The sequence below is a fragment of the Neophocaena asiaeorientalis genome, unplaced genomic scaffold (assembly GCF_003031525.2).
Source record: "Neophocaena asiaeorientalis asiaeorientalis breed wild unplaced genomic scaffold, Neophocaena_asiaeorientalis_V1.1 scaffold171, whole genome shotgun sequence".
NCBI classification, from domain to species: Eukaryota; Metazoa; Chordata; class Mammalia; order Artiodactyla; family Phocoenidae; genus Neophocaena; species Neophocaena asiaeorientalis.
This window is the reverse complement of record NW_020174013.1, coordinates 1732687-1804775: the sequence shown is the minus strand read 5'-3', so window position 1 is coordinate 1804775 and position 72089 is coordinate 1732687. Positions and strand designations below refer to the sequence as shown.

Here is a 72089-nt window from a genome sequence, read left to right as displayed (position 1 = left end):
CTGATCACCGGCTCAAATTCAAACCTTAAGAAAGCAAGCAAAAAAAAAAAAAAAAAAAAAAAAAAAAAAAAAAAAAAGAAAGCAAGCAAAACAACAACAAAGTCGAGCTTCTGACATTGAATCATTTCTGATAGGTAAAATTAATGACAGAAGAGTTAAAGTTTTTTACAGGATCAGTGCACACTGTGTAAGACTCTGACTACTTTAAGCTATAATGAAATTATGTAATTATTAGAATTATTTGCTGCTTAGTCCTTGATTAGAAATGCAACATCCAACATCACTAATCATTAGAGAAATGCAAATCAAAACTACAATGAGGTATCACCTCACACTGGTCAGAATGGCCATCATCAAAAATCTACAAACAATAAATACTGGAGAGGGTGTGGAGAAAAGGGAACCCTCTTGCACTGTTGGTGGGAACGTAAATTGATACAGCCACTATGGAGAACAGTATGGAGGCTCCTTAAAAAACTAAAACTTGAACTACCATATGACCCAGCAATTCCACTACTGGGCATATACCCTAAGAAAACCATAATTCAAAAAGAGACATGTACCACAATGTTCACTGCAGCTCTATTTACAATAGCCAGGACATGGAAGCAACCTAAGTGTCCGTGGACAGGTGAATGGATAAAGAAGATGAGGCACATATATACAACGGAATATTACTCAGCCATAAAAAGAAACGAAATTGAGTTATTTGTAGTGAGGTGGATGGACCTAGAGTCTGTCATACAGAGTGAAGTAAGTCAGAAGGAGAAAAATACCGTATGCTAACACATACATATATGGAATCTAAAAAAAAAAAAAAAGAAGGTTCTGAAGAACCTAGGCGCAGGACAGGAATAAAGACGCAGACATAGAGAATGGACTTGAGGACACGGGGAGGGGGAAGGTTAAGCTGGGATGAAGTGAGAGAGTGGCATGGACATATATACATTACCAAATGTAAAATAGCTAGTGGGAAGCAGCCACATAGCACAGGGAGATCAGCTCGGTGCTTTGTGAGGGTGGGAGGGAGACGCAAGAGGGAGGAGATATGGGGATATATGTATACGTATAGCTGACTCATTCTGTTATACAGCAGAAACTAATACACCATTGTGGAGCAATTATACTCCAATAACGATGTGAAAAAAAAAAAAGAAATGCAACGTCCAATTATAATATTCCTCATCTAATGTTTTTGTGGGACTGTATTTTTTATGCTTTAGGATTGAGTTTTTAGGAACTCGTTATGTGTATTTCAGTCAGGATGGGCTTAGTTATACGGTGGACAAACAAAAAACCAGAATGTTAGTGGCTTAAAACAACAGAACTGGTATTGATCCATTCATGCTACCTGATCGCCTTGGGTGGATGGGGGCTCTGCTCTCCCTGCCTGTCATTTAGGTGGTGGTGTAGGTGTCTATCAGGTACCTTGCCAGAGGTCCTAGCAGAAGAAAAGGAAGTGTAGCACATACACATAGAGCTTCTACCCAAGAGTGGCACATGCCCCTTTCCTTCACATTTCACTGGACAAAGCAAGCCATGTGGTCATGCCTAATCCCAAGGAGGCAGGAGATGCAACCCTGAAGAAGAGAGAGTACCAATGGCTAAGCCTAGTGACTACCAAACCTTCTCTTGGAAAATAAGGTCTCCTGTTTTAAAACGTGTTTTATTTTTTTAGCTATATTGACTTAGCTATCAACCAGCAACATCGTTATGAAGTTAGAATAAGTATACATTTTGACTTATCAGTGTAAACCTTAGTTCATCTGACACTTTAACCAAATACAGATTTTTTTGTGCCCCTCACGTCAGGCAAAATTCCATAGAAATGAATAAGACAAAATCCTGCCCACAGATCCCAGGTTGGGTAATTTGGTCTTGTGCCCGAAGACACAGCTTTCATCTTGGAAAGTTCCCAGATTTGGGATCGGCTATATAGTTCCTTTTTCCATGACGTCTGAACCTGTCAACCTTCACAACACAGAGGATTCATCTGTCACCCCACCATTCATGTGAGGGTTGAATTAACACCAGTGTTTTGAGGAAATTCCACTTAAGCAAATTTGGGTTAGTAGGTGATTTTGCGGTTTCAGCTTTATTTCCTTATTATTAATTTTCTACACCCAGTTTAGAGTTGCTGAATCCAGATTTCAAAGCACAAAATTCCCCTGACAAGGTTAGGTGCACGCAGAACAAAGGGAGCCACTGCCAAAGATTCTTGGGAGGTCAGAGGCCAGATTCAAGGCTTTGGTATAACATGTGTAGCAAAGTGTCAGCTCGACAGGAGAGCAAAGAGAGAAGGGCTCAGAGTCCACTCTAGTGACCAAACCTGCAAACAAGCTTCTCTAATCACAAGGTGCTGAAAGAAGGTCAAATGGGTACTTACTGTTAAATCATACAAAAAGCAAAAGGATGCAAAACTAAGCCCCCCATCAAAAGCAAATTTAATTAAAATTAAATTAGATTTAATTAAGTAGAATTAATTATATAATTCTAAGATGTGGATAGCTGTAGAAAACAAAAATCCAACTATGTAATGTAACTTTTTTTTCACTCAGCAATCTTAGAAATCTCTCCGTGTTAGTACATGTAGATCTACTCTCCCCCCGCCCGCTTTTTTTTTGTTTTTTTTGGCCAGGCAGCACAGCATGCAGGATCATAGTTCCCCAATCAGGGATCGAACCTGTGCCCCCTACATAGGGAGAACAGAGTCTTAACCACTGGACCACCAGGGAAGTCCCAAAAAATCCAACTATGAACCAGATAAAGTTCAGATAATTTCACTGGAGTTTCTGGATCTTTCAGTCATATAACTGGCTTCTACCTGTGTCAGTCAGGATCCCAGCAGGAAATGAACAGAGCATTCCACTGGTATTTTGAAAAGATTTTTAGTGGTGGGATTCTTCACAGAGGTGTGGTCAGGTGTAAGGAATCCACCATGCGTGTTGGGGAATCCCATGACTACAAAGGCAGGAAGAGGCAGGGGGAGGAGCTATTGTTACCAGAACTTGGTGAGAGCTGTAGCTGTGAAAGGGAGCAAACCGATGGGAGCTGTGACCATGAAAGAACGTGGCCACTGTCAGAACTGTGCCAAGGCAAAGGGCAGGTGGCAAAGAGAAACATTTCAACTGGTCCCTTCCTCCAAACTCCAGTCTCCTAACACTTCTCCACACTGCAAACCAGAGGGCAAGGACCCCTGGGTGATGGAGTCCACTGAGACCACTCTTTTGCAGGCACAGAACAGGGCAGAGATGGGAGAAAATGGATTTGGCTGGCTTACCATGTCACCTAATTAGAAGATGCTGTCTGGGGCTTCCCTGGTGGCGCAGTGGTTGACAGTCCCCCTGCCGATGCAGGGGACACGGGTTCGTGCCCAGGTCCGGGAAGATCCCACATGCCGCGGAGCGGCTGAGCCCGTGAGCCATGGCCGCTGAGCCTGCGCATCCGGAGCCTGTGCTCTGCAACGGGAGAGGCCACAACAGGGAGAGGCCCGCGTACCGCAAAAAAAAAAAGATGCTGTCTGTAACTGTGTACAAATATTTTCTCTTTTTTCTCTATTTGGCCAGACTAGTTATGTTCTGTTTACCTTTTGCTGAGTGCACACACACTCTCTCTCTCAAGACACTTCAATTTTCTTTACTTTCACTGTTGAATCCGAAAAAGCTCATGATGGAAGCTAACTTACAAATTAAAGCAACTGCTTCTCTCTGTTATCTGGGGATATTACAAGTTTATTACATGTTTAGTAACTCATCACAAATATAGCCAGAAAGGGAGAAATTTTAATTTAATTTTAATTTTTAAAAATAGGCTTTATTTTGTAGAGCAGTTTTAGATTCATAGCAAAATTGAGAGGAAGGTTCCAGGATTTCCGTATAACCCCGTCCCCCAAGACACAGCATCCCCCTCTATCAAAACCTCGTACCCAAGTGGTATATTTGCTACAATTAATGAACCTACATTGACACATCATTATCACCCAAAGTCCATAGTTTACATTAGGGTTCACTCTTGGTGTTGAACATTCTGTGGGTTTGTGCAAATGTATAATGACATGTGTCTACTGTTACTGCATCATACAGAGTATTTTCACTGCCTTAAAAAATCCTCTGTGCTCTATTCATCCATATTTTAATTTTTAAACACTATAATCAAAAGTCTCAAGAGATTATATCCTGAACTTTTAAAAACCAGGCATGTTCCTGGTACATGAGTAAACAAACGATAATAATACAGTAAATCATCACCTAAAATTATTGGCAAATGGAATAACATAGGAGTATTGCTATAGACATCATAACTAATTTATCAATTTTCAAAGACTTAAAATATATTTGTAACCAGCATGTCAAACAAACACAGTGGTGTATCAAAACACAACTTTACTGTAAAAATGTACTTGGTATGGGTTACCTTCCCTAGGCCCTGACTTTTCTGGCCACATTAAGTCACAAAACACAAAGCTCAACTCACAAATTGAAACTGTCCAGCCCAAAATATTAATGAATGTCTGAACTCAAATTAGAGCAAAATCTTCTTCCCTTCCCCATCTGGAACCTGTTTTAAGCAGACCACTGGCAGAGCCACGAGGGTGTGGTTGCTGCTTCCTCACTTCCTGTGCTTTTCCTGCTAGCTTGGCAACAAGGCCTCTGGGGCTGGTATGAGGGATGGAGGAAGGAAAAGAGGTCCAAGGGAAGCGTCTTCCTTGCTGATGGCTTTGCTCTCTCTGGGCCCAGTGTCACAATCCATCATTTCTCTCACTGGTGTTTCTAAGGGCTTACTGGAGGCTCCTCTGCAGGGCTTTCTTGACAACAGTGATGTTTTTTGTCCCTCTGTCTGCTGCTCTCCACTCTGTCCCTGGTTATCTGTGGTCCATGTGGTCCACTCTATACAGATTCTGACTGTTGAAGCCTCCTCCTTCCCTAGATAACGTTATCCTTTCTGGCAGGAAATTGTATTCCCTATCTATTGCTGTGTAACCAATGACTCTAAAACTAAATGGCTTAAAACTACACACATGGGGCTTCCCTGGTGGTGCAGTGGTTGAGAATCTGCCTGCCAGTGCAGGGGACATGGGTTCGAGCCCTGGTCCAGGAAGATCCCACATGCCACGGAGCAACTAAGCTCATGCGCCACAGCTACTGAGCCTGCGCTCTAGAGCCAGCGAGCCACAACTACTGAGCCCACATGCCACAACTACTGAAACTTGCATGCCTAGAGCCTGTACTCTGCAACAAGAGAAGCCACCGCAATGAGAAGCCCGTGCACCGCAACGAACAGTAGCCCTGCTCGCCGCAACTAGAGAAAGACCGCGCGCAGCAACGAAGACCCAACACAGCCAAAAATAAATTTATCAAAAAAAAAAAAAACACAAAAACTAAGCACATTTGTTATCTCAGTGTTTCTTTAGGTCGGGGATCCACACCTGGCCTAGCCGAGTCCTCTGTCTCAGGGACCCTCAGAGTTATCTCAAGGCTCTGCTGGGAAGGAGCTGCTTCCTCGCTCACTCACATAGTTGTTGCCAGGACTCAGTTTCTCATGAGCTGTTGGACAGAGGGCCTTGCTCCTCACTGGTTTTGACTGGAGTTTGCCCTCACTTCTTTGCTATGTGGGCCTCTCCAACATGGCAGCTTGCTTTTTCAAAGCCTGCAACCTAATACTACTCAGCCATAAAAGAGAACAAAGTAATGTCATTTGCAGCAACACGGATGAACTAGAGACTGTCATACTAAGTGAAGTAAGTCAGACAGAGAAAGACAAATATATGATACTGCTTATATGTGGAATCTAAAAAAATGGTATAAATGAACTTATTTACAAGACAGAAATAGAGTCACAGATGTAGAAAACACACTTATGGTTACTGGGGGGAAAGTATGGGAGAGGGATAAATTAGGAGATTGGGACTGACATACACACACTATTATATATAAAATAGATAACTAATAAGGACCTACTTACTGTATAGCACAGGGAACTCTACTCAGTACTCTGTAATGGCCTATAAAGAAAAGAATCTAAAAAAGAGTGGATATATGTATACGTATAACTGACTCAGTTTGTTGAACACCTGAAACTAATGCAATGTTGTAAATCAACTATACTCCCATAAAAAAAGTTTTTTTAAAAAAGCCTGCAACCTGAGAAGGCAATAAACAGAGTCCCAAAGGATGGAAGTTCAGTCTTTTGCAAACCCAGTCATGAAAGAGACATCCCATCACTTTTGTCATATTCTATTTATTAGAAAGAAGTCACCAGGTCCAGCCCACATTCAGTGGGAGGAGATTACAAAAGGGCATTGATACCAGAAGGCAGGGATCACTGAGAGCCACTTTTGAAAGCTATCACAGACATAAAACAGTTTCAGCTCCTCTCCTTCTGCCTGACCCTCTTATGGAAACAATTATGTATCCCCCACCCTGACAAATGCTGGCACAGAGTGACCATGTCTATCCAGCTGCCACCGGCCTCCTTAGCTTTTCCAGGTCTGAGCCAGGGATTAGTCCATGACCTCTCTAACTGCAGTTCCCCTCAAGGAACATCCAGCAACCTCTCCAAGTGACCCTTTGAAACTCCCCTCTCCTGAGACCTGGGATTAGAAGCAGCCCTTCCATCCTCCCCTTTCCCTGTGAGGAAGAGAGATGGGAATGGTCAAAAAGCAACACTTCTTCCCCAGGAAAATCTGATAAAACCCTCCCTCTTCTATCTCCTCTCTTTCTACCCTTTTTTATTCTCAAGGTGAAATAGGGTGCTCAAGAGTTTTAGGAGATGTGGAAATGCTTCTTGGGCTTGCTTTTGTAAAGTCTGCATATGACAGTCTCTTTTATACTCATTGTGGTGTCTAATGTCTATCATATTATTGCTTGAGTTAAAACTGAGGAAGGAAGAGACCCCTTGTAACATCCTCTACACATTTATAGTCTCTCTTTGATGATTCAGAAAGCTCACAGTAATTTTATAGTACTTACCATTATGATCATCCATTTTTACTATTCTGGGGAAAAATGCATAGGCACCCTCTTTATTAATACCATAAATCAGTTTTCACAGTATAATCATAGCTGTAAACTGATTGCAAATAATCCAATAAAAATATACTAATATATCCTTTATGTTTAATGCATTAATATAATTCTTAAGCTTTATTCTGAGGTAAGGACATCATCTTTTTTTCTGATTTTCTCATTAGACAGAATTTATAATAAAATATACTTAGAGTGGCATATACTCCCCACAGAGTGGGGTTTTATCTGCACTCATTTACAATATTGCCTGTAGTTCACCCCTAGAAAGCACCAGTTGGCTTTCTAACTGCCCTGGTTTGTTTCCCTGAATACCATTTCCACTAACTTAAAATGCTCTATTATCAGCAGACTTGGATGTTTACTTCTAGAGTTTTAAGTGCCAGATTCTCATTTTCTGTAACTGCAGGAAGACATTCCTAGCAGGATGTTATTCTGGTTCATAAAGTGGCAATCTATTTTATTTATTATTCCCAAGCACTTTATCATCAACGTCATAAGGTTTGGCCAGGGGCAAGGTTAAGATTCCCATTTTTTGCTATGAGTAAGAAAACAGATTAAAAGATGTGAAATGTTCACTCTAAGAGTGTGAGTCAATGAGTTCCTGGGATGAAACAGTCCAAGAAACAGGTAGAGAGAGGAGAGTGACTAGCCCAGAACTTAACATCCTGCTAATAGAGGATTAGGACAAAATACAAAACTGAGAGTTTCTGACTGAGGGGTCAAAACAACTAACATGAAAATTCCAAGAGACATTTTCCTTGAAGGCCCAGTGAAATGAAGGACATTTATCCCTTAAGAGAAAGAGTGCTGCAGTGAGGAGAGACTATTCCTCTGGGTAAGTATATCACAGAGGCTACTCAAAATAACAGGTACTTGAAACTGTGAAAAAGGACTCACAGAACTCTGTTCCTCTCTGAAGTCTTCACCACACCTGCTGACTTAGGCGTCCTCTCCTTCAGGACCTCAGCAGAACTTGTACTTAACTCCCTACAACACTCATCATAGTGAGTCAAAAGGCTTATTTATGAGTCTTCCAATCGTTACTTTAAATATTTTGAGGCCAGGGACATTGTCTTTCCATTTGCATATCTATTGCTTAATGCGTAATGAACTTTCAACAAATTTTTGTTGAATAAATGAGTGAATAAATAAATAAATAGAAATGAGATAGAGGATAATCCAAATAGGAAAGATCAAAGAGAAAATAGGTGAGCGGAGAAAGAAGCTTCAGGGAGGTGCCTTCAGGGAGAGAAAATTCATGGGTCCTTTGTGTCTACCTAACTATGGCTGCCAGCTTGCTTTAGCAATGCCAAAGCTTAACTTTCTCCCTGGCTCTTGAAACCTAGACTTCTTGAACGTTTGTCTTCCTTTTGCATATATTCAGTTGCCTAGCTCTTAATCGGAACTGTTTCCCCTCTATTTCCCCTCACCTCCTCTCTCTCTGATCAACATTCAAATACTCTTTTTTCTCCCTAAAAACACAATGTTTGGATCTTTCTCACCACCACCACTCTGACAATTAGAACTTTGCAACAGGCTTCTTTTCCTACCAATTTTTCTGATTCAAGAGTTCCCTCTGCCACTTCAAGCTCTGTGCTAGGACAAACAATCACCTAAAGAAGGTAAGAACAGTTCATCTTGGATGGGAAAGTCTGTGCTGGATACATCAGAGCAAATGTTTCCACCACCACCACCACTGCAAACAACAATAAAAACCCACAGGATGTGAAGAACATAGCTGAATTTTCTAATATCCCATTGGTCACAGAGTGTGAAAGGTCTGTGAAGAAGAAAGAGGAGAGGGGAGGGATAGGAGGAGAAGAGAAACAGAGGAAAAGGGAAAAAAGATGGAGGAGTTCTGAAAGAGGAAGTGGAGGAGAAGGAAGAAAGAAGGGCAGAAGCGTTGCTTTGTTATGACAGGTAGCATGACACTCTTCTTGAGCAATGGCTCACGGAAAACAGCCTGATTACTCAATTTGTTGGCTACTTCTCTGTCAACAGCCTACTTGATCCCCCCTTCCTGAATCTCTTTCCTCTGCCCCTATGACATCTCCAGTCCTGACCTGTCTCATGATTCTCAGTCTTCTTTGTGGAGTCCACAGCCCTTAGGCTTGTTCCTCAAGGTTCTCTTCTACATCAACCCTTGGCTTCAGCCACCTGTGGGATGAGGCTGACGATTTCAAAGCCTACATCTTCAGCCTCGATCTCTGCTCATGTATCCGTGATTCATGTATCCATTAGCCTTTTGGACATCTTAACTCGTATGTCCCACAGGCACTTGGAAATCAGCAGACCTAGCACTGAACTCATCATTTACACCACCCTCAATCCTGTTCTTCTTGTGTAATTTATAACTGAGATTGGTATCACTAGCCACCCTAGATCAAATCAAATCCCCCCTTCATCTCATACATACACACTTACCTAATCAACTCCTATTAATTTCACTCCGTAAATTTCTCTTGAATTCTTTCAACTATTGTGTCTATTTCCTCCCCTAAGCTCCTGCACCACCTCATACTTGATATTGATGTACCCAGTCTGGGCCCCTCCAATCCATCTCCACAAGGCAGCTGTGATCTTTCTAAAATAGAAATATCTGTTGTGTTCATGTCTTACTCAAAGCATGTCAGTGTTTCCCCATTATACATTGTATAATGTCTAATTTCTCTAATGCAGTCTAAAAGGACCCTATCATCTGGTCCTTGCTTATCTGCAACCCTTTATGCTTTCTATTCTCCAACAACTGCTTTCCGTTGCCCAAATGTACCATGCTTTTTTCATGTTCCAGCCCTTGCCATGCTTGTCCTGTGCCTGGAAAAGAGAGTTTCTGAAAAAAACTGTGTTGAATGAACAAACGCTTGAATATGAAAGACATCTATAGTTGTTGGTGATTGTGATTGAAAAAAAAAACCTCTGTAATTTAATATTTTTTCCTTTTTCCTAGGAATGTATAAATATTATACAAACAAAGATAAACAGTGCCTTCATAAGTATGGCTTCTGTCATTTCAGCAGCAAGAGACTATCTTAATTCTTTTAGCAGAATTTAATTTTGCCTTTTTGAAAAACTGCATTTATTTATACAGAAGGGTTTTATGGTCCCTTAAATGTATGCTTGTTGTTCTCTGTGCAAATTGTATTTTCTAAATGCCTGTTCTTCCTGGAACTATTTTCCTATTAGAAGCCAGTTATTATTTTTCCAGGAAGAGCAGCATAGACCTCGATTATTTGTTTGTAGTAGAGTGGTCCTGAAGAATTTGAATTCATTTATGTTTCCCCAGATCCCTGTTCCATTATAATGCAGCATTCTGATTTTGACCAAACCTCAGGACTTTTGCCTGTGGCCCAATAAATGGGTGTGCACACACTGCTTAAATCAGTAAAATATGCTAGTAGTGTCTAACCCTGGCCTCCTGGCTAGCCGGTGAACAGCAAAGTGCCTGAAGAAGCTCTCAGCTATTTTATCATAGGAGCTAGTTTTCTCTGCTTAAAATGTTGTTACTTTCCTTTCATACTTGTATCAACTAACATGACCATAGCTTCTTTTTTTCTTATTTGTAGGTTTAGTTATGTAATTCATTGGGAAGGTAATCATATATGGCTGTATCAGGGCACTTCCAATGGAACTGGCTCCAGCTGATTTAAGCAGAACAACTTTTTTAAGGATACTGGGCAGCTTAAGAATTGTCAGGAAGGCTAGAGAACGAAGTAAACGTACACAATTTTCCCACAGGTGCAATATCCTTCTTGATTTACAATTTTTGCATGGAGGAGAAGTTCCAGAGGTTTCTACTGTAGTGGTTCTTACCATAGGTCAGGGAGCCGATGGGGGAATTCTGCCAGATGCTGACTACATCTATTCCAATTATACCCTAAGGAACTGGATGCTGCCCTGCCCCGCCCCTCTGGGCATACTAGGGGGTGGACCTGGCTGAAAATTCAATTTATTACATAACCAAATAAACTCCTACCCCTTGACTAGGAGGTCACAGGGGCATTTTAGGTCCCCAGGAATCATCAGTTAGCTCAGAGCCAGAATCTTGGGGATTCTGATACCTCACTGAAAGCAAGGAGCCATTTCAAATGCAGTGTCTTTCACTGGCATCACTAGCCTCTAGAAAGCAACCATCAAGGGGACTAAGAAGGAATAGTCAGAAAACCAGGAGATAATTCTAGGACACTAGTGTCTTTTCACTGCCTTCAGCCCCAACCAGGCCCCAATAGCTATCTTTTATCCCCCACTGCTTTTCAAAGGTGCTAGGACTGCCCTTAGCACTTAGGTAAAGGGAGTGTCTTGCAGGCTACCTCAGGGGCCATAGCTGATGGGGGATGGCAGAATAGGCTGCCATGATAAATCTTCTGCAACATTTCTATCTCCCTAGTGTTTGGGTTCCTTCACCTACATTAAATAATATAATTTCTGTCATCTCAAATACAATTAGTTTGGGTTATCCACCATACCTGGGCAGGTAGAAAGCCAAACTTATTCTCAGAAACACTGCTGCCCACAGACAGTTCTCATGCCAATGTCTGGTCCAGTCAGTGTTCACTATTACAAGTAACAGAAAACTGACTCTCATGAACTAAAGAAGATTGAGAAGTTGTTAAGGGGTATTGAGCAGGTCACAGAATTTCCAAAGTAGCTAAAAGGTTGACTCAGGAGCTACACACCTCAGAGGACCCAGGCCATCAAATCAGGCCACAAAACTGATGCTGCTACCAATGTTCCACCCTAGGTGTTTGCCCAGGACACACCCATCAGTGCCCCTGCCCCAGTCATGGCCACTGTGAGGACTCCATTTTACAACAGCCAGTGCCACCATCAGACTGGACCCCTGCAGATACTTCCCTGAGGCACTGGCCTCCAATTTAAAGTATAGAGCAGTATGTCATATACCTGAGTCCCAGCTTCAAAGGAGACTGGGGAAAAAACTGTCATGTTTAGCTGCTATAGTGGAAAAGCAGCTCAATGTTCTATTAGATACCAGAGATAGGAAATTCCCCAAATGCAGGAATCAGATTTCAGATGCTGGGCAGGAAAAATAATGACAAATGCCTACCGCAAAGTGTTTCTGGATTAAAGCTTCATGAAAATATTTTGAGATAGGCATGCCACCAACACTTGTGAATTGGTCTCGCTAATTTGTTTTAACTGGCTCACTGCTAAGATGTAAGTTGATGCTATAGTGATACCATAATTCATCAGATCTAATATGCCATCAATCATGAGTCATCAACTGTGAATGCCATTATTTTATGTACCACTAAAGAAATGCTGCCAAATAACCTATGACTTGTTAAAGGATAGTTTTCAAAAGTTTAAAGAACCATACTCACATGCAAATTTAAAATAAGTACATGTCAAAAATGTTATTTAACTCATTAGTTATTGAGGGAAACAGTAAGATGTTAAAACCACTCCAAAGAGAATTTGACAAGCTAGGTATACAGAGGCGATTTAATAGATTTCTGGGTTAGATTTTTTTTTTTAGTTAATGTCAGACAAGGCTATAGCCATAATCATTGGGCTTATCTGTTCTTCTGTACAAAATTATTTGCATTCCTACTAGACATAAATCTACAAACTAACCTCTACCCCTATAGAGTTATAAAATAGCCAAGTAAATAGGAAATCAAACCCAGCACTGTATTGAAAGAACATCTAGTAATCTCTTTTGTCTGTTTCCAAGTTTTGGATAATATTTTTGACAGTCTCAATGATTTCATATTAGAGCTCTTCCTGACTTATTTAGAATAGTGTTTTATATTATCAGTCTGGTACATACACAAAAAGGAATATGTTACTTAAATAGAGAACTCTATGCATTCACATCTGAAGTCAAAATTTTATCATTTGTTTTTCAAATGAAAGTCATCAAAGTTTGTATTTTTCCACTCATGATTGTTCCCCATGTTCCTCAAGAGCACTGGCGGTGCAGCATTTCTTTTGAGCCTTCCACTCTTTTTTCTGAAATTTCCTTCCAAGAAGTGACATACCAGTTTGCAATTTTTTTACTTTCTTTTTAAAAAAATTTTATTGTGGTAAGAACACTTAGCATGAGATCTATCTTATTAGCAGATTTTTAAGTATACAGTACAGTATTGCTATTCATACCATTCTGCAATCTTTGATGCTGAAGCATTCTTGATTTTTCCTGGTGTCAGTAGAAGACTATAATCAAAACCAATACTCGTATTCCTTCCACACATATTCATAGTGCAAATGATATGACTGATAAGGGGCTAATATCCAAAATATATAGACAGCTCATATAGCTCAACATCAAAAAAACAACACAATTTTAAAAATGGGGTGAACACCTGAATAGACATTTTTCCAAAGAGGAAAAGCAGATGGCCAACAGGAACATGAAAAAATGCTCAACATCACTAATCATCAGGGAAATGCAAATCAAAACCACAATGAGATATCATCTCACACCTGTCAGAATGGCTATCAAAAAGAACACAACAAATGTTGACGAGGGTGTGGAGAAAAGGGAAGCCTCCTACACTGTTGGTAGGAATGTAATTTGGTACAACCACTGTGGAAACAGTATGGAGGTTTCTCAAAAAACTAAAAACTGAACTACCATATGCCCCAGCAATTCCACTCCTGGGTATATATTCAAAAAAACCCCAAGAACACTAATTTTGGTTTTAAATTTGCATGTGAGTATGGTTTACATTTTAAATTTGCATGTGAGTATGGTTCTTTAAACTTTTGAAAACTATCCTTTAACAAGTCATAGGTTATTTGGCAGCATTTCTTTAGTGGTACATAAAATAATGGCATTCACAATTGATGGCTCATGATTGATGGCATATTAGATCTGATGAATTACGGTATCACTATAGATCGAAAAGATACATGCACCCCAATATTCATAGCAGCATTATTTATAATTGCCAAGATATGGAAGCAACCTAAGTGTCCATCAACAAATGAACGGATAAAGAAGATGTGGCATATGTATACAATGGAATACTACTAAGCCATAAGAAAAGAATGAAATTTTGCCATGTGCAACAACATGGATGGACTTGGAGGGTACTATGCTAAGTGAAATAAGTCAGATAAAGAAAGACAAATACTGTACGCTGTCACTTATTATGGCATTCACAATTGATGGCTCATGATTGATGGCATATTAGATCTGATGAATTACGGTATCACTATAGATCGAAAAGATACATGCACCCCAATATTCATAGCAGCATTATTTATAATTGCCAAGATATGGAAGCAACCTAAGTGTCCATCAACAAATGAACGGATAAAGAAGATGTGGCATATGTATACAATGGAATACTACTAAGCCATAAGAAAAGAATGAAATTTTGCCATGTGCAACAACATGGATGGACTTGGAGGGTACTATGCTAAGTGAAATAAGTCAGATAAAGAAAGACAAATACTGTACGCTGTCACTTATATGTGGAATCTAAAAAATAAAACAAACTAGTGAATATAACACAAAGGAAGCAGACTCATAGATATTCAGAACAAATTAGAGGTTACCAATAGGAGAGGGAAGGGGGGAGGGGCAGTATAGAGGTAGGGGTTTGAGAAGTACAAACCATTATACATAAAATAAGCTATAAGGATATATTGTACAACACAAGGAATATAACCAACATTTTATAATAACTATAAATGGAGTATATAACCTTTTAAAATTGTGAATCACTGTGCTGTACATCTGTAACTTATATAATATTGTAATCAACCATATTTTAATTTAAAAAAAATTTTAAGGTTAAAAAAAGAAGCTAACTTAGATTTCTATGTCAAATTGGACCCTAAAATAAATTTCAAATGGAGTTCTAATACTATAAAAGTATTAAAAGAATGATAATTATTTTAAGTGATTTCCTGATAAAGAAAAGTTTCTGTATCCCCAAATAAAGCCAAGAGACAAAAGATTGAAATATTTGATGATTCAGAAATTCAAAGTTTCTTTATGGCAAAATGTAACACGTGCAAGTTAAAAAAGAGGCATCAGCGTATCTACCTATATCTATAGCGATATCTTAGATTAAAAAATTTTATACATAGCATGAAGAAGAGTTCTGACGAATCAGTAAGAAATAGACAAAGGTATTTGTGAAGGAAGAAATACAAATGGTCAAAAAAGACATGAAAAGACTCTCAATCTCACTAGTAATGAGGGGAATGCCAATTAAAATAATAATGACATATTTTTGCTCATCAAATGGACAAAGTTGAAAGGTTGATATTATGATGTTGTCTAGGTCAGAGCTTCTCACCCATGGTTGTGCTGGAATGGGTTACAGGTGCTAAGATAGTTCTCCCTTCATTCTTGGGGTGAGGCCTGAGGCACACATAACTCCCAACCAATTGTATCCCACAGAGTTCCCAACCAGTTGCATCCCCGAAGATGCAGAAGCATCTTCTCTTTACACCAGGGTGTGGAACAAATACTATCACAACATATGACTATTACTTTGTGATAAAATCCAGGTGGGACTGGTCTAGGCTTTGGGGAGACAAAACCCACTTGGTGCAGCGCTCTTGAAGGACAATTTAGTAGTCTCTTAAATTTTAAAGTAGTCATGGCCTTTGTATCAGAAGTTTCACTTTGGAGAATGTACACTGCAAAAATGTTTACATGTGTTTGGAAAAAAATATATATGTACAAAAATGCATATTTATTATAGCATAGTTATTCATTGTGAAATATTAGAAACAACCTAAATGTCAACTAATAATGCAATGGTTAAATAAATTATGTTACATGAGTATCAAGGAATACTATGTAAGAAACAAAGGAAAGAGAGAGAAGGAAGAAAGGAAGATGTGCCGAATGAATGTATTTTTAAGATATATTATTATAATAAATTGTATAACTATATGTATAACAATTCCATTTACCTTAAGACAGATATATATGTGTATATATATACACACACGCACAATACGCTCACGTGTGTGTGTGTGCATAAATATATGGACAAAGATCTAGAAAGACGGACTCCAAAATCTTAAAAATGGTTATGTTAAATTTCTGGCCAAAATAACTCTGTAAGCTACCAACTCTGCACCCGCCCCCCAAAAATTCACAAAGCATTAATAAATATTTTTAATGCACTAAAAAGACATAGCTGTGCTCATAAACAGAAGAAGCATTCCTGTGGTCCAGAAAAGAAACAGAAGTACACAGCGGTGAGAAGGCTCAGACTTACTGGGCTTCCCAACAGGAAATTGCAGAAGCTATCAGGAATTCAAGTCAGGCAGGGTAATGGGACCTTGGAAAGAGAAAGGAGCCAGGGTCACTGTGTGAAACAGGAGGTGAGAAGGACTCCCCTGGTGGTGAAAAGAGAGCAGAATAGAGCTGCAACCCCTGCTCTGAACTCCCCCAGCACCCAGCTGCTGTCCAGGTGGCAGGAGGAAGCATGGGCAGTCAGATGACCATGCACTGAGCTAGGATGCCCACTGGCTCACAATTAGAAGTTGCAGGAGATCCTGAAGTCACTAATGGGAGACCTTATTTACAACAGGGGACCCAGGTGGGTCACATAAAGGCTATCACATCACCCAACAGGGAGACATGAGATCTGGGAAACAGGACGGACACACACACACACACACACACACACACACACACACACACACAAATATACACACACACCTCCAACTCAAGAAGAGCTTGCACACTCAAATTTAGAATGCAATGTGGCCACAGATAGTAACTTTGAAAATGTGATCCAACAGTTTCACTTCAAGCCATACGCCCTAGAGAAAATTCTGCACACGCGCACGAGGAGACACAGATAAATATGCTCACTGTACCTTCGTTTATAAAAATAACAATTGCAAATGACCTAAATATCCATCAATAGGGAATGACTAAACAAAATATGGTATATTAATACAACAGATTACCACATAGAGGTTAACATGATTAAATATTTTTCTATATTAACAGAGATCTCAAAAGCATAGTAAGAAGTATATGAGTAAAAAGAAAAGTAGTTTTCATAACAATACATATAGCATATAATTTATGTACATAAATGATATATATTGTCTGCTGATTCATTAATGTATTGTTAAAAAAAACCATGAAAGATACACACCCATTTCATGACAAAAATTGCCATTGGGAAGAGGCGTTTGATGTGCTTGGAAGTGAACAAAGAGATTTCAACTGTATAATGTTCCATTACTTTTCTTTTAAAAATTGGGAGAAAATGTGAAAATATGCTACATTTGGCAATTTTGAGGAGCAGGTAGTTGGTACACAGGTGCTTTCTATATTTGTATTTTTTAGTTCTTTCAAAACTTTTCAGAAAAAATTAAGTGGAGGGGGTAACATTGGGAAGTGAGAAAGGAATTCCAGCTTTTCCTCTGTCATTTCTATAACAGGATGTTGAATGAATGTAACTGCTACTTTAGAATCCATAGTTTAGGCCTCAAGCTGAGCACTGAGAGGAGCTAACCACTTTCTAAAGCGAACACTCAACTTTGAAGAGCAAGAGAACTCCTGTAGGACACACAGGAGAGGCAGAACCAGCCCCCCCTCAATCTGCTGCTCATCTCCAACCAGCGGATGAGCAGAGAAGCTTGGGGAAGTAACGGAAAGCCTAGAAGAAGTGCTATGGCTGTCCCTTCTCTTTTCCTTCAAACTTCCTCACCCAGGCAAATGGATGGTGGCTTCAAAAGAATCACCTTAAGGACTGGGAGAATCTATATAAAGTGGCAACTAGCATCTAAATCCAGCCTTATCACTGAACGTGCAGATTGACACTGGGCCAATCTCAAGTGTGGCTCCCCAAGGCTCAGTCATACCTCCACGAAGTCTTCTTTACAGCAAAGTAGCGTTTGTCTACAATGCAGTGTTTGGCTATGTGCAAATCACTAGACTAGGTGACACGTTTTTGTGAACAAAAGTCAATTTGGTCACAACTCTTAAGTTCTTTTTGGTAAGTCACAGAAGCCATCAAAGAAGTCTGCGGTGGAGAGGGCTAACTAGTTACCACCTCACTACTAGGCTGTAATGAAACGAAGGCTCAGACCCAGTTATGCCAGATGGAGAGGGATTGGACAAACATCCAGGAGCATAGCAGGTACAAACTAATCACAGGATCTACTCTGTAACTCAGGGAAGTCTCAGCATCCTTTAGGTTCCCATCTCCATGTGATATTCCCTGAGGCACAGCACAGACCTTAAGCAGGATTTTATTTCCTCTCATCAGATTGATGCAGCACAGTGAATGTAGTCAATAATATTATAATAACTTTGTATGGTATGTAATCTATAAAAATATCAAATCACTGTGGTGTACACCTGAAACTAATATAATATTGTAAGTCAACTATACTTTGATCAAAAAAAAAAGAATCATGCCATCAGAAATCCTCCTAACCAAGTGGTTCTCATCTGGGGCGATTTTGCCCCCTAGGGGACATTAGCAGTGTCTGGAGGCAGTTTTCTTTGTTACAAGGAGGGGAGTGCACTACTGACACCTAGTACACAGAGGCCAGAGATGATGTTAAATATCCTACAATACACAGAACAGCCCACAAAACAAGGAATTATCCAGCCCAAAACATTAGTAATGCTGAGGTTGAGGAACCCTGTCCCAAGTCAATGGCTGGACACAGAAACAATTAGGGATGAAGTCTCTGGTACCATCTCAAAGGGAACAAGGTATGAACCTTGCCAGATTCTGAAACTCTATTCATGCAAGAATGGAGACAGTGTCTTTAAAGTATTTTAGCCAACCTACATATATAGAATACTTTGAATTTCACCAACAGCCTCCCTCTTCCAGCATTTATCATGCTAATTAACAAGTCATTAGTTTCACCAATTAATAAAATTTTGACATCCAGTATGCTAATTAGCTATGATTAAGCTATAGATAGCAGAAGGCACAGGATAGACTTAGGAAGTAGCAAATATTTCAATTCAGCCAAGATGGCAGGCCCTAGTAGGGAGTTCTCAGTATATAAGGCTGGCAAAGCAGGCTAGAACAAGAAAAGAGACCTTTAAATGTCCTCTGGGTCACTTTTATACAAATTCTCCACGGAGGTAATGAGTGTACAGTAAGCATTAAGCATGAAGCACTGCTAACTCGCCCTTTGCTGCTCATATGGATGGATTAGAAATGCCAGCAGTCAACAGGCACATTTTGCCCCACGCTGTCCTCCTGACTGGAAGCTGGAGATACCTCACCTACTTTTATAGAGCTGAGTGATTCATTTCCTAAGTACTTATGAGATATTCTGCTCTTCACTTACCAAATCCTGCCCAAAGGATTTCAGGGAACAGTACATTTTCTAAATCACTAAAAATTCTATACATTCTCTTACAGAGCTTCTCTACTACTGCTCAAAAGTGGGGGGAAAAAAACCTTACAAACTTCAGCAAACATTCAGTCTTACCTATCCCCCAAAGGAAAAAGAGACAAAATACATATTTATGCATTTAGACATGTGGGATTTGCATCATAGATATGTGTGTTAAATATAATACATTTCAGCTTCTTTTCCTAAGCTGATAAAAAGGGACCAAAGCTGGTTATGAAATAAGGTTATTTAATCAGAGTGGGAAACTCAAGATAGAAGCCATGGAAGTGTGGGATGGAGAAATTTACCTAAGTATACGGTTGTCGAAGTTGGAAAAGAAATACGCTCCATGTAAAAGTTGAAAAAATTGATTTATATTTAGTAATCATAAGAATTATCAGAACTTTCTAGCACATAAATCTGCTAATCACTGTGTAGACAAGGGTTATAAATCATATTTAATAACTTGGTAGATGAGATTTAAATCATTTTGTCTTCATTCAAACATACATCAGTGGGGGGAAAAAAAAAACCTTGTACTATATTATTATTCTCTGTAAGAATGAGAAATGGTATCAGTTCTTTGTTTTTAAAAAATATATCAAAACCCAGAACACACAGAGGTCATAAAAGCCTTTTTGAAAGTCATTATTCATAAACAGTATGAAAAGTTTAGTCAGCTACCATCAAAATGATTAAGCAATTCAAAGAGTTTACTAATGAATAATACACCAAATGATCAAATACATATTATGTGCTTTATAAATATTAATCGATGAGGCTACTTTATAGTATCCACTAATGAAGAAATAAATTCTGATCATTCAATTATGATAATCTCAATGACTGAACAAAATGGATGGCATCTAAAAAAAGGGGGGAGTTTCTTCAGAGAGCACAATTTTGTTTTAAAGAATATTTATTTAACATATAGGTAGCACTGACATCCTGGCACCTTCACAAATACTGACTCATCCAGTCTTCATAATAATTTGATGACATAAATCACCATTATGATTCCCTTTTTACAGATGAAGAGACCAGGTTTAAATAATTTGCCTCAGGTCACAGCAAAAGGCTGTCACAAATCTCCAAAAAGCACTAAGTAGCTGAGATTTATAGAAAATGTTTAAGTCAACTGTGTTTACAGTAAGAACACAATAGGTCTTGAATCTATTGGAGAAGATGGTTTACAGATTACATAGAAAAACTATTACTTCATTCCAGTGTGGCTTTATCTTTGCCACCTGAAAAGGATAGAACTAACATCAGTCATCAGTAGGGAATCAAAGACCTACATGTAAAGTAAGCTGGAAAGGAAGCACCTAATGCTAAATGAATTTAGGTCTCTGCACACAAAGTAACTACACTTCAGCAGACTAAAGTAGCATGCAGTTATGATTATGATAAACTTTGAGCAATCACGAAGAGCAAGACATGAAGAATAAAACTGGACATAAGTAGATTTCCCGGTTTTCAAAAATGAAGAAAAAGTTCTATTGCATGTAACCCTGGCAAAATGTTAGCAGGGATTAGTAAACAGAAGTTCGTGAGCACTTGGAAAGGACACAGTGATTGCCAGAAGTCAGCATGAGTTTACTAAGGAAAAGACATGGCAAACTAACCTCATTCCTGTTAGGATCAGGGAAAAGAGGTAGCAGGTCTTCGGCATCCATGATTACTATTCATGTCTCTTTGACAGAGACAGGAATGGCTCAACAAAGAAGAGTGATTAATTTAAGGGCATGTCTTGAGCGAACAACAAGGAAACTTACCTGTGTTCCTGATTGGAAGACCAAGATTTCTAAACTGGGTCGGATTGCTTGAAAATTTCCTCCCCCACATGCAAGCCTCCAAACAGCCAAACCTGACATTGTAGCCAACAAAAGAAAAAAAGAAAAAAAATTCAAGATTAGGTGGGTGAGGAGAGGGACAAAAGATAATATATGGTATAGTCAGCACAAGGAAAGCTATAGGCTCCAAACACAGCTCAAGAATCTGTGGACCAACTGAGAGGGTGATATTCTGTAAAACGAAAGCTAGTAAAATCAACTTAATAAGTGACAGCGGTCATCTACAAAAGAACTTCATCCAAATCTGTTTGCAAATGTGTTTCTCAAAACTCTAAAAAGATTCCCAAACCTAAGAGGCCAAAATGTCTCAAGCATAATCAAGATTACCTGCTGATATCACTAATGGAAAGAAAGAGGTAATCCAATTGAATTTATTGTCATCTGACTGAGGAAATTATGAGTTAATGGAAGGGTGTTAAGCCACCTGGCATCAAGCGAAAGCAGAGCCAAAGAACAAGAATTTGGCTGGGTTTATCCAACATGATCCAAAATACAGTGATGGCTCTGATGGCAATTTTTGGTTAATATTTTGATGAGCCTCCCTCTAGTCTTTTTGTAAAGCATACTGAAGGAATTACATACATTTATCTTTTAGCCTAGCATAATAACATTTCCCCATATTATTAAACACTGCTCAGAAACAGAATCTTAACGGCATCACAATATTCCTTAATATGGAGATAATATAATTTACTTAACTACTGCCTTATTTCTTAGTTTAAAATTTTTTTTCATGATTTTCAATATTTTGCAAAACTGAAAAATCTTCGTTCTGCTTTGAATTATTTTCTCAAGACAGATTCTGGAAATAGAATGACAGGGCCAAAGAATATTAACATTTAAAAGCTCTTGACACATATTCCTAAATTGCTTTCCTCTGCTCTCTCATCAATATTAGTCTTCAAAACAATTAAATCTTTAATAGTTTAGAAGGTGAAATTACACCTCATTTTAATTCACATTTCTTAATGAAGCTGAACGTTTTCCCATATGTTTATTTGCCATTTGATTTCCCTCTTTTGTGAATTGTGTGTTCATGCCTTCTGTCCCATTAGTTTTAGTAATTTTTCTTATGATTTTGAAAGAGCTCTATTTGGTAAAGAAATTAAGCTTTTCTTTGTCATATATTGCCAATTTTTTTTTACCAGTTTTTAATTTCCTTTTAATATTATTTCTTAATGTTTTACATCTCTGAATAATCAAAATATTTTTCTTTCGCTCTGGTATTTCTTCTATCACTTTTTAATTTAAAAGCCTTCTTCACACTTAGATTTAAAATATTCTATTTGAATCGAGATTTCATTATGGTTTTATTAATAACGCTTAACACAGGATATAGTTTGAAGTATGACCTGAAATATGGATGGATAATTAAGAGGGAACTCGAAACCTGGAGCTTCTGGCTGAAGAGCGAAGGGTTCATACCCCACATGGGACACCCAACTATGAAGACCTGCACCTGGAGACTAGACCCCAAAACCTCTAGCTTTGAAGACCAACATGGCCCACACCCACGAGAACCCGCGAGGCTGGGACAAAATGAGAAACAACTCTGAACAGGGCTGGCGCTTTAACTCACCCACTCACTCCAGGGCCTTCCGCTGACGCAGTCCCTTGAAAAGTGCCTAGACTTTCTGTGAAAGAAAGTCATTTGCTAATTTTAAAGCAGTGGTCTGAAGGGCAGCAGCCAGCTGGGCTGCTCTCCGGGGCCGGAGGCTGGTGGGCGCCATCTTCCCGCCCTCCAGTAGCGCTGCTCCAGAGCCTGCAGGCACCATCTTTTTTTTTTTTTCTTTTCTCAGAGGGTAACATCTTTGAGCTCTCTTTTGCGCATAGTGTGCCAATATCTCCCGGAAGGGAGCTTCTACACATGTCTTCTGGGTGGCCCAGTTCGTACATCTCCTGACCCCGTCTTTGCAACCGCTGCCCAGGAGACGCCCCTTGAACTCCGGGCTCTGGTGGGCAGGAGTCCTGCACTCCTGGCTCCCACAGAACTGGAAGCACGGGAGATGGATCTTGGCAGCCGCCCCTCGCCCTCAGGGCACAGCCAGACAGCAACTGAAACACATCCCCATCTTTCAGAGAAAGAGGCCTATTTGTCTGTCCTGGGGCCTCGGCCGGAGAGGCCACTGAGCTCTGGCGTCGGTGCGGAGGCTTCCGAGGAGCGCGCTCTCAGGGTTCTAGGAGCCGCCATCTTTGCTCTCGCGCTGCGCGCCCAGAGCCCGCGATAACTCGCACGCGGGAGCCTTGATGCTCTTCTGAGGCCCGATTCTTACCCCTGTGCACAGGCGTCAGCTCCTGATGGCTTGGCTCTGAGGTCTTCTGCATGTTGTTGACTGAAAAAAAATGCACAACCTAAAAGTTGAGAATTTTGTTTCATTTGGCGGACTTTCTGAAGACTTAGCCTGGGAGGCAGCCTCGCAGGTTGCTCTCACCCACTGCTCTGAAGAGGTAAGGGAGGAGCTGGGATATATTGGGGTTTTTGCAACAAAGACCAGGTAGTCTGAACATCGAAAGATTACTGTTAATTAAAGAAAACCAGATATCTCAGATTAATGATTTTAGTGCTTTTTCTCTATGGGAAGATACAAGAATATGGGAAGATACAAGATGGGAAGATGAAAGAGTCTGGGTTCATTGAAATCATTCCTTTGATGTGCACCTTAACTATCTAGGGCAAGTACCCTGGTCTTTCCCATCCTGAGGCCCTCAGGGTGCACTACTGGAGGCGACTGCAGTGGCTGAGGGCTTGGTGGCAGGCAGCCTGTTGGTCTCCATCCTGAGTCCCCTCAGGGCTCACCATCCGGTGGCTGCAGTGGCTCAGGGCTTAGTGGCCGCAGCATCCTTTGTTTGCTGACTTGGCAAGTGGCATTCTTTGTCCACAGTGGGTCTCACAGCACTGGGCATATGTGCACTCTTTAAAAGCTCTTGCCTGAGGCTCAGGCTTTCTGTCAGCCCAAATCCAGGTGTGGACTGAAATCCTCCCCTTTGGGACACTGCCAGGTCTCGGCACAGCCTCAACGCCTGGGAGCCATTAAAAATAAAATTGGCAGCTGGGACAGTCACAAAGGTTTGAGAGACACCCAAGAGCTACAAGGGCAGGATTGAATGGTAAGGTTCATCCACGTGACGAACCACCTCTCCTTTAAGACTGCGAGAGGTGGCTGTTTCATCTAATGCACAGAAACCGACACAAAGCGGCAAGCAAAATGAGGAAACAGAAGACTATGTTCCAAATGAAAGAGCAAAATAAAAACCTGGGGAGGGGGGGGGGGGGGGGAGGAAAATGTTAATGAAACAGAGATAAGTAATTTACCTGATAAAAAGTTCTAAACTAATTTACATTCTCAGATGAGAAGACAGAGACTGTGTCAAATTCAAGTGAAGATTCACTGTCTTCCATAGCATTGATGGCTTTATTCAAAAGATCAAAGGTATGTTTTCAAAACTTAAAAAAAAATGGTTCTGAAGAACCTAGGGGCAGGACAGGAATAAAGACGCAGACGTAGAGAATGGACTTGAGGACACGGCTGGGGGTGGGGAGGGTAAGCTGGGATGAAGGGGAAGAGCAGCATTGACATATATACACTACCAAATGTAAAATAGATGGCTAGTGGGAAGCAGCCGCATGGCACAGGGAGATCAGCTCAGTGCTTTGTGACCACCTAGAGGGGTGGGATAGGGAGGGTGGGAGGGAGGCTCAAGAGGGAGGGGATATGGGGATATATATACATACAGCTGATTCACTTTGTTATACAGCAGAAACTAACACAACATTGTAAAGCAATTATACTCCAATAAAGATGTTTTTTAAAAAAAGGATCTGAATTCGTTTTTTCCACTTTCTTGTATTGCTAATTAGGTGTGTGGAACTAAAATTTACTGAATAAATCTTCCCTACTGTTAAGTCATATGGACCCTGCTCAGGCCCTACCCTGGCAGAGGCTCTGTGCCTCGGTGGCGGAGTGTTCTTTTTTCATTCGGGTTCAAGCAGGCAAATAAAGAAACTGAAGCTGAGATTGACACAGCACAAGCTTTATTCAGTGGCCAAAGAATGGAGAAGCGGGAACTAACTTCACAGATCAACTTCTCGCCCACCTGGCGTGAGGGATTTAATTTTAAAGAGTGAGGACAAAGTGGGGAGGAATGAGGCTAATGCTGGGGAGGCATACGCATTAGTCTACCGGGGAAGGGGCAGGGCTTTTTTCGAGGGAGTGGCGGGCGCTCCTCTTTTTATTCTTTTTGATCCTTAACATCTGGTCATGGCTGCAGGTAGGTGTGTCCTTTAATACGCTAATGTAGTAAAATCAACGTATAATGAGACTCGAGGTCTGCTGGAGGTCAGATTCCTCGCCATCTTGGTCCCAGATGATTCCATCTGGGTTTTTGTTTGTTTGTAGCTTCCTGTCTTAACTCTGGACCCCTTACCATAAAGATTTATGTTAACTCTTGCTAAAGGTGGAGGTTGGAGGGTTTTGAGCAAAGACCTGGAGCAGCTCTGACAACACTACCTTTCTTATTTATGATGCTTCCTTTATATTAAATTATTTTATGCAACAAAGTCTATTTGGGGCTAGCTACTCTTTTCCATCAAGCTATCAACCTATTTAATACCAGTATTACAGTTTTAATTATTATAGCATTTTAATAAAATATACGTATGGCTATAATCTCTCCACTTTCAAAAATTTTGTCTATTTTCTTCAGTTTGTTCCTTTAATTAACCTTTGAAATAACTTCTTCAGGTTCAAAAAAATCCCAATGAAATTTTAACCGTAATCTGTTTCATAAAGGGTCATCACTGAAACACCAGTATTCCATGACTAATACATAGAAATATAGCAATAATACTCAGTGCTCTTCCTGAAACCGTCAAATAACCGTGGTTTTGAGCTTTTGCTGGATAAAAACTTTTGATTATGAATTAGTTTCATAAATGCCTTGATGTTGTTAAAATGGTGCCCTAAAAAGTAGATATAAGTGTTCTTTCTAAAACCGTATCTTGCCTATTAAAATAAACACATAAACATTCTAGCATCAAAATATTGTCTTTTTAGGGGCTTCCCTGGTGGCGCAGTGGTTGGGAGTCCGCCTGCCAGTGCGGGGGACGCGGGTTCGTGCCCCGGTCCGGGAGGGTCCCGCATGTCGCAGAGCGGCTGGGCCTGTGGGCCATGGCCGCTGGGCCTGCGCGTCCGGAGCCTGTACTCCGCAACGGGAGAGGCCGCAGCGGTGAAAGGCCCGCGTACCGCAAAAAAAAAAAAAAAAAAAAAAAATTTTTTTTTTAAAAAAGAAAAAAGGTTTTGATTTATTCCAAAAAAAAAAAAAAAAAAAAAAAAAAATTGTCTTTTTACAAAGTAACAAAGGATTGCATATATTGTGTTTTTTAACTGAAAAGCTGAGAATCAGAACCTAGATCAGTGTTGATCCCACCAATATTCTGAATCCTCATAAGTATTGACTAAAGCGGTTACCTATACTGTGTCAGTTTCTTGAGTAGAAGAACCAAAAGATTGAAAGGAATATTGAATGTCAACTCATGGTTTACAACTATTGTTGAAGCCCCTTGACAATATCCCTACCAAGTAGTATTCAAATTATGCTTAAATATTTTCAATAATAGGGAGCTCACTACCGCCTGAGGTAGTCAGTTTCACCTTTAGAAAGCTCTGATTTTTCAGGAGTTATTACATAGAATGACATTAATCTCCCTGTAACATCCCAGGGGCAGAAGTCTTAATCTCTATGCTACCTGAAAATCCATATATTTAAAAACCGTTATCATATAACCCTTGAATCTTTTCTTCTCCAGGCTAAGCATATTCAGTACTCCCCCCAAATGTCTCATCAATAAAGATGCCTCTAATCTCCTTACCATCAATTTATCTGGCAATCCCAAATAGTTTCTCTAATTTGAATGTGGCAGGAGAATAGAGGGTGGGGGAGTCTTGATTTTCAGAATCGCCCTTAAAATGCAGTACCAGAACTGACCACAAGAAAGCAGTTAAATTAGAGAGGCCCTTCTACTTAACTCAAAGATTCACTAAAATAAAACAGTGCAAAAAACGTTAAATTGGACTGTTTGTTGTTATGGCTGTGGAGTTGGTGACTAGAACTCAGATTCAGAAACAAGAAGCTTCAAGTGTCCCACATTCTAGAGTTACCAAAAATAAGTGTCTGACACCAAGCCTGCCTCAACCTTTGGGGAATACAACCAAATGGGCTGCGAAAGAGTTAAAAGCTCAAGCAAGAGCTGGATCTCCCTCATGAAGAAATTGTGATTGCGGGGGCCATGGTCCTCTCTGAGGAAACAATACACGGTCCCCACCAAAAAAACAGCTTGTGGAATACCTTGCACTTATACCTGGCAAAACCAACAGGGAGGAGGTCCTACGACCAATGAAGAGGCATCCTTACTAGGCAGGAAAAAAGACATTTCCCCTTCTTTCTATTCTTCTCCCTTCACCTAATACCTGAGCTTTTGTAGCCTAGAAAAGGGATACAGAGGTCTCCCTCTGTCCCTAATACAGACCACGCTACCTGTCACCCTCCCATCTGGTGCTGGAGCGTGAGGAGGAGTGAATGAGCAGACCACACCCCATTCCCACACCAGCCTTTGGAACCATAGGTGAAGCCTGCACTGGGGGAGGTTAAGAAGGGGAGATTTAGACAGAACTGAGGTTGAAGATTTTAATTGCAAAAGAAGACTGGAAAGTTATAGAATCTGCCTAGGATATCATCAAGTGATGGGGAAAGAGGTTTGGTGGAGCATAGATGAGGTCGATGATAGAACAAAACAAAACCAACCTGTATTTATACCCTAAAAGGGACGGGGCTGGGGGGGGAACAATTTCTCAATAAGCCAGTTATAAAGCCACATCTTCCTATTTTGCTTTGATATTTTGAGGGCAATATAGGAAAATACTAAGAATGATTAGGACTATTTTCAAATGGTTACAAGAAATTCATTTTCCCCTATACAATCCTTGAAATTAACTAGATTTCTATTGTGTTCCAAGATACCATTTAACCAGGCCCCAACCAAACACCTGAAGTTTGAAATGGCATCTGTAAAGTTCCTTAAGCCAACTATGCAGAGTTGCTTTGCTGCCAAAAACACTCACTTTAATTAACAAGAAGCAGAGTAGAGCAAACTCTTTTTACATATCAAACAACTTTGGGTTCTCCCAGTAGCAGTTGTTAACATATTGATAAAGAGTTCTGATTGTTTAATCTGAATACTAAATATTCCATGATTCACCAGTGCTAACTTCCATATACCATGCCATTTTACACCTTCAGGCCTTTGCCCCAGCTGTTCCCTTTGCCTAAAAAGCCTTTGCCCTGGCCTTCCGTGAGGAGCTCTCCTAGTCTTCTTTTAAGACTACTTCAAGTGAGACCTCTCTGGTATCCCTGCCTCAATCTTTCATCCTGTTCGTTCCACAGGTCCTTTCCAATGACTATTTGCTAGCACTTAACCCACTGCTGGATATCTCTCTCTCTGTTTACACAGTGAGTTCCACAAGAACAGAAGCTGTACTTTATCTCTTCTTTGTAACTCTATCATCTGGCACGATCAAAGCACAATAGTACTCAATAATTCTTTTTCTAAATAAATGAAGATATCTTCCTATTTATGCATAAAACACCTAACAAACATGCGAAGGGAGAACAACTGAATGAAGTAGCATGAGTAATTATACTATGTGATTCTGTGAATTGCTAGATCTGACCAGCTATACGGGTGTGTACTTTTTGGTTACAAATTATAGAAACTCAACTCAAACTAGCTTAAGCTAAAAAAAAAAAAAATATTCACTAATTAATTGATAAAAAGGAGGAATTATTGACTCACATACCTGGGAAGGACAGTGGTGAATCTGACTTCGGGAGAATCAGAATTCACAGACTCAAGCAATCATGTCAGGTCTCTCCATCTGCCTCTCAAATTGTTTTTCTCTGCTCGGCTTTGTTCTCTGCTCTGTAAACAGGTTTCAAGGGACATAGCAACCTGCAGATTGGAAATCCCATCCTTACAGTTTATGATCTGAGAAAAGGAGAATATTCTTCTCTCTCCCAGTGTCCTTTGTAAAATCCCAGGTCAGGACTCTGCTTGGCCTGTTTAAATCACAGGCCCATCTCTGGGTCACTGGGATGGAAAGTGGTCATAGCAAACAGGAAGTTAGGCCCTATTCTTAGTCAGACCTGGGTCCAAATCAAGAAGAATCACAAAGGTATGGTTGTTTTTTCTGAAGAGTGAGGGATCTGAGCTCCACATCAGGCACAGAAACGCTTAGATACTGCACAGGAGAGACAAGCCCCCAAAACACCTGACTTTGAAAACCACAGGGAATATGCCCAAGAAAATCACAGAACTGCAGGAAATGGAAAACCTGCTCTTAAAGGACCCACACACAAACTCAATTTATCCAAAAACCAGCAGAGAAACACCAGATTGAAAAACACATGAACCATAGGTGAAGGAGAACCACTTACTAATCTTAAAGCATCTGCCAGAGAGGCAGGAAGCAGTTGGGATGTTCCACAAGGACTGAGTCACTGAGGGGAGCCATTTTTGCAATCTCAGGCTACCTTGCTAATACAACACTGGCAGGTGCCATTTTGGAAATCTCCATCTAACCTGTTAGCACCAGCGGGCACACCCCGCCAACAGCCTTGCCCACCCCTGCACCTCAGCTAGGCCTCACAGCTGGTGGAGCAATAATCCCACCCACCAGTGCCCAGCAGCTGCCAGGGCTGGGCCCTACACGCATTCCAGGGGCCAGCTGCACCCACCAGCATACCACATCAGCAACCATGCCCTGCCAAAACAGGAGGGTGCACACAGCTCACAGAGGGGACATCCCTTGAGTGCATGGATCTGGCGGCCAGATATGATTGCACCTCTGAGCTCCACAGGACATCTCTTACATAAGACCACTCCTTCAAGACTGGGAGAGGTAGCTTATTTACCTAATACATAGAAACAAACACTGAGAATTAGGCAAAATGAGGAGACAGAGGGATATGTTCCAATTGAAAGAAAAAGACAAAATCTCTGAAAAAGAACTAAACAAAATGGTGATAAGCAATCTACCTGATAGAGTTCAAAGTACTGGTCATAAAAATGATCATCAAACTCAGAAGAAAAGTGGACAAACGCAGTGAGAACTTCAATAAAGAGACAGAAAATATAAGAAAATACGAAACAGAAATTATAACTGAACTGAAAAATACACCAGAGGGCTTCAACAGCAGATTGGATGAGGTAGAAGAATGAATAAGTGACCTGGAAGAGAAAGCAGTGGAACTCACCCAGTCAGAGTAACAAAATGGAAAATGAATTTTGAAAAGTGAAGATACTTTAAAGGACATTTGGGACAACCTGAAGCAGAATAACATTCACATTATAAGGGTGCCAGAAGAAGAAAGGGAGAAAGGGACAGAAAAATTATTTGAAAAACTGTGGCTGAAAACTTCTGTAATCTGGGGAAGGAAACAGACATCCAGTTCCAGGAAGCCCAGAGAATTCCAAATAAGATAAAGCCAAAGACACACACCAAGACACATTAGAATAAAAATGGTACAAGTTAAGGAAACAACAGCTGAGAAGCTAAACAGTTCCTAATTTCCTGAACTACAGAAACTGCGTGAAATGATAAATATTTATTGCTTTTTAAAGCCACTAAGTTTAGGAATAATTTGCTTTGTATTAACAGATAACAAATACAACTGCAAGTCATGTGCTCAGATGTCCTGGCAATGCTCAATCGCTATGAAAATTTTTACTTTTCCTCTCAGTGTCAGTACTTGTCTTTTCACGTACCTGTAACAGTTCATGGACTAGCACAGATTCACAGATCATGCTTTGAGTAGCTGTGCCCTTGACATCTTGTCATTTCCTCAAACACAGATGTTCATTGCTTCCTGGGTACATCTTGCATTCATATTTCCCAAACAAATGGATTGATTGTCACCTTCTTCTAAACCATTACATTTGATTTGGGCACCAGTCTCTGACCTAGGCAGTTATGACTGGAGTTATGAAATCACCTGACATAAAGTGTGACAAATCTATGTGGAAAGAATTTCCTCAAAGGAGGATGGATCACATAGCAGACACTTAAATTTTCATGGATTCTATGGCATTTTCTTCAAATGCCACTTAGGCTTTACTTCTTCCATGAAGTCTCCTAAATCAGTCTAACCTAAATCCATAAGCATGCGTACAGGTATAGTCAGCATTCTGCCAGGTGAGGCAAAGACAGAGTGAGCCCTAAGAGAATTTCAAATCAGCCACAGTCATCCTCCGCAAATTTCTCCACTGGCATGTTTCACTAAATAGCAAACAAGTGTCAGAAAGTTAAGGTTGCTGTGATGTAATGTTAATACAACATGGCAGCTATAATATTGCCCATGAAGAAAAATAAAAACACATAGACAGTATATTCACGGGTGATTTTGTGCCACAGTTAGGGAAATATAAGTGCTCTGTTGAAATGAACGGCTGAGGCACTTCAACTTTGAGGATGCTGCATATTTACACGGCCATAACTTTAAGAAATAATAATGGTCACTTGTGTCCCGGTGCAGGTTGCACTCATCAGATTCTTGTAGGTCACCACTCTGGCATTATAGGTTTTAAAATGTGCTGTCATGTTGCTGTGCCACATCTGTAAGGAACTGAATACAAATTGCACTGAATTTATACTTCAAGGTAGTGGTTTCCAGCTGCACATGATTTGTTTTGTCTTGTTTAAAACAGCTCTAAATCGCGTGCCAGCTATTGTAGGCTCCAGATTCTATTAATTAGGGATGGAAAACTAAAGCAGCAGCTTGTCCTCTGGAAGCCTGTGCCAGGTTGCTTCCAAAAACCTGCCTCAGGTCTCTGCCATCCCATCAGAAGCTTTCAGGTGATCGGATGGTTTTCCTAGAACAATGTTTCTCAAGGTGTGGTCCAAGGACACCTTGCTCAAAAATCACCCGGGGAGCTTATAGAAAGTGCGGTTTTCTCCACCTCACCCTGGACTCACTGAATCTGAATCTCTGGGAATGGCCCCAGAAGTCTGCATTTTAAGCGTATTCTTCAGCATGGTAAAGTTTGAGAACCACGGTCATCTGGATCCTACTCTAAAATCAATCATTTCCCCTGAAGCCAAGCAGGATTTTACTCAACCAGAAACCTCAGCCTGCCTTTCCTAATTTTCTCTCAACTTCTTTACTCAAAGTCGAGTCAACTCTCACCTGCTTTATTGTTCTCCCTACCAATTCTAGTAAAACACAGGAAAAAGGATTTTACTGACTTTCACTAGTCAGTAAAATCCAGATATAAAATATCACACCATTTTATGTATATGGCTCTATGGGAGTCAGACTGCATCCCGCTTCATTGTGAGACAGAATGCATCTCTCCTCATAAGATAAAAAGCTGCAAGAACAGGTGTGATGGGCAAATTAGTGTTACCATGGCACCATGCTCCTCTGTGGCTCCTCGTTACAGAATTAGTTGTAAACATCATTCTTGGCTAAGGTCCTCATTTGTGTAACTCTCTTGTACTGTACCAAGTGTGAATCTATGTGATCCCTCTTTGAGTAAATTTAATGTCTTGATGTCTGTCCTGACACTAGGATAAAGGAATAACCCCCTCACACCAACAGTTCATCATCTTGGCTGGTAGGCCCTCAATAAATACACGTGGAATGAATGACCAAATGAATCCCACTGCTCTGTTATCTCACCACATATATCAAAAGGCTGTTGAGAATCCACTCAAAGAACCCCACAGGCTATACCATAACCCATAACTGATCCCTATGATTTTGATGCCTTAATAAATTTCTCATCACATATATCTATATCTATCTTTCCTTTGCAAAGTGTTTCCTTATCTTCCTCTCTAGCACATCTCTTTTTTGTATTCATATTTTGCTCATTTCCACGACACTCTGAAATGCTTTTATCTCCCAAGAACTGGCAGCTACTCTTCTCAGTTTATAGATGCCCTAATATGTGTTCTTTCTGCCTCTAGGTTATGGCTGAAAGTAAATCTTCTTTAAACAATTCTGCTGCACTAAAGCCCTTGCTGATCGTGAAACCTACATCAGTAATTGTTTCTTTTGTATCGTGCCTACTGGTCAACTTTTACTTCATAGTCTTAAATGGCTTAAAGTGGAATGAATCTGGAGGTTAAACATTCTGGGAGCTGATATGTTGAGTGACTTAACTCATGTTTCAGCAAAACATTCCATCACAGAAGAAAACTTAGGACCACTTCTGTGTTTCCTGGTTTGCTTGTCACTCATTAAATACTGGCAAGTGTCATTTCTCAAATGTGGTGCCTCTCTTTCAAAGCAAGCAGGCAAGTTTTCTCTGTGAATTAACAAGGTTGTGGCTCGGGGTTGCCTGAAACAGTTCCTATTTGCACTTACTGTCCCAGTTTAATTATTCAGAGCACTCCCAAAGTGGGCAATATGGCCACTGAATGATATAGTCACCCTACTTATGACCTCAAGTTTTAGGTAGAATAAGAATACTACTCTTGCTCACTTTTTGCCCCTTTCTTCTCATTGCATCCTATCCCACCAAACTGCCCCATTTGAAACAACAGAAGAGCTAAGTAATTGCTACTTTCAAAGTAGCCCTATGCCTTGGCATCTTATCAGTGAAGCTGGGATATGGCACAAGGTAGAACAATTTGACTTACCAGTGTGAGGGGACAATGGCAACTCAAATCAGAGCCACATTCTTACAGATCTTCAGTCATCCCTTTCCTCAGTAGCCTCGTAAGGATCCATTCAAATGTACTCTTATAACTAATGCACTAACCACTACTTACTAATTACAACTCATTCATTCATTCATTCACAAATATTTATTGAGCACTACCACGTGCCAAGCTCTGTTCTCGCCACTGGAGGTGCAGAAGTTAACACAAAATTTCTGCTCTCACATAAATTACATTTCAGTGAAGGGAGAGAGACAATAAACGAGAGATAAAGATAGTGATAACTGTTATGAAGAAAATGAAATAGACAGCTATGGCAGAAAGTGTATTGTTTAGGGTACAGCTGGATTTCAGTACCAAAGAGATCAGAAATACAGATGCTCAAAGAAAATAAAAGTATGTATATATTTTATGCTCCCAGAGGTGACCTATCCAGCTCCATCTACAAGGGCTTCCAAGAACTAAGTTTCCTTTGATCTCCCTGTCCAGGCCCTAGGGTAGGTATCCGCATGAACATGGTTGGAGCACCTCCCCAGCACCATGTTTGCATTTCAGCCTGTGGGAAAGAAACAGAACATCCAGGGCAAGCAGCTTGTCATTAAGAAAGTTACCCAGGGCTTCCCTTCCCTGATGGCGCAGTGGTTGAGAGTCCGCCTGCTGATGCAGGGGACACGGTTTCGTGCCCCGGTCCGGGAAGATCCCACATGCCGCGGAGTGGCTGGGCGCGTGAGCCATGGCCACTGAGCCTGTGCAACCGGAGCCTGTGCTCCATAACGGGAGAGGCCACAAAAGTGAGAGGCCCATGTACCACAAAAAAAAAAAAAAGAAAGTTACCCACATGTGATATATTTTCATTCCTCTCACTTCCCATTAACCCAAACTTAGTCACATGGCCACAGTTAATTACAAGGCCAGCCGGGAAATGCAGTATCTATTTACTGCCTATCTAAAACCCAGGGAGTTCCATTATTTTAATAATAAGGGAATAAAAGGCACAAGTTGTTGTCTCTTTCATAATTGTCCTTTTGTACAGTGGACTAGACAAGACTGGTGAGGGCTTTTTTACATGGGAGTGTTTTAGATAAAGTAGTCAGGGAATGATGAGCCCCAAAAGACAACAGGAAGGCAGTCATGTAATAAACAGGGAGTTAAAAAAATCAGCAACCATGAGCTAAGACGACAACAGACATATGCATGTTTTAAACTAAAGTTTTAATTCACTTTTTAAAAAATTGTTATACTTTGTGATTATTTAGGATGATGTCACTAATAAAGCACATCTCTCCCCCTCTTCTCAATCCTGTTTACATTCCATACCAGGTTGCTTTTAATACATCTGACACATAGTCACAGTGGAGAATTTATATAGATGATTGTATGGTAGAAACTAATTTCTGAAAGTTTGATATTTCCATCTGTTTTTCCAATCCTCTCCAATTTCCAAATAGCAATTACCATCTTCTCCACACCCTTTGCCATCCCTTCCATAACCTAAGCTGCTGGGCAGCTCCATGGAGAGGCTAAGAGATTATGGAATGGGGAAATCTTGCTCCAAAGTAAATTGAGAGGAACTTCTAAATTTTAGACTCACTCATTAATCAGACGGATTGAATACAAAGCAAGACGTGTTTTGACACTGATTAAGAGGAAAGAAAATGCTTGCTGGAAAGGCATCTCATCCTTGCCTGATTCTGGTCACTTGCCAAGCATTTGATAAATTCAGGTCTAATTAAAACTGTAAGCAACACCACCCAAGGCAGACCTATCATCCATCTGGCCGATTGTTCAGGCTCAGACAGAAGCATCCAAAGATTCTGGGTGAGGGGGTCCAACCTGATTCAGTCGCAACAAGGTAGGAACATTGCCCTAACATCCCCAACTTCCCTCTACTGGAATGGGGGCTGTGCGTCAGGATGTGCCGTCATCTTCCAAGTCTCTTGCTCCCTGTCAGTGAAATTGTCAGCCTCCAAGTCTATGAGCCTTTATTAGTTAAGAAACAGACCTAACTCCTGACAGTGACTGCAGGAACGTGTACTTCAGGATAATGAGGCTAAGATATTGGGGATAATAATGACCATAAGTACCTTTTTCCCAGGTAACTTACATACTTGGCAAACACTAGGCTTATGAAGACACGACTTTTCTTCTCCTTTAGTGAAATTATATCTATTATTGTTTCTGAATAGTTAATGCTTGTTTCTGAAGAGTAAAGTTTTTTATTGGATTGCACCTGGGTCACATGCCTTTCCTTCTTCAAGTTCCCCAGATCATCGGTTTCATTAAATATTATCTTTTCTGTGAAGTTCCCCTCACAACAGCTCCCATGCCTTGATTGAACCAAAAATCGTTTAGCCTGCACGCTGATCACAAGCTTTTCAGAGAAAACTTTTATTTAAATGCATGGTAAACATAGCATGAGTAGATGGTATATGAAAGCTGAAAAATCCTCATTGCTACCCAGAACTTCATCTTCCGATGGTCCTTCACCTCAACCACAGGTGGAGGGGGGAATGTTCTGGTTGCCGCCTCCATGTGGACATTTTTACAAACCTCAGAGCTGCTTAACTTCCCCTGACATATTCTTAGCTATGAGTTCAACTCCTGAATTTTTTTGAAATCTGTAACTTACACATCCCTAGCCTTTCAAATCCTTGAAAATAAAGTGCACAAAGGAGAAGGATGCTGACTGAAACCCTGGTGCTTGGAAGTTTCAAGCAGCACTTTGCATTCACTAACAAGAAAACAGAAAAGTACCCACAATACCCTAGCCCCAGCAAAAAAGGCATATGAGTGTCCTTTGATCTAATAGGACCTTCCCGGCTGGAAGATGCTTTTGGAAAATAACTGAATTGCATTTTAATTCCAACCCTTCTCCATTTGAAAAATGGGGACTCTGAGGCCCCGGGGGATTCAGGACTTGCCCCAGGTCACTAGATCAGTGAAAGAAAAAGTAGTCATAAGACCAAGTATACAGGGCCCTTTTCTCGCCACCACAGAGTTGTTCGTTGTAAATAGTATATTTCTGTCTTGGCATTCTTGAGTCTATAGATCCCCAGCGTAAGTTTTTGGCATAATGTAGTACGGTGTTGTGATCTTCCTCCCAACTGTAACCCTTTTCCAGTACTAAAAACCATATAAGGAATTTGAATCTCTATCATAGTCTGCAATTAGCTTTGACAAAAATTGATGTCTTGCCAACCAGTATACTACATCACACCCACTGACTCCAACAAGAAGATGATTCTATTAAATACCTAGACTTAATATCTCAGCTAAAAATCGCCATCTGTTCACACTTAATTACCATATTCCCCAAACATATTTATTTAACAATTTTAAAGAAAAACTCTGCTTGTAGAGAGGGCTGAGGATTTGAATTTTCAGCCTTTCTGCTGAAGAGCTGTCAATTAAATTTAATATTATCTCAAAGCTGGCTCAAGTCCTACTGGAAATAGAAGCACACTTTTTCTTTTTCAGACGGTTCCAAAAACACATTCTTGCATTTATTTCTGAAGGAAAATTTTAAGAACAAATGGTGAAAAATAAATAAATAAACAGGATGCATTTCTTGCTCTTTCTTTCTTTTGCATTTCTCTCTTTTTATCTTTCTTAAATATACCTTTCTTGAAAAAAGGAATGAGACAGAAAAAAATTGAGCTGCCAGGTGGACCTTTTCATTAATTGGCTTAACATGCCAGCCAAGAAGCCAGCTACCTACCTTCACCTCCCGTCATTATGCCTGTATGCCTCTCAGAAGGACCCTTCTGGGTTCAGTCCCTGTATATAAGCAGTCCTTTATTCTGTGTCACTCCTGTAGAGATCTGATTCAAGGTCATTCAAAATCTCTTCTGAATGGTTTAAATAACCAGAGTCTCAATAGCTCTCAACTTGGCAGATGAGGCTCTAGCTTTAATTGTATTACGTACTAGGTACTTTTGCAAAGTTAAACAGACACTAAACTTAAAGAAATTTACGGCAGAAAAAGGAATGCCCTGCTCACTCAGAATAAACTTATAAAAACTGATAGTCACAACATTCATAACCAAGACTTTTTTGGTTTAACTGTTAGTCACCTCACAAGACAAAATATCCTATCCAAAAAAGCATTCTATTTTGGGAGTTATTTTCTGGAATGAAGAAGAATGAGTTGGACTGCCTCTGGCCATCTGTGTATATTTTATCACTTTTATAGCCTTTGCTGATTGGAATGTATTGTGCTATATTGGCCTCTCTTGGGGAAAAACAGGCAATTAAGAAGCTTTCCAGAGACCCACCGTTGTATAGGAATGACTTGCAAGCAGTATTTACTCACTTGTTTAAGAAATAAATACTACTGCTTACTACATACCAATTTCTATACTAATATCTGGGAATGCAACCATGGGCCAGGTAGACAACTTTGCGGTCGTCATGGAGCTTACAGTCGAGAGACAGAGACCAAAAACACTAATTTAACTGATTGCACAAATAGAAGAAAAATTGTCTGTCAAAGAAGTCTGGCCTTTTTTTAAACAATTCTCAAAAAAATGATGAATACACTGTTTCAATGTTTAAATATTGACCTATGAAAATAAAGAAATTAACATTTATTTAATTGCTACTGTAAGTCAAGGACTTTACATATATTGTTCATGTAATTTTGACAAAGATCTTTATAAGCAGATACAAAGGAAACGAGCTTAAAAGGTGGAAGTGTCCAGAACAAAAGCCAATAATCAGATCCACATTCATCGGATTCAAAATCTGTGCATTTACCCCCACACCTTCTGGCTCCCTTAACGAAGTCTTCTTTGGCACCTTAGTGGGAAAGTTCACATTGCTTCAGACTTCTCTTTCATCAGTTAGAAGTAGACATACACGTTTCTCTAGCTGATATCTTATACCTTATATCTTATCTTATACCTCTGATAAGAATAATTGTGTAAGAGTCAAAAAACAAAGTCTCAACCTTATGTAAAATCTCCAAAGAAAAGAACCTCTCCCACTTCCAATGACAACACAATCTAAGGTTTCCTAATTCCACAAGCATATTAATACTCAATAAGCTTCCACTTGCTTAGCAAGTTCTCATTGCCAGATCAAGTTCCTGTGGTAATCTGGGATTGAGATCTTATAAGAATAAAGTCCAGAATTGAAAAGTTGAATAGTTTATATATTTCAACATCCATTATTCATAAAACAATGAACTAACAACAAAAAAATCTGGCTTCCTAAGCATGTTACAGTCTGATTGCATAAGGATTGTCCTGTTCACATCCTGCAAGATAAATACAGCAAAAATTCTACGTTACATTTTGTAAGGAGAGTTTATTCTTTACCAATATTTGAGGAGATTAGCTGGAAACCGTGGCCAATCAGCAGCCCACATTCACCTACAGAATCATTTGAAAATATTTTAATTTAGAAAAAGGACACATTTTGTTTCCACATGTTCCACATAGCATCATAAGCCTACTCCAGAGCGTGCCTCCCACTGAGTAAACTAAACACTCTTGAAAAAAATTTAAATAACTACCAGAAGACTGTGAAAATATATAAATTTTTAAATTCTTAACAAAATATTGGCACATTGAGTCCAAAAATACATAAACAAATGTCAAAATACATCATGACCATGTATGGTTTATCACAGGAAAGCAATGTTAGTTTAACATTTGAAAACCAATCAAACATAATTCATCATATTAATAGAATAAAGAAGAAAATCTATATGATCAATTCAATAGATGGAGAAAAAGCATTTGACAAAATTCAACACTCATTCATGATTTAAAAAAGAAAAAGAAAAAGAAAAACTCTCAGCAAGCTAGGAATATCAGAGAATTTTCCCAAACTGATAATGGAAATCCACGCACATCCTACAGCTAACATTATACTTAATGGGGAAAGACTGCATTGTTATCACCTGAAATTAGTAACAAAGCAAGAATACCCATTTTCATTGCTTCTATTCAACATTATACTGGGGAGGGGGAGGTCCTAAGCGATTCCAGTAATTTTTAAAAAGGTAGGCAGAGAAGGTTAAAGGAAAAAGAAATAAAGATCAGTAAGGAAGAAGTAAAATTATATTGCAGATGACAGAATTGTTCATGTAGAAACTCTCAGAGAATCTACAAAATAACTATTAGAACTAATAAATAAATTTGGCAAGATACATAACTTATTTTTAAATCATTGTATTCCAATACACAAGAAGCAAACAACTCAAAAATGAAATTTTTTAAATTTCCATTTACTGTAGTACCAAAAAGAAAATCTAGTCAAAGATGTCCACACTGAAAACTACAGAACATTGCTGAGAGAAAGTAAATAAAATCTAAATAAATGGGAAGACATACCATATTCATAGATTGAAAGACTTGATATCATTGAAATAATAATTGTCCCCAAATTGATCTGAGGTAGTTTTAGTTCAATAGCAATCAAAAGTCCAGGGCAATTCCCTGGTGGTTCAGCAGTTACGTTTCACCACTTTCACTGCCATAGGCCCAGGTTCAGTCCCTGGTCAGAGAACTAAGATCCCGCAAGCCACATGGCACGACCAAAAAAAATAAAAATAAACTAAAAACAAAATGCAAAAGGAAACAGATGAAATTAAAAAAAAATTTCTAGCAGACTTTTGTAGAAATTGACAAACTGACTTTAAAATGTATATAGAAAAGCAAAGGACCTAGACTAACCAAAACCAAAGAACTTTTTTAAAAGAAAAACAAGGTTGGAAGACTTACCCTACCTGATTTCAAAAATTTCTATAAAGCTACAGTAATCAAAGTAGTTTGGTACTGGTGAAAAGATACACATATATGGACAAGAACAGAGAACCCAGAAGTAAACCCACACATAAGGTCAACTGATTTTTTACAAAGATACCAAGGCAATTCTTTGAAGAAAGACAAGTCTGTTTTAACAAATGATGCTGTATACACTATACAGAAAAAGAAAAAAAAAAAAAACACATAGACCATTACCTCATATCCTACATAAAAATTAACTCAAAATGAATCATAGACCCAAATTTGAAACACAAAACTCTAAAAATTTTCTACTAGAAGCATAGGATAATTGCAGTCTTGGAGTAGGCAAACGTGAGCCTGAATAGCTAGTTGATGGGGCTAGGAACCAGTCATCAATCATACCTTGTTCAAAATCCTTGATTTCTGGGTGAGTTTTCATGAGGATTTTATAGTAGAAAGAGTATAACCAAGGTTCCACATTCTCTCTCTTTCTGCCCACCTCCCCTTCTTGTTTTTATAGTTGTTTCAAAGTCCTTTTATGACATTTCTGGTCTAAAATACTGGATGTAGATGTTTGCCCAGGAAATCTGTTAACTCTTTCTTTTTATAGATGGATTAAACTTTTCTATACCTTGTCCTACAACAATGTTAGTGATCTCTTCCAATTTGGAATTCCCTCCATCTGGTATATAGTTGGAACTCCATAAATGTTAATATCTTTATCTTCCTAGTTCAGGATTTAGTCTATCAATATAGTGCTAAAGTACACACAACACAGAAATCACATGGGACTATCGGGTTCAGAGATAGATTCTATAGTAGACTCATCAGGCTTGCACGGAAATACAAGTGTAGCAGATGCATCATTTTAATACTATAGCTGCTTCTGAGCCTAACTTGCTAGTAGCACTCTATTTTTATCATTCCAAAGTAGACTAGATGTTCACTTCATTGACTGTAAAGAGACAGGGGCCTAAATAAATGGCTGCCTACTTTTTTTTGTTTTTCAGTACGAAGGCCTCTCCCATTGCAGAGCACAGGCTCCGGACGCGCAGGCTCAGCGGCCATGGCTCACGGGCCTAGCCGCTCCGCGGCATGTGGGATCTTCCCGGACCAGAGCACGAACCCGTGTCCCCTGCATCGGCAGGCGGACTCTCAACCACTGCGCCACCAGGGAAGCCTGCTGCCTACTTTTATATGCCAGTCACTGTATTAGAAGCTTCCTTTATCATTTCTATAAATCCTCATAATAAACCACTTCTGTTTTATATATAAGATAACTGAGGCTTGACTTGTTTAAGGTTGTAGATGGAGTGTGGAATAATGAAGCCAGGAATCCAATCCACACAAGATTTTGGCTAGGCAACCTATGTTGTGTACATTATATCACTTCTCAATGTTTGTGGGCTTAGAAGGGTCACTTTATAATCTATCTTTCAAATGGAGATACTTCTAAGAATGAATGTGGCAGAGGGAATTTTAATATTATTCCAGGATGAAAGGCATAAACTAGAACTCTGCTAGGCAAACTGAAGTGAGTGGTTACGCTAATCTGAATTATCAACTGTTCAAGCAATATTTCAAAGCAAAGAGATATCAAGCAAGGAGGTGAAAAGGAAGTCTGTTGTATGCTGAATGCTAGCCAAATAGACTCTCTGCAAAGGAAGATGTGACCCTGATTTTAGGGAAAAGATGTGGGGACATGACCTAGTTCCTTGCTACTCACTGTGTGATCTGCAGACTAGCAGCACCTCAGCCCTATTGAATCAGAATCTGGCTTTTAACAAGATGTCCTGCTGCTTCACATACACATTAAAGTTTGAGAACTTGCTTACCGTCTGAGTAACTTGGTAAGCTTAAAAACAAAAATTCAAGAGCCCATCACCCCAAGATCCTGATTCAGTGGAATTTGGGGTGGACCCAGGAATCTACATTTTAAAAGAGTTCTCCATGAAAGCTTTGAGAACAGGCGGGTTTGGGGCTCACAAATCTAGAGCATCCAGTGTAAAGGGCACCCAAGTTTTCATCAGAAATCATACAAAGTTAAAACAAAAGCAGCTTGAGATACTCTGAGATTCACTAGATTTAGTTTTTTATCAAGAAATTAATCTATTTTCAGCCAAAAAAATCCTTTGAGAGCTAGATTCCATAATAGGAAAGCATGTTAGCTGAGGAATTTTCAGTGAAATGAAGCAAAGCCTAATATTCCCAAAGAAGGCCTTCCAGCTCCTGGAGCAAACCCACATAGCTGTAAGTGTACCCAGACACAGACACAAACATAAAATGAGACTAAGAAGATAACCAAATGTTGCTTCCCAATACATTCACAGCACTGTGGCCATAATTACTTGGTCTTTGTGAGAACATCTGTCCCCCCAGTCTCATCCCCAGGCCCAGAGTTGTGTGCACAGTCTGTTCCTGTGTCATTTCTCAGGGTACTGTCCCATAACAGAAGTGAAGCCTGAATGATTACAGACACTTTGCTGTGTTATACCTACACTTCCACCTACATTTCTTCTTGGCAATAAATTTATTAAGTGTCTAATGAGTCTTTAGTGAAGCAAAATTCAGGCATTAAGGTTCAGTGACTAGATTGAATCTAAAAACCCAGATCTTATTCTGTGATGAAAAGATATAGCATCAAATTCACAAATGATGTAGTCCAGAGTCAAGACAAAAAGTCAAGGTCATGAACAAGGTCATTTCACATTCAAACTCTGAAATAAGAACAGTCTAGAGAGGGACTTCCCTGGTGGTCCAGTGGTTAAGACTATGTGCTTCCACTGCAGAGGGCACAGGTTCGATCCCTGGCTGGGGAACTAAGATCTCGCATGCCCCAAGGCGTGTCCCTCCCCACTACAAAATAGAACAGTAGAACAGTCCAGAGAAGTAAAATCAGACAGAAGGCAAGAAGAGAGCACTCATGACTTGGCCTTCTGAACCAGGTCCAGCAATAGGTTCCTACAGATCCTTTTTTTTTTTTTTTAAACATCTTTATTGGAGTATAATTGCTTTCCAATGGTGTGTTAGTTTCTGCTTTATAACAAAGTGAATCAGCTATACATATACATATATCCCCATGTCTCCTCCCTCTTGCGTCTCCCTCCACCCACCCTATCCCACCCCTCTAGGTGGTCACAAATCACCAAGCTGATCTCCCTCCTACAGCTCCTTTTGAAGAAAAACTGGAAATTGTAAATGTCTCCAGTGTAGAGATTCCATTCTTTATATTCTCTGCCCTTTGACATAACATATCATTACTTCTACTGCTTACTTTTTCAACACTTTTTAGTGAAAGAAAAGGACAATAAACATCTGAGTAATCATGGTCTAGATTCCACAATTATTAACTTTTTACCCTATTTGTCCTATTATTTAAATTTCTGTTAAAATTTCCAAGTGAGTTGCAGACATCACGACACTTCACTACTAAATATGTTAGCTCATTTCTCTTGAGAATTAGCTGTCATACATAACCACAATATTACTAAAACACTGAAGAAAACTGGCAAAAATAATTCCCTAATATCACGTCCTTATTGAATTTTGCCCAATTGTCCCCAAAATGTCTCTGCTCCAACATTTTATTTTGACATTTGTCAAAGAGCAAAGTTGAAAGAATTTTACAATGTACCCATATACCCACCACACAGATGGTGCCATTAATTTTTTACTATACTTGTTTTGCTACATCTTTACATTTATCCATCAATCCATGTTATTTTTTGACATATTTCAAGGTAAAGTGCATCAGCAGTTTACCCCTAAATATTCTGTATGCAAATTATTAGGTGGAGCCTAATACTTGTTTATAATTTTTTCTTTTGATGGAAAATTTACATACAGTGAAATGCACAAATATTAAATTATATTTGCTGAGTTTCAACAAATACATACATCTACGTAACCCACATCCATACCAAGAAATAGAACATTACCAGGAGTTTCTTTCATGATCCTTCCTAGTCACTCCCCTCCCCCACACTCCACTCTCGAAGGCAAGCACTGTTCTGATGTTTTTCACCATAGATTCTTTTTAACCCATTCTAGAACTTCATATAAATAGAATTATACAGTTTGTACTCTTTGGTGTTAGCTTCTGCCACTCAGAATGATGCTTTTGAGAATCATCCATGTTGTTGCATGAATCAGTCATTCATTTCTTTTATTGCTGAGAAATATTCCACCTGGATTGTTTCTAGGCTTTGGCTATTACAGATATAACTTCTATGAAAATTCTTGTACAAATGCTTTTCGTGAACGTGTGTTTTCATTTCTCTTGTATAAATACCTAGAAGAGGAATTGCTGGGCCTACAGTAGGTATATGTTTAGTTTTATAAGAAACTTCCAGACTTTTTTTCCAGAGTGAATATACCATTTTACACTCCCACCAACAGTGTATAAGATTTCCAGTTGCTGTGTTTTCCTTTTTTCATTTCTGCTGTTATCTTTTTAAATTCCATCCTTCTACTTATTCTGGATTTACTTCATTCTTCTTCTTCTGTACCTTTTAAAGTAGAGTCTTAATTACTGATTTTGACCTTTCTATTCTAATATAACAATTTCAAACTACGAATTTCCTCATAAGCATTGCTTTAGCTGCTTTCTTCACATTTTGATAGGTTGTACTTCTGTTTGTTTTTAGTTTAAAATATTTTCTAATTTCTTTTGTGATTTATTTCACTCATAAATTATCTGGAAGTGTTTTAATTTCCAAAATGTTGGGGACCTCCTAGATATCTTATTATTATTGATTTATAATTTAATGACATTATGATCAGAGAACATAGTCTGCATAATTTCAGTCTTTTTTGAATTATTGAGGTTTATTTTATGGCTCAAAATATGGTCAGTGTATCTTGATGAGCGTACCATGTACACTTGAATGTTTTTTCTTCAGTATTGGAGTATAATGTCTTATAAAAATCAATTAGGTCAAGATGGTTGATAGTCCTGTTTAGATTCCCTATATTTGCTGGTATTTTTTGGCCTTATTTTCCTATTAATTGCTGAGAGATGAGTCTTTAGTCTCCAACTATGACTTTAGAATCATGTTTCCCCTTTCTTCTGTCAATTTTTATCTCATATATTTTGAAGCTCCAAAATGCATTTTACAACTTTTCTTTTCCAAAATGGATATAATCAAGTATCCTTACCAAAGTGTTTAACCAGGGCTTCCCTGGTGGCGCAGTGGTTGGGAGTCCGCCTGCCAATGCAGGGGACACGGGTTCGTGCCCCGGTCCCGGAGGATCCTACACGCCGCAGAGCGGCTGGGCCCGTGAGCCATGGCCACTGAGCCTGCGCATCCGGAGCCTGTGCTCCGCAATGGGAGAGGCCACAGCAGTGAGAGGCCCGCGTACCGCAAAAAAAAAAAAAAAAAAAAAGTTTAACCAGAATCTTATCAAGTCTTTAGGCCCATTTAATTTCCTGAAGAGGAAAAAGTTAAATAATATTATGAGGAAATAATCAGGCACATCCAGAATAAGGGACAGTCTACACAAGATAACTGGCAAGTTCTCTTCAAAATGTTAACACTAATGTCATAAAAAGGGAGAGATTAGGAGTACTGTCCTAATAAGACTTAGGAGATATATCAAGTACATGCAATGCTTTCTTTTAAACAGCTGATCATTTTTGCATAAACAACCAAGACTTGAGAGACATAGTGTTACAAACGTTCCAGTTTGAATATCAGAGAGGAAATATAGCCAGGTTACATAATAGTGAGTGCACAAAGATGACAAGGCTGATTGAAGGCAAGAAGATCAACCCAATCCCAGGAAGAATCCTTCAGCAGTTTTCCTGCTAAATCTACAGCATCAGGGTGTAGTGGAACTTTGTGTGATGGTGATAGAGGTAAAGAAAAGGAATTCTCACTACCCATTCATGCCATAATTCTGTTTCTGTCGGAAACCACCAACCACCATATAGGAAAGCAAAGTTGTTCACATAAGGTGCTCCCAACTTGGTCTTTGTCGTATATACCATGCTGTGCCGCTCAGATCCCCACTTCAAGAATGAAGGATTGGGTTCCCCACTGCTGAGAAGATTGTCAGATGACAGCTCTCTGCAAAGAGCCCTCCCTGGAAATTGCCTCAACAGAAAAGAGTCATGTCACCCAAAGTCACTACCCCTTCATAGGTCAGGCTGTATTCAGTGCCTGGTCAGCCTAGACAAAGTGTCTGCTCCCTCACTCCAACTTGGTACAACTCTAAAGAACCACGCCAGCCTCAGAGCTTCCCATGGGGTTGGTTGAGCCCTATTAGTTGGAACCACAGCCAATCCCTCCCTAGTACCCCTCCTGTGTGTTGATCTCCTTCTCAGAGTCGGTTTCCTGGAGAATCCAACCTGCAGTAAGGTTACACGGCCAGTTACCGTTAAAGAGCTCACAACACTTTCATTGATATTTCTATAGAAACAGAATTTACTCAGAATTTTCAGAAGGAGAAGTCAAGGCACAAAATTTCCGTGATTTTCTTGAGATTACCAGAGGTGCCAATACTGTGTGAAGCCAGTGTGCCACGGCATGCTCAAAAGTCACATAAGAATGCTGCCAAGTTTTCTTCTCTGTATAAAATTTATTTTTGCTACAATAGAGTAAAACTCACCGTTCTAGCTATGTGTGCCAGATGGAATGTTAAGATTCGTGGGTTTGCAGAGTGGGGTACAGAGCAGGGAGTAACACGTTTAGAACAAGTGTTAAGAAGCAGAGTATTCAAAGAAAGATCGTGTGTTTATTGGAAATGTGATATACTCTCCTCATGAGTATACACAAGAATATAGGCAGGACAGTAAATCTACTGAAACAGCAACATCACGCGGAAGGGTGACAGTGACTATTGCAATAACTGTGGGATGACTTTAGAGATGCTAGGAAAAATGGTTATACAGTAGGAGTAGTTACAGGGATGTTTCTGCTGTCCAGTTTAATATTTGGAGATTTGCCATCAAAATCTCCAGCTTTCAAACATCAGCACTGAATCCAAAAATGTTGAGACCCCTGAGCTGGGGATTAGAACCCAGGAAATAAGCATACCTCTCCCCCCAACCCGCACTGGCCCCACGAGTTCTGTCTGCACCCAGAAGTTAAAATAGAAAAATAGATATAGTTTTTATTATCCCAAATTGAGAAGCTTGTGCTGTTTCCTAATAAAATTAAGCATACTGGCATTCAAAGCCTGTTACATAAGGACTGCTAATCAGAAGAGAATGTAAAGGATAGAGGAGGTATTTACTTAAGAAGCAAAACCAGCATTTTGATGTCCCTGGATCTGTTCAGCATAAAGATGTGGCCCCATAGAGTGAATACAAACATGGCACTTCATTTTGACAATGTCTAAACTGCCTTTCTATTTTCTTTTCTCTTAAAGTTCATTGGCACATTTCCTCCAGCGGAGCCTATCAGCTCAGCACACAAAGCCTTCTTTGTACTCCTGAAACAGAGGTATTGATAAGCCCAAAGAAATCAGATGAGACAGGTTTCTGGTTCTTTCTGGCATCAGCGAGGTCCAGTTTTCAAAAGGTCTGTGGCTAAGGCTCCAGAGTCACATGTGAACTACTGTATTCTATGACTTATTGGCAAATCTGCAACTGTTTCACACAAACTAAAGCCAAAAGTCTGCTCTCCACCATCAAGACTGGTTGCGGTAATGACCGTAAATTCATCACGTAGCCACACAACTCTTTATTTCATACAAGCGAGTGAAAAGTCACAGAATTCACTTATGGGTCTTGCTATTTAAAACAAAAGAAATATTTTAACTATGAAGCCAAAAGTTGAGGAGAGTTTTAAATCTCGGCAACTTCTTATCTGCAATACCTCCTGATTATTCTTCTCCCAACAGGCTGGTCATTTTCGTTAATGTAGCTGGCAGCTCCGACTTCGCCTGCAGGGGAATGTAACCCAGAGCTGCCAACCAGAACTTGAAATTCTCTGGTTTTTGTCACTTGCAGTTAGCATCGCAGCCTTTTCTAAATTTAGGATAGTGAATCATACGAAACAGTGACCTGACTGCAAAGCTTCATCAAGTTTGTGCAGGGGTGCTATCGACAACACGTTGTATTGTAAAGGTCAACAAGGTGAACATTACAGAGCCTCCTACTGGTTCAACACTAACAAAAGAAAATGACATTGTGAACTAGGCTTGCTTCACTGGACAGAATACAGATGTGCTCCCTTGCATTTTTTAGCTTCCTTTTCTAATGCTTCCAGTATAGTTTATGGATTTGTAGCATATGCATATGTCAGCTTGTGGCTCTAAAGGATTAATTTCACTTTATCCAATATGTTGCTAAACCTTTCAGGGAATTCGTGGTCTAGTGTGATGGGCTGACATAGCTCAAATTTAACTCAGATTCTGTTTTTCATACTGTCACAATTTATGTGCAGCATTGTTTGTGGGAATTCAGATAAGGTTATTTAATGAAAGAAAAATGACAAGTAAGACATTCTTTAGCCATCCCTGATTTTAGCCAATTCCTCACCCTTTACATCCAACAGATTATCAAGATCTAAAGACCCTAGTTCAGTCCAGAAGCCGGCATCTCCCCTCTCCCCGTTGCTGGTACCTGAGTTCAGATCTCTCTAGTTTTCCTCAGGGCCCTCACAGTGACCTCTTACCTGGTCTCCCTTTTGCCAGTCTCTGCTCTGAAACCAGGATTCATTCTGATCTGATCATGTCACTCCCTTCCTAGAATAGAAAAAAAAAAATGTGGCTTTATGAGAGTGCAAAGAAGTTCTGGCTTCATAACCTCATTTGAATGAATGAATTCATCAAAGTCTGCAATCTTATCCTCATATCCATAAGCTCAGAAACTCGTGCAGTATCTCAGCGATGGACCCACATTAACTAATCCTGCAAGATTCATGTAAGAACCAAAATTGTCAGCATATTAATTTTCATTGAAATGTAGCTGCTAGGCAAGCCCTAATCTTCATCTTGGCCTGAGCTGCATGGGCCTCCCCCAGAAGCAGAGTTACATGAAAAGCCATATTATAATAAGGTTATTATAATACGGAGTCCCTGGAGGCCCCTCGGGAGAGTGAGTTGTTTGGCCATTTGGGACCTTAAGAGCATGACGGTTCTGGCTGTGACCACGTCACCGCAAGTACGTGCACCGCACACAGGGAGCTCTCTCCCATGACTCCGCTTTCCTGGGCTTCTATCTTCCACAATCCAGGCTAAGCAGCCATTTCCTGTCAGCACAAACAGAGGATTAAGTTTCCACATTTTGCATAGAATTCATGCACTTCCCGGAGATTGCTTCTGCCTTGGAATTCTAGGAGAGATTCTGGAAATCTTCAATAATAAACTCACGGATGGGCCCAACTGATTAGTGCTTCACTCTCTCAATAACCAAACACATTCCATCTATGTCTTCTCAGCTTTATTTCCAGCTTCTTTGGGGTCTCTTCCTGTCTCCCTTTAAAATCTGGCCCCAAACTGCCTCATCTCCAGCTACTCCCACATATCTGTTCTCTCCAGACACACCAAACTCTTCACTCTTCTCCTTTCATGCTGGAGCAGTAGGTTCCTTAGACTGCAAGCCCCAGAAACTGTTTCTGGTTAAATTAAGGGGCAAAGGGATTTACTAGGATATATGGGGTAGCTTAGAGCATCAAGAAAAACCAGTTTGCAGAAAGGATAGAGACTGGGGTAGAGCTGAGGACCTAGATGGCGAGAACAGCTCTCTTCAGGGAGACCCCATGAGAAAGAATCAGCTCCAGCCACTTCCTATCCTGCCCAAGTCTCAGAGGCCCACATCCCACACTTCAGCTTGGGGAGGGCAGGGCACCTTTACTGGCAGACCTCCAAGACAGTTTAGAAAGAGATGAATAATTCTCAAAGGAAAGGCGGGTCCCAGAACTAAATACCACAGTGAGCGATGTGGGGAGCAAGGTTAATTGAGAGTGGATAAACTGGGAGACCGAAGTGTGGAGCTGGACCAGGGAGCATAAATGCAGAGGCAATTTGAAAGTTAAAGGAGGAAATGTCCAGGGAGGCAACACACTGTATAGAAAGAAAAAGGGAGAAATGGGGAGAGAGGGAAAGGAAGGAGCATTTTAGTCTATGTAAATGGTTCATGGACATCTTACATGTGATAAGAAAAGTGTGAGAATGCATAATGTGTATATACTTAATAATTAAAAACTTGGAGATTGAGTGAATTTAAAAGAATAGACGTTTACACGAATTCAAGGAATTAATTTTTGCAGCTGTATTTAAAGTCCCAGCTCTTCAAAAAGACCTTCACAATACAAAATTCTGGCCTGGATAGTTCTCCCACTCTAGCTCTCCGTGCTTCGATACTGCTCATTTTTTATTCCTTCAAACGCCAGCTCCCTCCTATCTCAGAGCCTATGCGTATGCGGTTCCCTCTTCTAAGGTCTTCTTCTTCTGCTGTGTTAGCCAGTGTTCTCCAGAGAACAGAATCAATAGGAGATATACCTCTATCTGTTTATCTACCTACCTATCTATCTACCTACCTATCTATCTATCTATCTGGACAGATTTATTTTAAGGAATTGGCTTACTTGATTATGGGGGCTGGGAAGCCCAAAATTCTAGGGCAGCCAGCAGGCTGGAAACTCCAGCAAGAGCTGGTGTTGCAGTCTTTGTCCAAAGGCTGGAAACTCGGGCAGAATTTCTATGTTGCAGTCTGAAGGCAGAATTTCAATCCGTTTCTCTTTGGGAGACCTCAGTCTTTGTTTTTAAGACCTTCAATTGATTGGATGAGGCCCATCCATGTTATGGAAGGTAATCTGCTTGAATCAAAGTCTACTAATTTAAAAGTTAACCACATCTAGGGCTTCCCTGGTGGCGCAGTGGTTGAGTGTCCGCCTGCCGATGCAGGGGACACGGGTTTGTGCCCCGGTCCGGGAAGATCCCACATGCCGCGGAGCGGCTGGGCCCGTGAGCCATGGCCGCTGAGCCTGAGAGTCCGGAGCCTGTGCTCGGCAACGGGAGAGCTCACAACAGTAAGAGGCCCGCGTACCGCAAAAAAAAAAAAAAAAAAAAGTTAACCACATCTAAAAATAACCTTCATGGTATCATCTAGACTGGCGTTTGACCAAATACCTGGGCACCATTAGCCTAGCCAAGCTGACACATAAATGTTAACTATCACATTTCCTCTTCCTGTCCCCCTATGCACCCACACCTCCACCAGCCTTGATTAACACCACCTCCTTCACGTCTCAGCTCAAGGCTCAGTTCCCCGAGGAAGAATTCCTCAACCCTGTCTTACATGGACACTCTTAGAGCACTCTGGACCTTTCCTTCTTAGCACCTCCCACAGCCAGGGGTTAATATGTGTGTGCTTGGTGGGGGTGGGGGGGTAGGTATAAAACTGTGTAACTGTTTACTACTATCTGTCTGTCCACTGAAATGTAAGCCCCATGAGGTTAGACTGTTTTTCTTATCACCCTTCCCCTAGCACCAGGCCCAGTGACTCCACATCATAGTCACTCCATACATTTTTATTGAATGAATTAATGAAGGTATTCAGAAAAATGGTACTGTTTGTGATCACAGCACATTTGTTGACTTTCAAAGGTTAAAACAGCCATAGACATCAGCAGAAACCTTTGCTTGCTCCCTAACTTTATTCCAACTTCCTACAAGGAGCATCACATAAAATGTTTTTCTAGACGTTTAATACAAGGTGCCTCACGGGACTGTACCCAGCCTGACAAGTAAATCCGGTCTAGTTTTCTCTTTCTTTTTATTCCTAATCCCAAGAACAGTGGAGATAAGAAGGGCCATTTGGGGTACAGAGAGCCTTCTTCCTGTAGTGAGCAGACCTCACTGGGGTCAGCAGACAGAGACGCTGTGATGAATTGAAGTGCTCAAGAAAGCATCTTCAAACATACGGAATGAAGACTGATATTACCCTGGGAATCATCTAAATATGTACAGTTTTTCACGCATGATGGATTTGTTAAGCATAGTTGGAATATTCTCCATTCTTAAATAGCTATGAATAATTGCAGTATTTGTAAATTACTATACATTAGCACGCTATGCAGGCACACTACAGTCAAATTAATTCATTAACCCTTTTCAGAACGCTGATCTTATAGGTTGAGACCCAGGAAAACTGAATTAATATATCCATAAATGTAAATCAAAAAACTTAATAAGATGCCTTCCTAAACAAAATACCACCAGTTTTCTTTTTGTCACGATGATTTAGTTTGATGAGACAAAAGACACGATGAAAAAGAAATGAACAAGCAAATATGTACATATCATATAGTTGGAAAACATTTTATCCCTTTTGGTATCTTCCACATACCCTGAAGCCCATCTTTAACTTTCTCAAAACAAGCTTTTACCGCCTTTCCATTTTCCCATCTTGTTCTTTCCCAACTTTTCCTCCAGATTTTTAGATAATGAGAAGGCAAAATAATAACCCTAGACACTATATTGTTTTTATATTCTATTTGAAAGAGTACCTCTGAAAACTTATTTTGGACAATGCCTTCAATAATAAAATTCTGAATATGCCCTATAGCTGTCATTTGAAAACAAAGATATTGTAAAGCAATGATACTCCAATAAAGATGCTAAAAAAAAAAAAAAGATACACCAGACACAGATGAGGCAATGAACAAAACATGTGTACAGATATGGATGGTGGAGTCCTTTTTCAACATGACATGAGATGCCTAAGAAATAAAAGTCTACCTTTGTCCTTACAATCCAACTGGGATGGGCTAGAGCAGGGGTGGGGGACACCATTGATCACACTGGGTGTGTTAGAAATCCAAAGCAATGTATGAGAATACTCTTCACATGCCCACAGATTGATTTCTAAACTCAAGAATGTCTAGGTCAGTGGAACTGGACATGACAAACTTCTCAGGGAGTTGAGGGGAGGGGTGATGCACTAAGTCTAAGAGAATTTTTGGAGCTAGAGATGAGAGTGCAGAGTTGGAAGGAAGGAAGGAGAACATCAGACTAAGTATGAGATCACGAGTAAGGACAACGGGCATAAGACTGGTCCTTACACACCTGGTTGCAGAGGAAAAGAAATGGTACTTAGGAAGGTTAGAGAGGTATGGATCAAAAATTCAGATGTGGAGGGTCTTGACTGCCAAGGGCTAAGAGGAGGTCTAATGAGCAAGAGCAAATCAGCCCAGGGAATAATATAAACTGCTGCTGGGGAAGTCAACAGTGGAATCAACAAAAGATTCTTTACTGCGTCTCTTATTAGTTTTTGACTCAGAAAAAAAAAAAAAAAGCAACTTTAGAAGTAGCCCCTGATTCAGGACCACAGTAAACCAGTAAAAATATGTGGGTTTTACCAGCACTGGTGGAGTTCAGACCACAGCCTGGGGAAGTGGGATGTGTTCTGGTTAAACAGATATTTACCAGTAAATTATTTGTGTTTATTTTCAGGGGCAATTACATAGTTTATGCATGCTTTAAAGGGATTTAGATCGTCCTCATTTGATACATGATGGTGATGAACTGTATCTAAAGATTTACCCAAGTGATTTCTAAATGCAGACATGTCAAGTGAACAGCCATTTGAAAGAAACTCACCCTGGAGTTTGCATGGCACCATGGGTTTGAACACTCCTTCAAGAGCCTTCAGAACAATAAACCATGATGGTCTCATGCAAACCAGAAATTCACAAGCTCAGGCTTTCTGCAGTTTACTGACACTCCAGTCTCAGCTGGAAAACTAGCACTTCAAAAGCCAGGGTGGATAGCTCTAGCTGAAAAAGACTCAGTTCTGAACAGCAGAAGAAAAGGGGATGGGGGCAGCAAAATGACCTTGCAAAGACAATTAAAGGAATTGGACAAGGCAGCATGAATAAAGAACAATTGATATTTAAGTTCCTCTTGCCCAGATGTGAACATCAGATTTCTGTCATTAAATTTTGGATTAGAAAGATGAGTGATCAGCAAAGCACAGCCAGAGCTAAAATGTGATTTTACTTTTCTAGGTTTGACTCCCAAAGAGGTTGAAATATCTGAACAGACAGGCATTATTTTTTTTCATAGAATCATCGACCTAGACAGATCACTTGATTTGTCAGGAGAAAAATCAAATTTTACTTCCCAAAAGGATGGTTGATACTGTTTCAATCATTAGTATGCTGGTAAGAACTATACTTCAGGTACTTTGAGTGTGTTTCCATGCAGAATATATGCATATTTAACTACAATGGCTGGCACTGAATGTTCACTACGTGAGATGCACATGCTTTCCCCATATATTCTAATCCTCCCAACTACCCAGTGAGGCTGGTACTCCTCTTATCTATATTTCACAAAAGACACACTGAAGCAACTTTGTCAAGGGTAACCTCTGAATAGAACAAGCTGGGATTTGAACCCAGACAGTCTAATTCTCTTCTTAACCACTGTCATAGGTGTGTTTGAGAATGTTTCAAAATAGCTTCTCTACAATGCTAATGAAAGTATTATTTCAGGAACAGGAAGGAATTACCTACACCAACTGGCAAGTAGTGTGTCAAAAAAATATCTAACTACTTGTGCACCATGAATTCAGGGTAGTTACTCTAAAGACTTCAAGTAAGTAGAAAGTGTCAAGAAGACTCAATATGACCAAGGATTAAAATTTTTTGTCTGATGAAATCATTGCCCGTATAGCCCAAAGTTTAGTTTTTAAATTATCCAATGATGCTTTAGGGCTGGCCTCATGTAGACCGCTTAAGGAAAGGTGAGCACAACTTGGTCACAGCGATGGTTGATTAACCTCTCCACCTTCACTCCGATCTCCTCTGAAGTCCTTTGGTTTAATCAGACAAAAAGCTTTTAACAGAAGGTAAGGCCAGTGGTTACTCTTTTTTTAATGACAAATATTCATCAATGTCAAAACCTGGGAAAAACAATTAGATATTTATTAGTTAGGATCCTGTTTATATTTTTTTTTACCAATTATTTAAAGGGGCTCTATCTTTTAAATGCACTAACATATATGAATTTTTAAGCTTGCTAGTAGATTCCTTCTCATAGTAGGTACCTAAACTCAGGTAACACCTTCAAGTATCAGCTCAAATAATCAAGTTACTGATTTTTCCTAAATCAGGAAATAGGAAATTTTTTCCTATTTTCACAACAAAACAATTAACAGTTCTAATGTGAAATTATCTGAGTTTACTAATTGCCCCTCTGCTTTTTGAAAATAGTTTCTGTTACAATGCAAAATGAAAGGCTGGGAGTAATCAACATTTTAAAAAGGAGAGAGGGTCCATATTAACTTGAATGTATCAGCTAATATTTCAGTAGTGCAATAGACAGGCATTCTGGCCAACCAACAGAAATCTCTCTTGCCTACAAAACTGCATCCAGTAAGAGAGAATTAGGCCCAGAATGGGAAAAAATTTCTTCCTTAGGAAATAAATTCTTAGTATTCTCCATGTGGGGAAAGAAGCCCATTTCTATGTTTAGAACTCAGTGAAAAAGCTGACGAGTGCAAAGCTTGTCAAATATATCAAAATGCCAAAATCCATCATTTTAGACACACAAAACTACACACATCTCTTTGAGCTTCCTGGCTTTCACACTGCCCAGCAGGATCCAATTGATCTTGGTCCAGAAAATTAACAATGATGTAAATGTAAATAATCCTATAAATCAGAAGTAAATGGAATTATGTTTTCTCCCTACAGCCAGGACTCATCCATTTTTCCAAGGTTCTATGACAACCTTAGAACAGAACTGTGATTCATATTTAGATTTCCCCTCTCTAGCTAAATTTAAAATAATTATGTGTACCCTGCCTTAAGCAAAGCTAATGTATTGACAATTATTTACAAGAATAATTTACTTTCAGAATGACAGTTTATGGTACAAGATAAGTGTCTCTAGCATACTTTCATAAACTTGTACATAGTTTATAACAAGTTTGCTTGATCTGAGCACGTATCTCCTCCTACTCTTAGAAAATTAGAAATTCTAAAATATAACCAAGACTGTTTTGAAATTACTCAACAGCAGAGTGGTAAGAATGCAAGCTGAGGGTCTCATTGGCCCAGGGGATATCCTGACTGGGATGGAGTTTCACTGTCCACACAGAAACATAAGGCATTTTTTTTTTTGATCCCATCATAGGCCAGAGGTTAGAACAGAGTCTCCCGCAAAACAAGGACTCCAGAAGGGCAGGCTCTAAACTTGCACTACCTACGCAATAAAGAAATAGCAAACTGAGAAATTAATTTTTTAAAACAAGTCCTGGACCATTAAAACATTGGGACTCCCAGTAGAAACAAATATAAAATACCTTGTAGAGAAATGTCCACAACATGGACACAGGAAGCCTACGTAAAAACACCCCACTGAAGACAAGCTCACAATGAAAAACACAACCAAACACTTGGAAATTATTTGCACTGGGGGAAAAATCAACAGACGTGACCAACAGGTCAATTAGGAATCCTAGAACTAGACAACAGAAGAGAGAACAATCTGAAAGAGACATAAAATAACAGCATTAAAAAAATTATAAGTGGAAATAAAATCAGAAAGAAGCAACTAAAAGGCAAAAATATGCATTTGGAAATTTAAAAACATGCATCTGAATCATTCATAATCAATAAAGATACCATGCTGGATATTTTTAATACTTGGAACTGATAACAATGAAACATAACATAAAATCTGTGAGAAGTAGCTAAAGTATTCTTTAAAAGGAAGTGTATATACTTTTAAATGCATATGTCAGGAAAGAGAAAAAGACAGAATAGTTATAAACCCAGCAACTCAAGAAGCGAAAGAACAGAGTAAGCCTGAAGGAAATAGCAAACATAAAAGCCAAACTTAGGGACTTCCCTGGTGGCGCAGTGGTTAAGAATCCGCCTGCCAGTGCAGGGGGCACGGGTTCGAGCCCTGGTCCGGGAGGATCCCACATGCCGCGGAGCAGCCGAGCCCGTGCGCCACAACTGCTGAGCCTGCGCTCTAGAGCCCGCGAGCCACAAGTAGAGAAAGCCTGCACACAGCAACAAAGACCCAACACAGCCAAATATAAATAAAATAAATAAATTTTTAAAAAGCCGAACTTAATAGAAGAGAAAACAAAGAAATATTAGTATTGTTAAGTAAAACAAAAACTGATTTGGGGGGAAGAATACACACACACAAAGGAAATATAAATCTCCAGAAGACTGATCAAGGAAAAAAGGAAAAGATATTAGCAATAAATATTAGGGGGGCTTCCCTGGTGGCACAGTGGTTGAGCATCCGCCTGCCGATGCAGGGGACACGAGTTCGTGCCCCGGTCCGGGAAGATCCCACATGCTGCGGAGTCGCTGGGCCCGTGAGCCATGGCCGCTGAGCCTGTGCGTCCGGAGCCTGTGCTCCGCAACGGGAGAGGCCACAACAGTGAGAGACCTGCGTACCGCAATAAATAAATAAATAAATATTAGGAACAAAGAAGTGATATAACTATAGATAGAATGGAGATGTTTTAAAGTGTAAAACTTTATGCCAATAAATGTAAACTTGAATGAAAATTCTAGAAAAATATAAATTACCAATATTGACTAATGAAAAGATGGAAAACCAGCATAACCCTATATAAAATTTAAAAATGATCAGTAAATATCCAACTACAAAAAAAAATGCCTCCAAAGTTTTACAAGCAACCTTTACCAAATCTTCAAATAGCATAATTCATATTTCATACAAATGATTCAGAGTTTAGAAAAACAGATAAAAGTTCACTATTCATTTTATGAAACTGGTATAACCTTAATACTAAAGCTAGCTAAGAACAGTATGGGAAAAAAATCACTGCCTAATCTCACTAATTATATAGATATAAAAATCCTAAATAAAATACTAGCAAAATAAATCCAGTTGTGCTATGGTTACCAAGGGGGAAGGTTGCAGGGGAGGGATAGTTAGGGAGTTTGGGTTGACATGTACACACTGCTATATTTAAAATAGATAACCAACAAGGACCTACTGTATAGCCCGGGAAACACTGCTCAGTATTCTGTAATAACCTAAATGGGAAGAGAATTTGAAAAAGAATAGATACATGTATAACTGAATCACTTTGCTGTACACCTGAAACTAACACAACATTGTTAATCAACTATGTTCCAATATAAAAGAAAAAAAATTGTTTTTAAAAAGGGAAAACAGGGCTTCCCTGGTGGCGCAGTGGTTGAGAGTCCGCCTGCCGATGCAGGGGACACGGGTTCGTGCCCCGGTACGGGAAGATCCCACATGCGGCGGAGTGGCTGGGCCTGTGAGCCATGGCCGCTGAGCCTGCGCATCTGGAGCCTGTGCTCCGCAATGGGAGAGGCCACGACAGTGAGAGGCGTACTGCAAAAAAATAAATAAATAAATAAAATAAAATAAAAAGGGAAAACATTATGCCCTTCCCCCCAAAACAAATGTTTCTCAAGGGAAAAAGAAACACGATAATAAATGTAAACAAAATTTTCTTTTTCTAATCAATGTTAACATACGTTTACATTTTTTAATCTGTTAATAAATAAATAAATGAAGTTGACCAAAGCAAGTGGAAATTTCTATAAATAAATAAATCCAATTGTGTGTGTGTGCACACATGTGTGTCAACTTATGACCAAGTGGGGTTTATCCCAGATATGCAAGGATGATTCATTTATTGGTAATCTATTAATATAACTTACCCCTTAAAGACAAAAAACTATAAAATCATTCCAATATATGCCTCCCCCGAAAGACATCCAATAAACTTTAACATTGGTTCATGGTTAAAAAGAAAAACATACTCTTAGAAAACTAGGAGTAGAAGGTAAAAACTTTAATCTAATGCATGTTGCTGCATTACAGTGAACATCATACTTAACTGTGAAGTATTAGAAGCAATTTATTTAAGATTGGGAACAAGCTGAGGATGTCTATTATTACACTTTCTGCTCACTATAACACTGGTGGTTCTAACCAGTGCAATAAGATAAAAAAAAAAAAAAGAAATTAATGATTAGAAAGAAAAAATGTAATTCTCATTATATGCCAACAATTTAATTACACAGAGAAATATAAGAAAATACACAAATAACTAGAACTTAAGCAAGTTTAGCAAAGTTGCCTGATAAAAACTTACCACACAAATATTAATATTACTTACAGGACAACAACTGAAGAGAAAATTTTAATTTTTAAAAAAGGATCCATTTACAGAAGCAACAAAAAACATTAAGTAGCAGAGAATACATGTAACATAAGATGTTCAACATTTCTGAAGAAAAATTTAACATATTATCCTATGACCAAAAAAACTAAATAAATGGAGAAATATATAATGGTAAACAGTGGGAGACTCAATATCATTAAAATATTATTTCTTCCCATACTGATCTATAAATTTTAATGCGATTCCTATCAAATTGCCACAGGGTATTTTGCAGAATTTTACAAGTTGAAAGTCATATGGAGAAGAAAAGACTATTTGATGACTAAGGAGATGTGCAAGTATGAAAACAAATGAAGTTATATTAACTTTAAGAAAACATGGTATCCGTCCAAAGGAAAAGAAAAAGACCAATGACTTAGAAGAGAAAGCTCGGGGTGGGGGAAAACACATGTATACAAGGTGTCATTACAAATCAATGGAAAAGTATGATTAGTAAAATGCATGTCACTGCAACTAAGGTTGTCCATATGCAAAAATAAAGGAACAACTTATTCCAACCCCACTTCATGGACAGATTAAAAACCCAAATGTCAGCATTAGAAATTGGAAAGAAAAAAATAGGGAGAGAATATTTTTGTGAACATAGGGAAATAAATTGTTTCTTAAGAGAAATGTCATGGGAGCAAATCATAAAGGAAAAGGTTGATTTCCTTTTTTGATTATACTGAATTTGATTTTATTGAAAATTAAAATTTCCTTGATATAAGATACAATAAACTAAGTTAAAATACAAACCACATACTTGGGAGAAGCTATTTGTCACACATAAATTTAAAAATAAGTACAATTCTTACAAATCAGTAAGAAAAATACAAATAATACAATAATAAAATAGGCAGTGGATATGAACAGGAAATTCACAGAAAAGAAAACTGAAACACCTAAAATTTCTCAGCCTCAGTAGTGATTAAGGAAATTCAAGTTGTTGTGAGATACCACTTCAGGAAAAAGAAGATGTCTAATAGTTGAGGAGGATAAATTAGTACTAATTGTTGAGGAGGAAATGGAGAAACTAGAACTTTCCTAAGTGGCAGGTACAAATACTTTGATGGGTTATTTGGCAATATCTAGCAAAGCCGAAGAGGCACATTCCTATGGCTCAGAATTTCACTTCTAGATGCAAAACCCAGAACCATCCCACGTGCCCAAGAAAGTCCATTGAAACTTTGTTTGAACAGCAAAAAATCAGAAGCAAGCTCAGTTAGTCACTGAGGGAAGAATAATTACATACAATGGGACACTGGACAGTAACTTAAAACTTGAAAAACAATACTATGTATTATTTAGGGATATGTACATATATAATAAACACAAAAAATACAGATGGGGAAGATATACACCAATTTCAAGATAGTGGTTAACTCTGGGAAGGAAGGTAAAGGATAGAATAAGGAGCAATCAACTGCATTGCTAATATTTTGTTTCTGAAAAAAGAGGAAAATAAGGCAAATTTTACTAGTTTTAAAATCTAGTGGTTGGTACATGGGTATCTGTTATTCTCCGTATTTTTCATTTTTATAATTTAAAAAAGTTAATAATTAAAATCAACAAATCACTTATATATCCATGATTTCATTTTGATAGACCCTCCTAAATAAGGTTGTTTGGTGTCCATTTTATAGATGAGATGTAGGTTCCTTAAGGTTAAATCCATTACCAACCACCACAGAGCCAGAAAGGGGAAGATCTGGGATTCCAATCTAAGTCACCTAACAAATACATTCCTCCAAAAATTCCTTATCTTGCAAAATGATTATCCATAGAATCCTGTAAAGATCAAGTTCTATTATTGCTTTGAATATTTATTTCAATTTACCAAAATTTGACTGGCAATCAACCTTCCAGGATAACACTGATTTCTTTTTCCCATAAATTAGTGCATACCTGAATTCATGGAGGTTTACTCCGTACTGCTGACAAAAAAGAGTCTATAATAACGTCATTGTCTGGTTCCAGCTGGCATTTACATTGGAGGGTCTGGGATCCTGAGCACTGTGGCTCTAAAAGCACCCCTTTCCCCTGTCCAATATCCTTCCAAAGGGATAGAAAAGAGCCACCAAGAAACTCTTATCTGCATGGCCTGGAGCTGTCTTGAGATTGTTGAAGAAAATCTGTGACTTGGCATTCATAATGACTTACAAGCTCAGTTTAAAAATATATGTTCAACAGTCAAGTAGCTGTTATTTCTCCTTCCTTTGCCAACTGATTATGTACAGCAAGTTTTGTCATTTTTCCATTATTCACGACTCTTAGGTTATCAAGTCTTCTGAACAAACGATAACAGGCTTTAGTGGAAGATAGACTGTTTGAAGATGGAGTTGGAAAATAAGTGATTCAGGGCAACTCAGAAGGAGTTTTGTGCATCAGATGGTTGTAATTAAAGGAATGATATCAAATCTGCTTCTACTTACAGAAGCGAGACACCTCCCAGGGTCTGAGATTGAAGTCTTTGTTAGTCTTTTCCACCAAAACTCTACCTGGGTCTTCTGAAGTTTTGTTTTCCTGTTAAATGCCAGAGAATCTTTGGTATATAACCATGGAAGGGAATGGGGAAAATGCTAGTGCCAGTGGCTTTCCCCAAAAAAGAAAGAGAGGGAGGGAGAGTAAGAAACTGTTATGCTGTCATTTTTTCCTGTTTGTTTCTGATTTGTTTGTTATGTTTATGCAAAATGCTTATCTTCTAGAGTTTCGTTAGCATAGAATATGGGCGTAAAGACCGTAATCTTCCTCCAGCAATGATGGTCTCTTATTCCAACAGAGAGTACATTTCTCAATTTCTCCTCCTTCTACTATCAGGCAATTGCTCTGAGCACCCTGCAGTTTATGATCAAGACCATCTCAATGTTCGAGAAGGCTGTTTTAGAACTCCATGTCATTGTTATAAAGATTATGGGTCTCCCACATTCACAGTTTTTATCTAAGGCCCTTGACTTCACCTGTTATGCAGTTCCACGTGAATTTGTGATGCGTGCTCTACCTCCCCTGTCAAATTGCAGGCTTTTACTAAGTTCGTTTAAAATAATATTTGAAAAACATATTTCAAGATAAAATAATTCTTGTTGTTTTGTTTTGTTTTGTTTTCCAGTACGCGGGCCTGTCACTCCTGTGGCCTCTCCCGTTGCGGAGCACAGGCTCCGGACGCGCAGGCTCAGCGGCCATGGCTCACGGGCCCAGCCGCTCCGCGGCATGTGGAATCTTCCCAGACCGGGGCACGAACACATGTCCCCTGCATCGGCAGGAGGACTCTCAACCACTGCGCCACCAGGGAAGCCCAAGATAAAATAATTCTTAATCAATCATCTTCCTGCTACCCAAAACTGCTTTGACCCAGAACTGTAGTGACAATAAAAGGTTTCTTTTAAAATTCAAATTGTGATACACCCTGGCCTGACCTATACAAAAAATACAATTCATCCATATCTCTATTATCCCAGAGACAGAGAAAAGAACTCATAAGGATACATTTACATCAAAAAGTAATCCCAAAACTTTATTTTCCTAAGTCTAGCCACCAACACAGTTGGGTGATAGTCTAATAGTAAAACTGATTTATTAAAAGTTTGTCTCTTTCTCATCTCTGATCCCCTCTAGCTCCACTAGGCAGATAGAAAAATTTCATGAAACCTAATTTCTAAAAAGTTTTCCAAAAGCACTTGACACAGTTCCTTTGATTTTCAAAAGGAAAAAATGGAAAAACTTGCCCCACAGCTTCCTAAGTAGTTCTGTCTAGGTAAACCAGCCTTGACCTCTGAGGCATATTCTGAATAAGCAGGGCCAGATCACCACATGGACTCGGAATGGAAAGAGGACAATCTTATGTTTTTCTTGTTTCCCCAGTAATGATCACACAGCCCAACATATAGCAGATTCTCAATAATGAGTATGGAATAAACAAGCACACCTCCTCCCTGTAACCCACTTATCAACTCAGGTACACTGTCCTCTGAGATTCATCCATTTACTCATTCATTCAACAAATATTTATTGAGTACAGCACAAGCATGGGGGATGCAGCAGAAACAACAATCCTGCTTCAGGGAGCTTACACTTTAGTGGATGGAGTCAGGCAATCAATAAAATAAATAAGTAAAATGCACAGTATTTAGGTACTAATAAGTGCCGTGGGGAAAAATTAGTCAAGGAGGGAAGATAGACGGTTTTGTGGAATGGGCTACTTCAATTATAAACATAGTAGTCAGGGAGAGGATTTCAGACAAAGGGACAATAAATACAAGGACTCTGGGGAAGGGCACGGAGGACACATGGCTAGAGCTGATTGAGGAAAGTGGAGAGTGACAGCCATGAGATCAGGGAGGAAATGAGGGGCTAGAAAATACAGGATAACGGGTCATCTCTCAGGTGAAATAGGACAATCAAAGTAAAGGAGACTGTGGAAGTCAGGAGGCCTCATGCCTCATCTAAAGGGAGGAGAACCGTTTAACCCCTGTCGAGAGTTTCCACACAGGAATGTGGTCCAGTAAGTTATCTGAGTTCTCAATAATGGAAATTCCTTTAAAAAAAAAAAAACAAAAAAAAACCACGTACAGAAGACAAAGGCTGTCTGAGGGTCATTCCTGCCCATGGCTGCCATGGAAGCTCAGGCCTGGACACTCCCTCCAGGCACTGCTTTCTGGTCTCACGGTCTTTGCACCACCAGGAGGTACAGTGCAACCCCTCAGAGGGTTTCCAGCCCCCTCCCCAGTCCAAGGGAATCATTTCCTAAAATTGGAAACAAGTCTCACTCTCTCCTTTGCTGTTTCTAAGCCTGGGAATTCTCTCTTTTCCTGGGGCTAAAGTCTTAGAAACAAAAGCCAGAAAGACTTGCTCTCTGTTTCTGCCTGTGCACTGCCATCCCTGTCGTCGCCCCATGTACCTCCTCTGAGGGAATGTGAATTACAGCACCTGCCTGGTATGGGATGGGGGAGCAGGAACAGGAACGCAGAGTATTGAGATAGGACAGGAAAAACATACTAGGTGGCAAAAAAATGGTTAATCACTCAAAATATTATCCAGACACACATAAATCAGGACAGTGTGAAAATCACTTTTGGAAAAACAAAACAGTCCAAGGAAGAGTATTTGCCCTCTAGAAACTTATAATTGAGATGACAAAACACATACACACACATACATACAACTGTACGTATAAAACATGACATTTAAGACATCATGTTAATTCTAGCTGGAGTTATTAGGGAAAAGAGTTATGGAAAGTTGAATTTAAGCTTGGTCTTGAAGAGTAAATACATTTGTATTTTTAAGTGAAAATTGTCACTTTTGGCAGGAGTGTAAATTTCATTTCTAGAAGACAATTTGCAACATTTACGAAAGACTTAAAAATGTGGATTCTGAATGCCCCAATGATTCTACTTAGAGTAATGTATGTTAAATGATATATTCAATGATATATGAACAAAGATGTTCATAACAGGACTGTCTATAATAGCAAAAAAAAAAAAAAGAAAAAATGGAAACAACCTAAATGTCCATAAGCAGGCAGACAGGTTAAAGAAATCATGGTATATCTATAAAGTGGAATATTACATAGGCAATCTAACACACAAAAAAATACATATTGACATAGAAAGATATCCATCAAAAAAAATGTAGACAAGTAATTTCACAGTATGAGTCATCTCATTTTTTAAAAGTAAATGTGTGTGTAGGTACACATGCCCTTGTACACTGAAAACTCTGAAAAAATGTATACAGCAAAATGTTGCTGGTGGTTATGGCAGATAACACACCCCTCCTGCCTTGGGTGAGGTATACATACCTCCTCGCAACAGTAATGTTGGGCTTGGCCACATGACTTGTGTTGAGCAGTGGAATGTGAGCCGATGTGCCACCTGTCGAAGATAATGCTTTAAAAGTGAGGGTGTGGTTTGCTTCAGCCTCTCGCTCTTCCCCTCTGCTGTGAGGATGGGGACGTCGCAGGGGCCAGAACTATGCTTCTGCTTAACATTTGGTCACCCCAAAAGCTACCTAGGAATTTTTCCAATTACTCACAGAATAACCTGTTTTGTTGTTGTTTTAATGACATGGGGGGCAGCAGTAATCTATATACCCTGAAATCCCACCAAATTACTGCTATATCAGAAAATCACACCAGGAAGTAACCCAGTCCTACACAGTTCACAAAATTATCCAAAGTAGGCTCATCCTCAAGATGAATCTGGAAGAATCTGAGATCAGCTTGCTTTTTATTTTATTTTTTTTATTATTATTACTTTTTTTGCGGTACGCGGGCCTCTCACTGTTGTGGCCTCTCCCGTTGCTGAGCACAGGCTCCGGACGCGCAGGCTCAGCGGCCATGGCTCACAGGCCCAGCCGCTCCGCGGCATGTGGGATCTTCCCGGACCGGGGCACGAACGCACGAACCCACGTCTCCTGCATCGGCAGGCGGACCCTCAACCACTACGCCACCAGGGAAGCCCTTTTTCCTTGTATTTTATTTTATTTTTTTTATTATCAGCTTGCTTTTTTAATGTATAATTATCATTCGTAGTTTTGGAAATTCTGGTTTTGAAGGAACACAACAAAATAAATTGATCCTTGAAAAAAAGAGAGAAATTGGAAGAATTTTACTGTATTTTGTCATTAAAACCTATACTACATGAAATTCTGATTTCATTCATATACAATTATTGCAAAATATGAGAGAGAAGACAGATGAAGAAACAATAATGACAGCTCAGGAGGACATCGCTGGGTTTCATTGCTGAAATGTATGGCTTGAGCATGAGGACAAAGCCAACAGCATTTTTCTTGAAATGTACACTGAGTTCACAGATGTTATATAATCACGTTTAAATTAGTGGAATTATCTTTTCAAAATGCTTGTCTGTAAAAGTTTTTAGAACTGCAGTATGTCAGCCAAACATATACCAACAGAAACTTCATTTTTAAGGATAAATATAAGTCCTTCTTGAGGTGTTCCATGACTGGGATATTGCAGACGCTTTCATTTGAAGCTCCAGAGGATATGGAATTGGCATGAATAAGCGATTTTCAAATTACCTAATAAAAATGTCAAAACACTGACAGCCAGAATACCCTTCATACCCATGTAAAAATAATAGCAGAAAAACGGCAAACTAAAAGCAATGAATTCAAATCAAAACTAATCAAAATAGACCTTAGCTATGAAATGTTTCAGCCCCCTTCCTAGAAGTCATAACCTTCACAGAAAGAATCACAGAGATAATTCAAAGAAAGCATTTTTTGTGTCCTTCTTACCTCAAAAATTTATTCTAAAGTTTAAAAACCGCCTCAGATTTCTTTTAAATCATTCCTTTCTCAGTGGAAAAATTGTCCCACGGTTTAAAAATATCTTGCATCACATTAGCTGCCTATACATTTCATATATTACCTCAAAAGCATGAATACAATGAGTAACAGGGTCTAAGCTAAAATCATAGAAATCAGTAAATATTTCTATAGCCAGTTCAAAGTGTAAATATTTGGTTCTCAAAGAATCTCTATTATTGCCTGAAGACTAATCTTGTCTAATAAACTTGTTCAGATAAAGCAAAACTATGCTGGGAGAAAACTTCACTTAGTCCCACCCCCTTCCAAAAAAAAGGGAGCATTCTCTCTCCCCAACTGCCCCCCTAACTAGGCACAGGGATGTATGGTTCAAAAGTTTAACATTGTATTTTTATTCCCACCACACCAAAAAATAACAACCTTTAGTGCTGTTTCAGAAATTTCGGAGCACCATTCAAACACATCAGGTTATTTGTTGAAGAACATGTGCTAAAACCCTGGAACTCAACCTCAAAGTCCATCCTAAAAAACAGACCAAATATTGGGACCTTTCCAAGCAAAATCAATTTATGATTAAAATCTCACCAAGACCAAGTCTTATATTTTGACAAGGAAAAAAACATTCTAGGTATTTTCATATGGCCAAGAGTTTCCAGAAATAGCAGCTTTGGGTGGATATCATCTGGTAGATTGGCAACAGCCTGATCCCAAACCTCCTCCAAGGAAAATCATGCAAAAACTGGAAAAGGAATCCTAAAAGTAGGTTAAGGGTCAACAGTGTAATTTCTAACAAGTATCTGCTTCCTGGCAACATGTGCAGTGGAGAAATCAAGAGTGCAGGTTTGAATCCAGTGACCCTAGATTGAAACTCTACCTCAGAATCTTCTTTCTCCCTAAATTGAAGGTGTTCTTTGACAGGAGTAAAAAACAATCTACCCTTCCCAAAAGAAAACTCATAGTGAGACAAATAGGGTTAGAGACCTCTCATCAGTAAGTCCCTCTCCATGACTAACAACAGCAAGGGCTACAACGAAACCCCCAAGCCAGTACTTCTGCCTCTCAAAACAGGCATTGTTCTGTTTCCTCCTTATCCCTAAGATTGTTTGTTTCTTTCATTTTTACATCCCCTTCTATTTTAAAACTTAGTCAAATTCAGCACCTCTCAAAATGAGTTTGAGAAAACCCTACTAGAGGTACATAGACGCTCACAGGTGTTCCTCCCCAAAAAACTGTTCCATGATCCAATACTTTCAGGAAACTCTGGGTAAAATGTTTTACTAAATGTTTCCTTTCTTGCAGGACTTCTCAGAGCCTTTAATATGCTAATGTGTTTTGAAGATTGCTCATTTCCTAATTTCTTTGACCATGGGTGCTCTTGTTGTGCCACACTTATTAATATCTCACTAAAGAGTTTCACTAGTGAATGAAATATTTTTTGAGTTTAGCAAGAATCTATTTAACTATTTATCTGTTTGACACAAGACCAACCCTAGAATGTTAAACAATGACACACTTGTTCTCCTTTCTCCAGGTCACCTTCTCATGGTGCTAAACTTGAGGGATGTCTATTGTCCTTCCCCACAATCCCCATTTCCCTACAATAGTGTTTAACTCAAAATCAGTGGCAGAGAAATTTCAAAAGGCTTTCAGTTTGTCCTTGAGGTCCTTTGCACAGCTCCTTTGCCCGTAAGACTTAGGGGGCCTTCCTACAAGCAGTGTCCTGAGTGTATAAAAAGTATCCCACATCTCCTGAGAGACAAATGTGTAAGACATAAATAGCTGAAGTTGATGCATTAAAGGAGAAAATGGATATGATAGCATTAGTTGTCATAAAATGAAAGAGATCATTTTCACATCATTGTCAGCCCTTTTTCTATATCACCATGCACAATTAGGCACTTAATAAATACTTTTCAGTATTGTAATGATTGAGTAAGCCAAATCCATACAATTTCAGTTTTGCAATTAAGTTTCTGAACCACAGAGATATGGAATGACATATAGTCAAAGTGGGGAGAGGTGGGAGCAAAGAGAAGCGTTGAAGCTAGTAATTAAGTAAATGAGTCTGCAACCCAGACCAACTCGTTTCACAAGTTGAGAGTTGCCCCCACAGGGGCCAGAGATGACATCATGGGAATACATATCAAGACCAGCTATGAGGTTTCATGGCTGAGAACCCCTAACCCATCTAAAAAGCCCAAGTACAAGTGTTCATTAGTGACCCAGTGCTGCCAGGTATATGAAGACAAGAGAACATTCTGGATTAGCCAGAAATGTGAGCAATGACAGGGAAAGGGGGTCAAATATGAGAAGAAAGAATAGGAAGGAGGAGTTTAAAAGGCAGAGGTTCTCCCAATTCAGTACCATCAGAATTTCTGCTCTCTGAAAAGACTAGGACATTTTCATCTGACTTTAGAGTGACAGCTTCTGTGGGTCCCATGGCTTCCTGGAAAGAGTATCCCAGGCTCTACTGGTTCAAGAAGGGGCAACAAAGCATCAGCAACCCCAAAGCATCAGTTGATGTTGCCAACTCCCAGTCTATCTAGAGACCCCACTGAAAGGAAGCAAGAATGAGGGTCACTTCAGAAGCAGCTCTCAGGCTATCCCGGGGAAGAGGAGAGACTGGAGAGGGAGTCACTTAATTCTCATTTCTACCCCTGGTCAACGTTAATTCAAGGTAGAAATTAGGATTAACATTTCCCAGATATGATGACCTTTTGAATGATGCAGTTTTTTAGGGGAAGTAATTCATATGAAAAAGCTTCTGCTAACTGGCTCTGGGAACTTGCAACATTTTTTTCTCAGTCCTTCAATGACCATATCTGTAAGAAGGGAGGAGCAAGAGAGATAATGAAGGTGAAGGTGCTTTGGAACTGGCACTATGGCACATGAAAGGCCTGTTCTAGACTAGCCATGTACAACCTTTATAATACGTCTTACTTTTGATAGGCTTCAGCCATCCTCATATAGCCTAATGGACCCAGTTCCCTCTTTCATCCCATGTAAATGCCAAAATCATCCTGGGTTTAATCAAGAGACCCATGTTTATTCAACATACTTAGCTCAAGAAGGATAATCCATGAGACGCAATGCCTTCTTTTCTCTGTGTAGCCACTTGCATTTTCTTAGTTATGTTTTTACTTTCTGTATGTGTCCAATTTTATTTTCAATGATTGACCTGGATTTTAGGTTCTAATAGCATAAATATCAAATTTTGTTAGTTCAGCTGTATAGTTAAAATGCTCTTATTCTTTTGCTCTTAATTAATGGATACCATTCAACAATGAAGGATTCCGTTTAATCTTTTTTTTAAATGAGTTTTAAATTATTCTTTGTTTGCACATGGCCCAAGAGAGGCTTTCCTGGGGGGTAGGTAGAAGAAGTGATATAAGTCCATTTCCCTTAATAGAAAAAGATTCCCTGTGACTGAAAAATAGAGAGTTTCCCCACCTGGTAGTTATTTAGGAAACTGATTTTTTACCCTAATCACAGGATTTTCACACTTATATTAAATTCCACCTTTGTTAGTTTTGACCCAGCAATTCAGCCTGGATATCCGTTTCTAAATGAAGCTTTTACTGTGTTTTTTAAATACTTTTTAAGAATTCGGAGTAATGATAGTTAAGATGATACAAAATCTTGGAAATAGAATGGATAAAATAAAAGAAACATTTAACAAGACCTAGAAGAACTAAAGAGCAAACAAGCAATGATGAACAACATAATAAATGAAATTAAAAATTCTCTAGAAGGAATCAATAGCAGAATAACTGAGGCAGAAGAACAGATAAGTGACCTGGAAGATAAAAGAGTGGAAATAACTACCGCAGAGCAGAATAAACAAAAGAGAAGGAAAAGAATTGAGGACAGTCTCAGAGACCTCTGGGACAACATTAAATGCACCAACATTCGAATTATAGTGGTCCCAGAAGAAGACAAGAAAAAGAAAGGGACTGAGAAAATATTTGAACAGATTATAGTTGAAAACTTCCCTAATATGGGAAAGGAAATAGTCAATCAAGGACAGGAAGTGCAGAGAGTCCCATACAGGATAAATCCAAGGAGAAACATGCCAAGACACATAATAATCAAACTATCAAAAATTAAATACAAAGATAAAATATTAAAAGCAGCAAAGAAAAACAAGTAACATACAAGGGAATCCCCATAAGGTTAACAGCTGATCTTTCAGGACAAACTCTGCAAGTCAAAAGGGAGTGGCAGGACATATTTAAAGTGATGAAAGGGAAAAACCTACAACCAAGGTTTTTCCACGCAGCAAGGATCTCATTCAGATTCGACAGAGAAATTAAAAACTTTACAGACAAGCAAAAGCTAAGAGAATTCAGCATCATCAAACGAGCTTTACAGCAAATGCTAAAAGAACTTCTCTAGGCAGGAAACACAAGAAAAGGAAAAGACCTACAATAACAAACCCAAAACAATTAAGAAAATAGTAATAGGAACATACATATTGATAATCACCTTAAATGTAAATGGATTAAATGCTCCAACCAAAAGACATAGACTGGCTGAATGGATACAAAAACAAGACCCATATATATTTTGTCTACAAGATACCCACTTCAGGCCTAGCGACACATACAGACTGAAAGTGAGGGGATGGAAAAAGATATTCCATGCAAATGGAAACCAAAAGAAAGCTGGAGTAGCAATTCTCATATCAGACAAAATAGACTTTAAAATAAAGACTATTAGAAGAGACAAAGAAGGACACTACATAATGATCAAGGGATCAATCCAAGAAGAAGATATAACAATTGTAAATATTTATGCACCCAACATACGAGCACCTCAATATATAAGGCAAATGCTAACAGCTATAAAAGGGGAAATTGACAGTAACACAATCATACTACGGGACTTTAACACCACACTTTCACCAACGGACAGATCATCCAAATGAAAATAAATAAGGAAAACAAGCCTTAAATGACACATTAAAAAAGATGGACTTAATTGATATTTATAGGACATTTCAT

The 72089-nt window shown here is 39.3% G+C and overlaps 1 long non-coding RNA gene across 2 annotated transcripts; it reads right to left on the bottom strand.

Annotated features, from left to right (window-relative positions):
- Positions 1–21118: 21118 nt before the first annotated feature.
- LOC112405152 (uncharacterized) lies at positions 21119–51542 on the bottom strand. 2 transcript variants are annotated; one of them, XR_003004276.1, is made up of 4 exons: positions 49717–51542; positions 49271–49340; positions 22776–23529; positions 21119–21210 (listed from the first exon to the last, which is right to left on the bottom strand). It is a non-coding gene; the product is annotated as an uncharacterized LOC112405152 (long non-coding RNA). The 2 variants fall into 2 exon arrangements; XR_003004275.1 differs by having other exon boundaries at positions 49271–51542.
- Between the last annotated feature and the right edge of the window lie 20547 nt (positions 51543–72089).